Below are 72,089 nucleotides of genomic sequence, written 5' to 3' on the forward strand. Positions count from 1 at the left end.
TGCATGCAACACTTGCCCTATTTCAGATTGTTGGTAAAGTCCCATGACTCATTTTATAGCCCTAGGAAACATGGGCTGCCCAGGTGCAGCCCATAAGATAGACAGGGATCAGCCTTTCCGAGCAACTACATGCAACAAACATTTCCTTAGGGTACATCCACCCTAAGGTAACATTAGAGCAGTACTACAGAGACAAGATGGAAATCAGTTTGGCTTAATGGGATAGGGCAGTTGCTTGCTTACCTTTCTCCTTTTGTGTCTTTGTATGAGTCTCTTCTAACTCCCTTCAGAGGCTGCTCTACCCTAATCCTCTGGATAGTTTGGTTCTACCTTTTTGGATGGTTTCTACCCCTTCCACTTAGAGGTTCTCTGTGACCATGATCACTCAAAAGTAATTCCTGAGAGAAAGACATTTTCAGTAATGCAGCATGTAGAAACAGACTTGCTTTTTCAGTTTACAGGAGGGGAAGCTCTGGCTTCACCAATGTGACAAGAGCAGCTTTGCAAAACACCTGCAAATGCTTTATGGCCACTATTTGCTAACTCCGTTTAATTCTTTCTCCAAACCTGCTCATTGCCACAGCTTAATCAGTAGCATTTAGTACACATCTCCTTTCTAAGTGATCCTTAGACACAATTTCATGTATCGCAGCACATTAGGATCAGTGTATGCCCATGTCCTATCAACCCTTGCACCATGGGGGTCATTACAATGTTTACAGTATTACAAGTTGAAAAAGCTTTAGCATAAGCAAACTGTATTAAGGCAATTCCCCACCTGGACTGCCAAACTAAGAGAAACTGAATCACTACTGTGAAAAGTGCAGAGACAGTTCTACTGTGCAATGAAGAAAATAGGAATCTCTGTGGTTATAGCTGAAATCGGGACTTTGTATGCCTGTTCGCTTAAAGGCAACTGAGAGAAACATGGAAGCAATGGAAGAAAAAGAAAGATAGGGAGCATATAATCATAGAATCATATATAATCTATGATTCTATGATCATATGCTCCCTATCTTTCTTTTTCTTCCATTGCTTCCATGTTTCTCTCAGTTGCCTTTCAGCTAACAGGCATACAAAGTCCCGATTTCAGCTATAACCACAGAGATTCCTATTTTCTTCATTGCACAGTAGAACTGTCTCTGCACTTTTCACAGTAGTGATTCAGTTTCTCTCAGCATTAACAGCTGGTAAAGTTAAAGGCCTCAATCCTCCCATTTACTAATGTGCTGTCTTCTTGTAGACTTCACAGGTGCAGGGGTCCACTAATGTGACTTTCAGGATCATGGTCTACATGATAAATGGTGTAGTAAGGCCTCAATGTGGCAGTGAGTGTGAGACTGACTCTATAGTCTGATAGTGTAGATTTTCACCTGGCAGCAGGGGTGGCATTCTGCTCCAATGAATATATATTTGGCCAGAATGGCAATAATGCAGGTCTCAATGGCCTCTGTATAACAGAACATGAGCTTTGCAGAGCCCCCTTCCCAGACTTCCTGTCTGAGAAATTAACACACTTAAAGGTACAGTTACCAATACCTCAAACCCCCTGGAGCACAACTGAAGTCATTGTAGTTCTATGTGGAAGCAAAAACACAAGCATAACAGAGCAGGACCTAAAAAGAGAGGTATAAAAGGTATACTAAACTATATATTTAATAATATCTAAGTATCTTATACTGAGCCTATATTTAAAAATGGTACCTAGCTCTGGTAAAGCACTTTTCATCTGCAGGTCTCAAAGTGCTTTACAAAGAAGCTGAGTCCTGAAACTCAAAGACAGGCAGTGCAGTAACTTGCCTAAGATCATCTAACAAGGGCAGTTGGTAGAATAAGGACTTGAGCCCAGATCTCCTGAAACCTACACTACCACTTGTCTACTGAGCTGTGCTGCCTCCCTAAATCTACACTTTCATTAGTTTCTTTTGATGTGACTGTATCTATTCTGGTTCCTCAATAAAGAAACACACATTTTTTAAAAAAAACTTTTCCTGAGAAGATTTTTTTATGATTCTTCCGCTTAAAATAATCATACCATTAAAACAAAAGTGAATTCACAGACATAAAACCCCATTTAAATAATGTTATATTGACAGAACCTGACACAAAGCCTGGAAATTCAGAGTTGTGGTTGGCATCTCATGCTGCACTCAAGTCACTGTGTTTTTTATTTTCCACATGAGCATTAGTGTCAACTTTAAGTATGGATTTCCTCACTCTTTCAGCTTGTGTCACAACCTTCACATTATTTAAAGATTTTTCCTATGAATATCTAGAAAACAGGAGTGTATCATTATGTTGTCATTAGACTTTTGTCATTTTGCTACTTCTAAAATAAGTTCTGGCAAATAAAATAAGAAATAGTCAAGAACTTGGGCCAAAACTCTAACCAAATACAGTCCACATTTTTCAGCATTTATGGAAAAAATAGGTTTGGGGGTGGGTAAGAGGTATTACTCTTTTTATTTTTGTGTCTCCCTGCATTTTCTGCTTCTGGAGAGAATTAGGAGAGTAAGTTCTGAACTGCACAAGAAAGTTTTTCTCACATTACCTCTTTTGGAAACACAAAAAAACTGGCGTAGGTAACTTACAGCACTTGGAACCAAGATACTATACAGTATGAATTCACTGGCTATATTACACAGTTCTTCATATCACTACTGTCATCTCTTTGAAACCTCCCCCAGCTTCCCAAACAAACCCTGCCATTGGTTTTACTTTCTTGTTTTAGGAGGCCTTGGCCCTGAAATTGCACCTGTGCAGATCCTCTAAAGTAATAGGACTTTCTGGAGAAGCAAGGCTTCACCTGCATAGAGACAGCTTCAGGAGTAGGGCCGTACTCAGCACAGGAAATCATACAGAATGAGTGATTGCTTCATACCACTGAAACCATTTAATCTAAAAATGCCTTTGTTTCAAAAAAGAAAGGAGTTTTAATGTGTTGCAGAAGCATTTGCCTAACCCATTCTTCTACAGCCAAATTCTGTTCTTAGTTACACTAGTGTAAAGCCAGAGTAAAATCATTGCCTTGCAGTTATTCTGCATTTACACCAGAGTAACTGGCAGCAAAATTTGTCTCTTGGTCCCAATTTTGCAAACATTTAACCCTGTGCATAACTTTGTTTATGTGTCAAGTCCTATTGACACCATAGCCATGGATGCATATGGCGGCACTTAAGTGTTTGTAGAATCAGGGCCTTTTTACAGGTTGTTTACATCTTATTTACTTGTGTGCACTAAGCCTATTTAGATGTTTTTCTTGTTTAAAACTCTTTTGTATGTTTGCTGGTTCTCTGATGAATTGCTTTCTTTACTGATAGGTCTATAGACTGATTTGTTGCTATACCATAACCATGTCTGTGTTATAATCTTTTATTATTGCTATGGAATGGTGAATTTCTATTTCTAGGTTTTTATTTCAATTTTCCACATATTTTTCTTAAATCTTAATTGCCAGCTCCTCTAAAAACATGACACCAGGAAACAGCCCACCAGAGGAGAGCTTGGGAAGATATAATCCTTATTGCTCTCAGACACGGCTTGGTCTTGTAAAACAAAATATGAGATAAAGGCAATTTAAAATAACTCAGCACAGTGTATAAAGTCTGTATGAGAAAGCATGTGATAAGTAAGCTCCAGTATGTGTAATCATTTTTCAGATGGAAAACAAGACAAGTCCTTATCACATACTTGAATTCTAAGCTCACCATACATTGTGGCTCATTTTAGAGCTGCAATACTGAGGCAGAAGCAGGATCTGAAACCATTTAACACCAGTATTACTAATTCTCTCCACTTAGCAAGAACTTTCAGATTATAGTTTGCTGGGCATGTATACATGACTAATAGCATGTAACTAGATCTGGTCAATCATGTGGGGACCATGCGACTTGTTTCTGATACAACGGGCCTGTGATATTTTGGTTTCAAAGCAGAAAGCCTGACTGAAGCATTTTAGCACTTCATCTTGTAAACAGTTACTGATGAACTGAGGGACAAATTTTAGCTCGCGCATATCACCCTTGCAGAGTTAAGGAGCCAGAACAGTCCCCTCCCATAAGGATGGCTAATTTATATAGCCATATTTCCCTTCCCCCATTATACGGACATAGATGGAAGCATTGATGGGGATATGAATGGAAGCAAGAGCAGAGTTCTCTGCTTTCCAACCATTCTGGATTGTGGAGGAGTCCACAGACCATCATGCAAGACTGTAATAAAGCTACAGGCTATGTCTACATTGGCATGATTTTCCAGAAATGCTTTTAACGGAAAAGGTTTTCCGTTAAAAGTATTTCCGGAAAAGCGCGTCTAGATTGGCAGGACGCTTTTCCGGAAAAGCGTCCGTGGCCAATCTAGATGCGCTTTTCCGCAAAAAAGCCCAGATTGTCATTTTCGCGATCGGGGCTTTTTTGCGGAAAACACTACAGTGCTGTCTACACTGGCCCTTTTCCGGAACAGTTTTCCGGAAAAAGACTTTTGCCCGAACGGGAACAGCATAGTTTTTCCGGAAAAGCACTGATGATTTTACATTAGATCGTCAGTGCTTTTCCGGAAATTCAAGCGGCCAGTGTAGACAGCTGGCAGGTTTTTCTGGAAAAGCAGCTGATTTTCCGGAATAACTTGCCAGTGTAGACACAGCCACAGTGTCTTCTGGAGCTTAAAGCCAGATTTGGGATATGTAATACAAACAGGGCTAGCTTTAAATTAGCCAGCTTGCATACCAGAGCAGCAAAGCTGAAGAAGCGTAGGCTTTCATGCAAGCTAGCTGCCTGCATATTCAGCCAGGTTTCTGGGTGGGCTTGTACAGCCCACACTAATGCTGCCACAACTTCACTGCTCCAGGATCTGAGCTAGCTAGGTTCAAGTGGGCATGTAGGGACTATAGCAGTGTTTCTCAGAATGGTCTTCAGGCCCACTCTGAGAAAGCTGCTACTAGGCCGCTCCAGTTTGTTTGCTTACCGGCTCTTCAATCACGAAGCCTCGCAGCTCCCATTGGCTCTGGTTTGCAATTTGCAGCCAAGGGGAGCAGCAGGAAGCATGCAAGGCTCCATGGCTGCAGAGCCGGTAAGTAAACAAACTAGAGCAGCCCAGTAGCAGCTTTCTCAGAGTGGGTCTGCACCACTTTGAGAAACACTAGACTATAGTGTGGGTACACCCTTTGCCATCTTTGTTTTCCTGCGAAGTGCAGCACAGAATCTTGGCCGTAATATTTACCCTGGGAGAAGTCCGCTTCACTTCAGTCAGACTCACAACAGTAGCAAAAACGATGCTCAGCTGTAAGCATTTGCATTGTTACGCCATTAGTCACCTTTTCCTGTCCAGTTAATACCATTCAAATGAACATTATTAACTTTATGTTTCAGTCCATGCTTTTTGAAAGCCAGTTGTATACTACTGGGAGTTTGCCATGTCCTCCTTTTCATCTTTTCAAGCAGTAAAAAGCACCTATTCTCCTGATGTTAAGTGCTCCTGCTTTAATAGAATCAAAAACAATTCTACAAAATGCAAATCTCACATATCTCTGCTTTCCAAACTCCAGTTCAGATATGCTTCCACTCAGGCTGTCTTGTAGATGCCAAAACTTACAATATTGAGCAAGCAAACACAGAGAAGCCAAAATAAATCTAGCTATTTCACAGACACAATGTGAGGAGCCGAGCTAGCACTTTCAGTGTGGTGTAATTAAGGCCATAACTAGCATTACAGTGGGAATTCGCATACAGATTGTGACAGAAACTAATCTACTTGGCTTTGAAATGTTTCCTTAAAAAGAAATATTTTTATTCCAGTGTTTGTGCAAGAGGTAGAAAGCCTTCTGTCCTTGACACAGGAAGTAGATAACACCTGTCAGTAGAATTCAAACCACCTGCTCAGTCTTCCTTGGGGAATAAGGCCTGCAGCTGGCTACACACTCACCAGTTTATGCACTGCAAATTCTTTGCTTTCTTCTTCTTCTTTTTTTTTAATAGTTTAAACTCAGACAACCCCCTTAGTCTTCACCCGAGAAAGCAACAAAAATTAGGCTAGAATTCAAAGGACACTAGTAGAGGGTTTTTGAAAGGTGGGAAAGCTGTTTTCCTCCATTTGACATTGCAAAACACAATTTTGCATTTTTTCGTGATTAGTGATCAGCATACAGCACTTGTTCCTAAAATGAAATCAGAAAGACTTAAGGACACAATGAAGAAACATGAAAATTAGAACCCCAATGTCTGTCCTCAAAAAGCTAAAAAGTATTTTTTTTAATCCAGAAACTTTGAGATCAGCTGTATGCACAAGAGATTAAGTGAAATGCCAAAAGTCACAGTTTCAATTGGATGTCATTACTCCACAATGTAGTTGTTCTGTGTTATTTTTGGTATATCCCTAAATGAGCTGTACTACCATACCAGCCTTATAAGCATTTGCTTTAGGTTTTCTTACATTTAGAAAAAAAAATCACAATTCATTCTGAATAAGGTTTTATAGAAATGATTGGATTATAAAGCAGAATGTTTCCCTTTGTGTGCACTTTTTTATGGATACCATAGAACTATGTAAGTGACCTCCCTGGCGCTCCCTCTCTCAGCCCCCTGCTTTGGATTTCTGTGAAGCATGAAGTGTTCTTTTAATGATCTGGAACCAGAGATTGGAGGGTAGAAGTGAGGAAAATGGGAGAGAGGAAAAATAATTTCACACTTAAAATCTGATAGGGTGGGCCAGTTCAGTAAAATAGAATATGATTTTTTTCTTTCCTGGGTAGAATACATTTATCTGGTGTTCCTTACGCATCATTCTGAACCAAATATCACCTTTCTTAACATATGCTGGAAAAGATGTCTAACTGTGGAAAAAAGCTGAGTCAGACAAATAAAAAGCAAAGCTCCCAGCATGAAATTGCTCAACAAAAAAAACGGTATAGATCATAACAAAAATGAAAAAGAACTCTCCGTGTCTATACTTGAATTCTTTGTCTAAATGAGCGCCACATGTCAGAGTTGCTCAAAAAGAAATTTTTTTTTCTTCTGAAGCTCACATACGGTACACAGTCCAACTCCAAAGAAATAATTACGGAAATGATACAACCAGCTTCATTGTTTGGGTCTGTTCAATAGCGTTCACTCCTTATCAAAGGTCCCCCTCATGACTGAATGCAGCACTGCCGGTGCTTTTCCTTTCTAACATCCCCCTGTGACCTGGGTCTATAATGGTCTGTTACCTCTGCCATCTAGCCTTCTGGTTAGATCGGCTCTTGGTCCATTTCTCTTTTGGGGCTAACATGAAATTAATTATGTCAACTCAAAACAGCCACCTGGGACATCAAAGCCCATTCTATAAACACTCGTACTTCATGGAAAGCCAAAGCCAATGTTGCCAAAGTTATACCCCTGCTAGGTTCCTTGAATTATGGTAGTAAGAGCCTTCCTTTTCTGCCCTGGGCTGACCAAGGACTGGTTTGTAGTAGAAGCAGTCCGCATTTATGTGGCCTGCTAGGCCCGGATTGACCACCACCTGCTCTTGTCCCTTCTAGGCACTGAACGAAAACTCACTGGCTCTGCCTACAGGATCATGGGAGCTCTCTGGAGGCATCCCCCAGAGGCCTGAACTACCATTTTTCCATTCAACCAGGCTCCTTTCTTAGAGTGGGGTGAGCAGAGACAGCGTGTGGCCTGCAGCAGGGGCAGCAAATGCTTAGTATTCCTGAGAGCAGAATCCTTAGGCCAGTTAAGTGCCATCTGCTACAGGCCAAAGGTGGTTTGTACAAAGTGCAAAAATATCAGACTTACAACCCCAAGTGCTGGGCTCTATCATCTGGGAGGAGATTATCAGATATACAGTAGCATGCATGAAGATCTCTCATTAAAGGCCTGAGCTAATTTCCCTTTACATCTATGGATATTTTTCTATTGACTTGAATGGAGTATAGATTAGAAACTAAGGGATGGCACTCATGAGAAAAGCCATTTTAAAAAATGAATATTCTGCCATTTATCAATGGTGTCCCACCCAGTCCTGCAGTGCTGGGATGTCAATGAGAGTTTTCATTGCACAATGATGGGATGGTCAGGACCCAAGCTTCTTTCCTGGGCACATAAAAGCCCTTATTTAAAATACATGAGATTCTGGTAAAGAGCAATAATTTTCTGTTGTATATTAATATTCAAGCAGCACCAACACGCATGATGTCTACACACCCTTATATTCATGAATTAAATTAGAATAAATTGACTAGGGAGGTTGTGAAATCTCCATCAGTGGTGATATTTAAGAGCAGGTGTGAGGGCTGTTCCCCACTCTGGGATTCCGAGTGCAGAAGGTGGGGGCCAGCAAGAGACCTTAAATACGTTGCCTCTATAGGCTTCTGCTTAAAAAACCTCCCCAAGGCTACAGATTCCCTGGCCTTGGGAGATAGGCTGCCACCACTAAGTGAATTAAGAAAAACCCTGAAAAACAGGAAGAAACACTTGAACTTCTTTCCAAGGGGTACCCCAAACTCTTTTACCACAAGAGAGCTTGAAAAAAAAAGAAACAAAAAAACACAGAAAACAAACTGTCTCTCTGATAGCTGATCTCTCAGGCTAGGCAGACACACACAGAGACCTCCTGTTACCTTCCAGGACACAAGAATCAAATCATCGCCTTTAAAAAGGTGATTTTATTAACAAAACAAAAATATATACTTGGTTGCTAGATGTCACAGAGCAACTGAGAAAGAGCAGATTAAAACACAGAAAAAAATGGTATTTCTGGAACAGCTTGGCTACGTCTACACTGGCATGATTTTCCGGAAATGCTTTTAACAGAAAAGTTTTCTGTTAAAAGCATTTTCAGAAAAGCACGTCTAGATTGGCAAGGACGCTTTTCCACAAAAGCACTTTTTGCGGAAAAGCGTCCATGCCAATCTAGACGTGGTTTTGCGCAAAAAAGCCCCGATTGCCATTTTAGCCATCGGGGCTTTTTTGCGCAAAACAGTACTGTGCTGTCTACACTGGCCCTCTTGCGCAAATGATTTGCGCAAGAGGGCTTTTGCCCGAACGGGAGCAGCACAGTATTTCCGCAAGAACACTGACGATCTTACATGAGATCGTCAGTGTTCTTGCGGAAATTCAAGCAGCCAGTGTAGACAGCTGGCAAGTTTTTCCGCAAAAGCAGCTACTTTTGCGGAAAAATTTGCCAGGCTAGACACAGTCCTTAGGTATAGTGATTTGGAAGAGGAAGGCACATGGATTTTACAAAGAGAAGTTTAACCAAACACAAAACAAACCCTGATCATGACCAAACATACATTCCTCTCTCTACTCACGATCCATACTGATCCATACTTCAAGGCCCCATTCCTTCCTATGCCCAATATTTCTTGGTAATGGCATGGTAATTCCGTTTGATTATTCCATCTTACTTCCTCCAGTTTTAATTTAGAACTCCCACAAAGGAACAGCAGGTAAGTATCTATATTCAATTTACATTTCAACAGTCTTTCCCGTTGGCTTTCCTGGCTTTCTGCCAATGCCCCCTAGCTACTACCCCCCTGAGTTTAACCCTTTAGTCACTGGGTGCTGGACAGGATTCCTCTATCCATCACAGCAAATTAGACAAAGATCTGTCAGGGATGATCTAGATGGTGCTTGATCCTGCCATGGGGGCAGGGGGCTGGACTTGATGACCTTTCAAGGTCCCGTCAAGTTCAGGCCATGTCTACACAGCAGTGTTATTTCGGAATAAGCTATACCAGACAGCCGTTTCTCGGGTTTCCCTGCTTGCTTGCCTATCTCTCTGAGGGACAGCAAAGCATTTTCTCTTCTTTCTCTGGTTGCCCTGATTCAGGACACCACAGCACTCTATACTATGGAGCTAGAGCTGCCTCCTGGCAGTCTTCAGCTCTTGCAGCTTTTGCTGCAAGTCATGCAGCACTTTCTGCAGGCTGCCTCCCATACTCTGCAGGAACCCAACCCCCAGGGCTTCTGGGAGACCCTCCTCGGGTATGTGGGGGAGCAGCTACAGGAGCTGAACACCACTCACCGTGGTCCAGATGCTATGTCCCATCGTTTCTGGCATCTGGACACCAGTGCAGACTGGTGGGACCACATCATTCTGGAGCGCTGAGGAGACCAACAATGGCTCCAGAACTTCAGAATGAAGACAGACACCTTCCTCGAGCTCTGTGAGTGTCTCACCCCTGCCCTGAGGCAATAGGACACGCAGATTAGGCTTGCCATTCCCTTCCAGAAGTGTGTTGCCATCGCCTTCTGGAAACTCTTCTTGACAGACAGCTACCAATCCGTGGGGAACAAGTTTAACTCATGCAGGTATGGCATTCATGGTTTATTGTCGCAGGAGTGGGGGGTGAAAGGACAGAATGTGCTTCCTAGGGAAAAGGGGGTGAGGGTGGTGCAAGCCCCCCCAGAAAGGTTTGTTCTGTCCCGCCCTCACAAAGCCCCACCTGGGGTGGCCATGATTGCAGGGGGGGTGCTCCTCGTGAGTAGGGGAGAAAGGGACTGGGAGGGCGGGGAAGTGGCAGGCACCCTAGCATCCCTGTGATTCTCGGTTTGTTTGTCTCTCTCTGCATGTGGGTCAGGGTCATCAACAGCATCCTGCTATGCAGAGTCATCCATCTAGCAGATGTGGACACCATCATCAAAGGGTTTGGCATCCTGGGCTTCCCCAACTGTTGGGGGGGGGCTATCAACGGGACATACATCCCTATTTGTGCCCCAGACCACCAGGCATCAAGCTACATCAACCACAAGGGATACTTTTCGGTGGACCTGCAGGCTGTGACTGACCACCGGGGCCAGTTTATGGACATAAACGTTGGGTGGTCAAGGAAAGCACACGATGCACATGTGCTCAGGAACTCTAGTGTCTGCCAGAAGCTGCACGATGGAACTTTCTTCCCTGGCCACCATATCAGGGTTGGGGATGTGGACATGCCCATATGCCTGGTGGGGGATGGCAGCCTATCCCCTGCAGCCATGGCTCATGAAGCCGTACACCAGGGGTGGCCAGCCTGAGGCTCATGAGCTGCATGCAGCTCTTCAAAGAAAAAATTGTGGCACCCGCACCTGCGCCCATACCTGCAGCTCATAGGTCTTGGCTGTAAAAGGGGCACCGTGTTTCTTTTTTCTTTTTTTTTGCTCAACAACTTTTTTCTCTTTGCACCATATCCACCATTATTTTGACTCTTCATCTGTAACAGGTTGTCCACCTCAACCCCTCACAACAGGAATTTAATGCCAGCCTGAGCAGGGCCCACATGATGGTTGAGGGTGCCTTCAGTTTCCTGAAGGCACGTTTTGGATGCCTCCTCACCAACCTGGACCTTGGGGAGCACAACATCCTACATGTGCTGGCTGCATGTTGTGTCCTGCACAATGTGTGTGAGAGGAAGGGGGAGGCCCTTCTGCCAGAGTGGGGTGCGGCGGCAGACCACTTAGGCAGGGCCTACAAGCAGCCGTGAATGGCTGCCTTCTGGAAGGCCCATCAGGGGGCTGTGCGCATCCTGGAGGCCCTTGGGGAGAGCTTCTCCCCAGGGAAGCAGTGAGACTGTCCCCTGGGGGCTTCTGCTTCACCCCTCACTGCTGTCCCTCCACTTACCCCTCCCTTGGCCCCTTTCCCGATGACAAAATAAAGACACTTTTGTTTTGAACAACTAAACAGTCTATATTTTCTATAACTGGGGTGGTCAATGAAACTGGGGAGAGGGGAAAGAACGTGGGAGAGGGAAGGAGAGAGGGTGGAAGAAGGGGGGTGGTGAAAACCTTGGAGGAGGGAGCTGGAAGGGGAAGGAGAGGCTCAGGGCTCTGGCTGGGAGTGGCACCAGCCTCTGTGGCTCCCACTGCCACAGATGTGGGGGCCTCAGTGTCCACGGGGGAGGGAGAGAGGGGAAGAGGGAGTGGGAGGAGGAGCAATAGCAGGAGATGAAGCAAAGGCTGGAGCAGTAGGAGGCAGCATGGTCTGCACAAGAGTGTGCTCATCATTGCACAGGTACTGGCCCTGAGCAAGCAGCTCCTGCCAGCTCTCCCACCGTAGTCGCAGGTCCTCCTCCACCTAGCATTGGATGGTATTGTGCAGGGCTCACAGTGCTGCCAGGTGCTGTCGCTGGTACTCGTTCATTGGACATGTGTGCCTGCGGAAGCCTCGGGTGCGGGAGGATGTCCCGGATGTCTCCACTTGCAGTTGGTCTGGCTGTGGAGAATATGTGGAGAATAAAGACAGATGGTCAGTCATCTCAGGGGACACAGTGCCTGAAGCCCAGCTCCCATCTGCAAACCAAGAGCAACAGTTCTCGGTGCCATCACAACTGATGTGCTTGGCGCCATGCCATGTGTGCTATGGCCAGTGGTCCCTGATGTCCCCAGGAGTGGGGGCTGCCCTGAGACTGTGGGCATGCCCCTTTGCCATGTGCGGGAGTGCTGTGTGTGTGTATGGATATCTTCGGCCTCCTTCTAGAGGTGGCTTGTGGAGAGGGTCCCATCCTGGGGTCAGGAGCATGTCAGGTCCCTCCAGACACTCTGCAGCCAATAGCCCTAGGGTCTTCTGTTGCAGCCTGCTGTGGCCCATGCCCAAAAGTGGCACAGCACATGCTCCCACATGCACAGGTTGCTGCGTGACCTGTGGCCAGCAAGAGCCAAGCATGGAGCGCCTAGCTCCTCCCACCCCCTGCATGAAAGGAAAGAGATGGCACTCACATGATGTTCCTTCCCCAGCCTTGAACAATGTCTGGGAGATATTCACAGGGAGGCCTGGGGCTCCTGAGTCACCTCTGTGCTCAGACTGGCCTCATCCAGGTCCTAGGCCTCCTCATTGCTTTTGTCTGTTCCCCCAGTGAGGATGACAACTTGCGTCTCCAGCCCAGAATCTATAACTGTGGAGGGGAAGGGACTGCCCTGCCCCCCAGGATGCAGTCTAGCTCATTAAAATAAGAGCAGGTGTGGGGCTCTGCCCTGGATCTGGAACTGTCCTCCTTGGCCCTGGCATAAGCCTGGCAGAGCTCCTTGACCTTCAACCGCGCCTGTTCTTGGGTGTAGATGTGGCCTTTGTTCCCCAGGCTGTCTGCCATGCGGCCATAGACATCCACGTTCCTACGTTTGGTGCGGAGATCCTAGAGGTTAGTCTTGTCCCCCCAAACTTCAATAAGGTCCAGGACCTCCGTACCAGATCAGGAAGGTGCATGTCATTTGCAGCCTCTGGCAGGCTCCTTGGAACTGTCTGAATACTCCCAGGGAGCAGTGGAGAGCTGGCTGGCATCATCACAATGACTCATCTTAAGACTAAATGATGTCAGGGGCAGCTGCAGGGTGGCTCAGGGCTGTCAGGCCTATTGTGAGCCACAAACCCTGTCTGCAGAGTCTGCAGTTTTAAGGGTTCCAGGGGAGGAGGGGAGATTGAATTTTCCTCTGTGTGGACAGAGCCGCTAGCAGGGCACCCTGGGAAGGGCTGGAGGCCCCCTATTCCCTGTCTACACAGCCCCTATTCCAAAATAGCTATTTAGGAATAGATGCTATTCCTCATAGAATAGGGTTTACAGAACTCGAAATAAGATGTCCGCTATTTTGAAATTATTTTTAAATAGAGGTTTGGCTATGTAGATGCTCACAAAGTTATTTCGGCATAGCAGTCATTATTCCGAGATAACTTTGCTATGTAGAGATACCCTACAATGAAATCTATAGCAATTTTTAAGAGGAGACAAAAGCAAACAAGTATAGGTTACAACAGAATGTCATGCGTAGTTCTGGTAATAAATTCCTTGTCTTTTTCCCCCCACCTTTTCCTAGTCTTTAAAGAACAGTCTGGTGAAAGCTTGGGTGTCTGTACATGGAGATTAAAACAGCTTGTGTTTTAAAGGACTTTAATGAAGTCCAGAACAAATTAACCAGAAGTACTACAACCAAAAGCCTATTAATACTGCTACACTGGGGACCTCTTAAAAGCTCATAGTTTTGGTGTATTCCAAGTTTCTTCTTGCACAGTATTTGGAACAGGATGTGGGTTGAGAAGGTTTCTAAGGTTCTCAGTACAGTAGTTGTTAACCTTATGATTGTTTTTCATTGAAATTATAAAATGATCATTGTTCCCCAGTTTGATTTCCTAGAGGATTTTATTTCTTTATAAGGTGTATGTTTCAAGGTATAAAATGGCACATAGTGGGTTTTGTTTAATCTCTCTCTCCAGAGTCAAGTTAAGAGTAAATGTCTTAAAACCAGACCTCACAGTTAGGACGTTTTTGTACCGTTGCACCTAGCTCTTCCCTCTTGGACCACCCCAATAATTCCTCTGACCATGTTTTTGAAGTTTTCATATAGAGCACGTCTATACTTACGCAGTCAATTTTCTAGCATTCAATTTAGCGGGTCTAGTATAGACCCGTAAATCGAACACCGAGGGCACCTCCTCCCAGCAACCGATACTCCTCTTTCTGCAAGGAGTAAGGATGCCACCATGGCTCAGCTTAAGGTAAGCTGACTCCAGCTACACATTTTACATAGCTGGAGTTGTGTACCTTAAGCTGACCATTTTGATCTAGTATAGACCTGGCTATACTGTATTACCAAGACATACACAGAGTGGGGTGAGCCAAGAATGGACTTACCTCTCAGTGTCCTTCCTTGGGAGGGAGACTTCATCTGACTTACCTTACTTTCATGGAGAACCTGAGTAGTCACTGTTGAGGGACTGATCTAAAGTATGTTCCTAGTAAAGAAGGAAGGAATAACTCAACAATACTCATTTTAAATCTTTATTAAAACTTAACAATACAGAAGGGGACTAGGGAAAATAGCCTCTCTTCTGTGCAGTTTTCAAAATTCAACAAAATCTCAGACAAAAACCTCGGTATTTTTCAATAAAATAGCTCTCAATGTACACATATCCAAATGTTGAGGGAGCTAATTAGCAGCTTAATTTGGGTTTTCAGATAACAAAGAGTATACTTTTTCAACTTCATTAAATTTAAAAAAGAAGAAAAACATCCTCCACATTTCATTAATCATTCCAATAGAAATAAATCATATAAACTAAACATGTGCCAAAGAAGTCAGTTCATATTCAATTACTATCATATTGTTAATTTACCAAGTCTCAACAAAAAGGAGCACTATGTCCAATCAATGTAATTTGGCCAACATTAGGTAACTGATGTTTAAATTTAGTTTCTTAAATCAATATTTGGACAACTAAATTGGTGGCCTCATCTTCAGAGGTGCTGAGCACATGCGGCGCCAGCTGATTTCAGGAAATAAAGGCCCAGACCCTTTGAAATATTTATACTCCCAGCTTCTCATTTCAAACAGTATTACATCAGCATGCACTAGGAAACTTTAGCACACACCAGTAGAATCCACACAGGATATTTATCACATGCTGGTGCATGCTAAAATTTACACCCCACTGGTGTAACACCCTGTGTAGGCAAGTCCTTATGGGACAAACATGAATTTACGAGTCTGATTTTAGGCATGGAGATTCATCTCAGGTATTGCCATTTGTGCTTAAAAGTTCATAGAAAAGAATAGTTATGAATATAGGTCCCTTCTGTCGGGATATCACCACAAACACGGAACAGCATGAGTCAATCAATAATAGGTAAACCACATCAATAGTAGATGGAATTCATTTTGTCCAGTAAAGGAATACCTTCACCATTGTTTAAATGGGTAATGTCACATTGATTTCTTACCCATCAAGAACAACATATATCTGCTTTCTGTTAACCTTTATTACTCCTCCAGGAGAATATAAAACGTAAGAATAGCCATACTTGGTCCAAACATAAGAACAAAGGTCCACCTAGCCCAGGATCCTCTTTTACGACAGTGGTCAATGCCAGGTGCCCCAGAGGGAATGAAGAGAACAGATCATTATCAAGTGATCTATCCACTGTCATCCATTCCCACCTTCTGAAACACAGAGGCTAGGGAGATGATCCTTGCCCATCCTGGCTAATAGACATTGATGGGCCTATCCTCCGTGAATTCCTTTTTAAACCCTGTTATAGTCTTGGCCTTCACAACATCCTCTGGCAAGGAGTTCCACTGCATTGTGTGAAGAGCAGGATCCTCTGAGTCCTTGTGGAGCTCTAAGACACCTTCCACCTTTTGACAACTGACAAACATAAGAAGTCTCTACCTAGCTCCCTATAGAGCCTGTCATTGCTGTTCCTTGAGTCAGTCAGAAGAATCAGTAAAGGTCCATGATGAGCACCGATGCCTTCTCCGGTCATGGCTGAATGTACAACCTGAACAGTTCTCCAAGGGCCTGCTTGCCTGGTATTGATGTCAAAGAGATCCAAAACTCAGATCTCCTGCCTGGCATCATGCTGTGCCACTTCCAGCACACATCTGTTACATGGCAACGAGCGCCAACAATTCCCTTAGTTACTAATAATGCCCATCAGATTTCTCGTGCCCTTCATGTCTTTGAAGCCAAATGTTTATCAAAATATATCATCTAACAAGCAATATTGAAATTGTTCTTCTTATGACATTAAACGGGCCCTAATCTGCCACCTCTACTTACCTCTGTTCAGTACCAGTTAAAAGAAGCGACTACTTGCAGAATCCAAGTAAATAATTAAGGATGGGATTTTCAACAGCACACAGCATTGACCCAACTCTGCTCCCATTTAAGACAATGGCAACTGAGCTCCATGGGAGGCAAGATAGAGCAAAGTGGAGCAAATTTCTTTCGAGTGCACCCCCTGATTTCCAATGGCTATCACTGAATCTGTCTATTTTGGCCAAGTTCTGATGTCTCTTCCTGTGACTGATATTGCCAACCTTCCAATGCTGCCTTATCATTCAAGCGTGACAGGTAAAATTCATCTTTGGTCCTGCACAGGGCTGTGTGCACAGCCTAAGTTCTATTAATGCCTGATGTTAAGGGAGACCACCTGCACTGAGAAAAATTTTGCCCCAGTAGGAAATCAAAGGAAGTGGAAACAGAGGAAGGCTGGGTTTTCCCAGAAATTATGGAAAGTTTTGACTTCGTGTATGTCTTTGACCCAAAAAGAGTTCTCAAAGGAAAATAATGCTCTCTTTGCCTCACACTTTCCAAAATGGAACAAAACTTTTAAAAGGTTTTTAATACTAAAAAGCCTTGGTATTCTACAGGGTTTAAAATTATAGGTTCCTGCTTATTCCATCCCTAGACACTAGCCAAATATAATAATGTAGGGAACATAATGCCAGTTTAGCAGGTTTGGAAATAATGTCGTGTTTCTTAATACAGAGCACTTTCCCATGTTCTCTTCTGTCCTTCTTTGGAATGGTGATGTGGCAATGTCTGGCTGGCAAGGTGCAGTGAATGACAACAGTGAATTACTGAGTAAATGACCCTGCCTATCTGCACTGGGTTCCTATTGTATTATTGTAATGCATAGTTAAGCTCATGGGTGACTAATCATAACTGTCACAAATGATATATTATTTTATTTTGATATAGTCTCTCTTCCCACCACTATTGCAAGTCTACAGCCACCAGATCAAGATATGATTAATAATTTGTCAAGCTTCTGTAGGGAGGAGATGGTACCTGTATATCTTCATAATATAAGCTAAAACAGGACACCCCAAAGTTCTGTGTGTTACGCCTTTATTATAGCTAATGAAGTAGCCCACACCTTATCAAACAAGTACCAAGCTGTTACAGTTGTTTGTTCACATTTGGCTAAGCTTTAGCTATTTTTATGGAAGAACAAGAGGAAATCGTTCCATAATGTAGGTTGTTCATCCTTTGACATTAGCTTCATCATATGTGTGCAAGGATTTAAATATTTTTTCTTAAGAGAAATAAAACAGCTCACTTCTGGATCAGGATCCCCACCTCCCAAGTACAACACCCTGAAATTCCAGGTGTAAACTGCTGAAATTCTGAAATTGACCACTTTTAAGATAATATGGCTGTGAAATTGACCAAAGTGAACCATGATTTTGGTAGGGCCCTAGACATATGGATCTGAATAAATTCTCCCTAGGTAGCTAGCTGGAAGAGGGAGAGACATCAGGAGCAGACTGTATTTACATGAATACACCTATTCTGCTTAGCTATCCAGCAGACAGAGCATTGTTGTTCGAAGTGATCAACTGTGGCTGGTGCCGGGTTATAAATCACTTTAGGACTGAACGCATGGGGTAGTGAAATTGTTGTCATCAATATAGTTGTTTCTGTATAGCTAAAGAGGAGCAGAACTGTGCTTAACCTGTTCCGAATGAGGGGTTCACCCGCAATTGAAAGGACCTTCTTAAGCCAAGTTCTTGAACTCCAGATCCCTGTGAAAGTAAGAGAGGCAGAGAGAATATCCCATCCAGGATGTGTGAACTGTCTCTAAATATCCCCTGTCTGGTTTAATGTGTGTTCTTCCCATTCTTCAAAGAAAGAACTAAACAGGCTACATTAGGAGCCTCTTTAGTATTTTAAATGCTCAGTCAGAGCTGAAATCCGTTATAGTGGGACAGTGTTTTTGCTCCCCAACCTGCTAAGAGCTAAAATTCGCTTATAATATGTCTACACGGCAGTGTTATTTCGGAATAACTGAATAACACTACAAGCCTTTATTTCAAAATAATGTTGAGCTGGAGGACTTCTTACTCCAACTCCTGCAACCCTCATTTTACGAGGAGTAAGGGAAGTCAAAGGAAGAATGTTCTTCCTTGGACTTCCTGCTGAGTAGACAGCGCCAAAAGCCGAATTAAGCTTTTTCAACTTAATCTACGCAATTGACGTAGCTCAAGTGGCATGGCTTAATTTGACTTTTGGCCTTCTGTGTAGACATGCCCTAAGAGACTGACCTGAGGAGGTCATAGCAGAGAGACAGGTGGCAGCCAGTTAAAGCATCAAGCAGGCAGCTGACAGGAGCAGCCACTTCTCACTGATCAAGAGCAACCACTGTGAGTATAGTGTAGTAAGGGAGCAGAGGGCGGCAAAGGAACTCTGGTTATAGAACTCAAGAACAGGAGGCACAAGGCACTGCCTCTCACATGGTAAGATGAATGTGCTGCTCCCAGTTTTATGTTTATGAATCCTGCTCATTAATCCTAATTAATGTCAGGTGGTTTCTCTCTTTTCATTAAAAGTTTCTTTTCTGAACTCAGACACTGTGCTTGCGAGCAGAGACACATTGTCTCTCAAAGGGGCCCAGAGTGGTATGTAATTTTCTCAGGTTCCTGGGTGAGAGCTTGAAATGGCTCTGTATTCAATTGATAGAGAGGAGCCCCTAGATATTGAACCCAACAGTGGTTGCTGCTTGATGTACCTTGCAGAACAGTTACATATGTAAGACATAGGGGGTAAATAAACTGGTCTGGTTAGCACTGGTGAGGCCTCAGCTGGAGTGCTGTGTTCAACTCTGGCTGCAACACCTTAGGAAAGATGTGGACAAATTGGAGGGAGTCAAGAGGAGAGCAACAAAAATGATAAAAGGGTTGAAATACCTGACCTATGAGGAACCATTAAAAAAACTGGGTATGTTCAGTCTTGAGAAAAGAAGGGTGGGGGGGAGGGACTGATAAAGTTCAAATGTATTAAAGGATGTTAGAAGGGAGAACTGTGGGCAGTTGTTTTCCTTGTCCTCCAAAGACATGGCAGGAAGTAATGAGCTTAATCAGAAAGAAGAGAGATTCAGGTTAGATATAAAGAAAAACTTTCTTGCTCTGGTTTAGCTCTGAAATAGGCTTCCAAGGGAAGCTGTGGAATCCCCATCATTGGATGGTTTTAAGAACAGGTTAGAGAAACAGCAGTCAGGGATGGTCCTCGGTTACTTGGCCCTGCCTTAACACAGAGGGGCTGGACTCGAAGACGTCTTGAGGCCGCTTCCAGCCCTACATTTCTATGAGTCTATGTCTTTAAAATCCCCAAGAGGTTTCCCCCAGTGCAAGAACTGAGGCAGACAAAACAGCTGGATGTGCCAGGGCTAGGTTGGAGATTGGAGGGGTGTATTAGGGTAGAACCACTGCACACAGTGATGTGCAATTTCTGGGCAGCACAGCAGGCCATAGGCATCCAGGGACAAACTCCCAACTTAGACACACACTCTAAGGCTACAGCTACACTACAAGGTTTAGCTCCACACTTCAAGCGCATTTTTGCACAAGCAAATTGGCAGAACACAGGGCTTTTTCCGGTAGAGTTATTCCTCTCCCCATAAGGGCACTACAGCTTGCACTACAGCTCTTGCACAAAAAGGCATGTGTGGACGCTCTGGAAGGGTTTTTGTGCAAGAAACCCCTATTGGCAAAAACACAGGTGCTCTGATGGGCATTCTGTGAATGGCCACCAGAGCTTTCTTGCACAAGAGTGTCCATGCAATCTGGATGCTCTCTTGCACAAAAGCACATTGCTCTTGTGATGTGCTTTGAGGTCTGGCCACGCTTTTGCACAAGAAGTTTTGCGGAAGATCTCTTCCGCAAAAGGCTGCTTGCGCAAAAACTCTGCAGTGTAGACAAAGCCCAAGGCTTTCTATATTATGCTGGGGGCTGTGGAGCAGGCAAAGACTGGAAGGGCACCAAAGTGGCTGAAAAGGACTATGACTCCATTCCCTATAGATGCCAGCCAGATTCTCAGCCTTAGTACTTCAATGGCCATATTTACTTAAAAATAACTTTGAGCATTAAGTAGTACACAATCTTGAGCAGTCCCAGACTGTTATAACATATTTTTAATACAAAAGAACCTAGGAAGCTTGAGTAGCACATTCCACCTCCTTAGCTTCCCCAGAACTTGCATGGGGCATAATAGTAAGCAAAAACTTCCCATGCAAACCTTGCAACTGGCATCTGCAGCTACACCAGAGGAGTCTTAGCCAGGCCTGGTCTATTATACCCATTAATGGATGGGTCTAGACTGGCAAGATTTTGCGCAAAAGCGACCGTTTTTGCGCAAAAACTTGCCAGCTGTCTACACTGGCCGCTTGAATTTGCGCAAGAGAACTGACGTTCTAATGTAAGAATTCAGTGCTTCTTGCGCAAATACTTTGACACTCCTGCTCAGGGATAAGCTCTCTTGCGCAAGAATACTTGCGCAAGAGGGCCAGTGTAGACAGGCACCTTAATTTTTTGCGCAAGAAAGCCCGATGGCTAAAATGGCCATTGGAGCTTTCTTGCGCAAAAACGTGTCTATACTGGGCATGGATGCTTTTGCGCAAAAGCACTCTTTGCGCAAAAGCATCCGTGCCAATCTAGGTGCTCTTTTGCAGAAATACTTTTAATAGAAAAGCTTTTCTGTTAAAAGTATTTCCACAAAATCATGCCAGTCTAGACGCAGCCATTGCCTATGCTCTCCTTTACATTACAACATTCCTTTACATTTCAGGACATGCAATGGTAACTGTGGTCCACTCATTGACCTCAGTTGTCGGTGTTTGTGCAGCTTTGTAGCATAATGGAGTCCTGGTAGGAGCTTTTGGATGCATCTGCAATATAAATACAGGCAGTCCCCGGGTTACATGGATCCGATTTACATCGGATCCCTAATTACAAACGGGGTGAGGCAACCCCGCACTAGCTGCTTCCCCCCAGCAGACCAGGGAGATGTGAAGCTAGCGCCCCTCCCAGCAGAGGAGACTCGGAGCGGCTTTTCTCAGCAGACACCTCAGCTTGAGAATAAAGGACTGAGGGAAGTGAGGTGTGGGAGAATAAAACTGAGCCCTGGAGAAATGTTTGGCTAGAGTTTCCCCTACAATATGTACCAGTTCCGACTTACATACAAATTCAACTTAAGAACAAACCTACATTCCCTATCTTGTACGTAACCCGGGGACTGCCTGTAATCATAATAAATAAATTCATAACCATTTAATAATAGAACTATTATAAGAGCTCAACTAGTTTCCCATCAATTAATAATATATACATTTCAGAATAACCCAGAGTAGGTGATTAGGTCTTTGCTTTCATTCTCCTTTGTTCTTTGCCCTTTTCTTCGCTTATCTGCATTTTGTGCTCCATCAAATGGTTGTGAATTCTAGAGAAACTCAGGCCTTGGTGGTTCTCAGATATAACATACCCCAGACAGTCCTTTCTACTGGGGTAAATAGGCAAAACTCAGCAGAAATCCATGGGGCTTCATCCCTTCTCTCCAGCTGAGATTTTGGCTCAGAATATATAGCTAAGCCACATGCAAGCTTGAAAGTTTTGTTTAATAATAAGACAACCTAGACTCATGCACAGTACTTCTATTGATGCTGATGTGGATTCTAGGGGAGTGTATATGCTGTACATGCACATCTATATATCCTATGTTTGTAGAAACATGTTTATTGTATTTTAAAATAAATAAATGCAGTGGACCATATCCCCAGCATGTATAAATCAGTGTCGTTCCAATTACTTCTTTACCAGGGTAACAGCTCATCCCAGAATCATGTAATCTTTTGACTCTAAAAATGCTGCCCAAATGTTATGTCATAAAGTGTGCATAAAATGAGGCAAACTATCACAATGTTATCTTTTTTCTGTTGATACAATCTATAACAATTGCTGCTATAGAATATTAGGAAGACTTACAAAATCAAGTAAATAATTTATAATTCATGTTCTCAAGATATAATTTGTCAAACTGGGATGGAAGGAGAGAAAGAAGGTATTTTTTGCCATTGACAAGTCACATATTTCCACAATATGCTTAACTTAACATGAACCAGAAGATAGTGATAACATATGCATATAGTCACGTTCTTATATTTCTCCGGAGAGGGTTTTTAAATGTTCAATAAATGCTTCCCAGACAAGACTGAGTTCACAGTATAAGTCTTGTCTTCTGAATGCTGGTTACTTCATTTTGTGACTCTTCTTGTCAGTTGCTAGCTCTCTGCAAACTGTGGAAAATCAATTCACTGCTGCAGATTTTCCCACTATTTCTATCAAGTGCAGAAGTTTTTGATCCATGCTTATTGCTATGGAATTGTTTTTCCCCAGCACTAAGTTCTGTTTTGCAGTGAGACCCAGAACCAAATATTCAGCCACTTAGAGCACCTTTTGGCATTTTCAGGGCACTATAATACCTCAAGAGGATTCAAAGCCCTGGTTTGAAACAAATAAGCATCAAAAAGTACAAATGTGTGTTCAAACTTCTCTAAACCCTGTTTGGGCTCCAGCTGCATGAGATCAGGTTTTCCTCTGATATCTCCAATAGTCCCTGCTCATGGTTTAGCTGCAAATAATATCTGAACGGTATTTTGTTGAAATGCTACCGCTTCCACTCTTGGACTAATGCAGGCACTACTGAGGTGAAAACTAAAGACCTGTCAATTAAATAATAACAAATGTCAAACCCTTCTAGCAAAGAGAGACAGAAAGCAGTAGAAGTTTGTGAGCTGTTACAGGTAGAAGAAAACAATAAAAAGGTTTATAGTAGAGGCAGGGCTGCCAACAGTATTGTCAGGCCCCTAGGCAAGGTGGGGGTATCTCTGGGCCCCCCTGAAGGAGTAAGGCCTCAGGCAGAAGAGGCAGGGCTTGGAGGTAGACTCCTGCAAGCAGCCCTTCAGTGCTGCCTGGCCCACGCTGTCCAGGGCTCCAGTGGTGATTTAAAGGACTTGCGGCTCCGGCTGGGGCTACTGCTGTGATAGAGACTGGGAGTTCTACAACTTTTTAAATCACTAGGCCCCTGGACAGCTGCCCTTTTTGTCCTCCTGCCCCAGAATAGAGGCATGAAATGTAAGGCATGGGAGTAATGGATGTCTCAGGAGACTGGTACTGCACTGCATCTCTTCCCCTATAGACTGCTGGGTTCAAACCCACGTCAGCTTAGTAGTGACTGAAATTTGAAACCTGTACCTTGTAATTGCTATGTGATGGCCTCTCTAGAATGGCTTTGGCATTCTCTGCCTGGCTTCCAGGGGACAAATAACCACCCCACAAAGAAAAAACCCTTGTTATCCATTCTCATCAAGTAGGCAAAGGACTGGATGCACAGAAACTGAACCAACCTATCCGTCTCTGGAGATAATCCCTCCAGCATGGGGCTGGGGAACACTGGCTGAGCCATGTGAAGGAATTGCTTCCTGTGTCATATCTAATCAGGACTTAACTGGGACTAAACCAGGCCTTTTGGCCACAGCTTGAAGTAAGGCCGTGCAGAGGTGCCCCACCACAAGGGGTGCTCATGGAGTCATTCTGTTTCAAGGAAGTTCAATAGCTCTTGAGGAATAAGGAGATCTCTGAGGCACAATCATCCCCTGATATTTCATGGGATGATGCAATTTTACACCGCTTGGATAAGGTGGGCAACACCCAGTTCTCCTGAGCCTTACTGAACACAATGGCATAGTTGGATTGTATTACAAGTTCTGAAAATCAAGGTCAAGGAATCAGAATACACCAGAGGTGGAACAAGTGAATTTCAAAGGCAGGTGTCTCTGAAATAATACTGGCTCCATGTCATGGGCCAGGTTCACCATGGCAGATTAAGAATATAAATATATAGCTAATAGTTTTGGTGCAGGTTTATGGGCCATGAGTGCTCTCTTTAGAGCATACCATATGGAGACTCTACAGCTGGAATGGAGATATGAAAAGAAGGAACACTGATCTACTGCTGAGAGAAGGAGCGGAGCTGTGAGAGAAAGTGTATAATACTAAAGTACAGGGAGGTCTGAAAATAAACAAGCAGAAATGAAAAAAGCATCTAAGATAAACACAAGAGGAAGTGAAAGCTGTGGGGTACAGTTCAAAGAGCTCTCACTGTTTAAAAGAAATCAGGGAAAATGGAAAGAAGAACAATTGGTTCCTAAGAAAGTGAGGTAGGAAATTTTAAAAGGACCACAGTACATGACAAGGACTCAGAAAGACAATGGAAGGAGAAAGGAACTTTACCAATTTAGCAAACTACATAGCATAAGTGAGAGATTTCATCTGCCTGAGTATAAACTGCAACACATCAAGAGTAGGAATAAATCCAAGAGTGTCCTTCACAAATATTTTTACTCCTGGCATCAGCAGGAGTAAATGATTTGTAAATGAAGGAAAGGACAGAGCATAGCCACAGCTCTAATTTAGGGCCATACTTGCCCTAAATAGTACACATAACCATGTGCTACATTTTGCCATCTTTAGTCATGGAAGGTAATGCCTGACTCCAGAACTACTCCCATTTAAATCCTTGTGGAGTAAGGAGCATGTCACATGAGTAATTGTGGGACAATCCAGTGCTATGTTAGCCCCCTTGAAATAAATGAGGCAACCTATGTAGTTCTAATCAGAATAGAGGTGGCAGAAATGAATGTGATTTATGTATGGTGCCTTAGTGACCCATCACCTGAGTTGACAAAGTACATAGTGCGAGAAAGGTATTATTACAGAACAAAAGTTTATTCCAGATCTTGTATCTTTTCAGTTTATTGGATATTCTCAGAACCCCAGAGAGATTAGGGTATGAAAAGAATAGCATGACGGAAGACGAGTTGGAAGAAAAGTAGTCTTGGTCCTTATCCAAGCAATGTGGAAGTAATTGAAACTTACCAAGATAATTCCCGTAATAGTTTTGGGTGATACACAATAGAAGACAGTGCCATAGTATCCCATTTATTGGGGTCTTGGGGTTACAACTCTATCAGAGTGGAGGATGTTTCTCTTCTTTTACACTTTTACTGAGTGTTTATTAGAGATCTTGATTCTATGGTGTCTGAAACCAGAACTATAGAGATCAAAATATTTTAAAACATTTTTTTTATACCAGCCCCGGTTTCAGTAACTGTGGGACAGATCCTGAGTTGTGGTTGCTTTGTCCAGCTTTGCCAGGATATATTGTCCATAACGCTATCTTAAAGATCACAGAGGTGCTGGAACAACTTGTATGGGGAGGGTGTGGGTGGACACTGAGAGACATTGAACCAAATGTAAACTCTGTATAGAATGGAAATGACTTCGAGCTTGGGGATGCAGTAGCACCCCCTAGTGAAGGCACCTATGGAGGATTACCCCAGTAGTGGTGAATACTTCAGTACCACAGAGGCAACTAATCAGCTCCTATGTAATTCCCTTCCTTTGTGCCAGAGTTGAGGGCATGACCATGGAAAAGGCATGAACTAAGCTTCACTGTGCATTGCCACTTGGCCATCTGGGGACTCTAGTAGCCTGCATAAGTTAAAGCAGCCTTGGAGCAGGTGATTGGACTGCATGACATGGACTCAGGTCTGAAAGAGCTCAAAAGTGACTTTTATGTCCTCTTTGCTCCTCTTTCCCCTTATTAGCATCCATGCAGTTCAGCCAACCCCAGGGCCTTCTCTGATCATTTATTCACTTCTTCTTTTCCTTTCTATCCCAAAAGAAGTGGCTTTATTAAGTGGATTTATGGTGAGGATAAGATGTCAAATCTTTACAGTGATCCAGTGAGTTTGCTGCAGCACCCTGAGTACTATATCACAGAAAACACACACACACACACGGAGCATGTTATTTGAAAACCTGTACTCAGCACATTGAAAAGGAATCAAACTAAGTGAGAAAGTTTAGTAAAAGTGAAAAAGGCAAAAAATGGGATGGGTGAGCAAACTAAAAATACTGTATTGAGCCAATAGTTGCTGTGTGTGTAATATCTATGGAGTGAGGGTATGTCTACACTACCACCCTAGTTCGAACTAGGGTGGTAATGTAGGCAACCAGAGTTGCGAATGAAGCCCGGGATTTGAATTTCCCGGGCTTCATTTGCATCTCGCCAGGCGCCGCCATTTTTAAATGTCCGCTAGTGCGGACTCCATGCCGCGTGGCTACACGCGGCACGGACTAGGTAGTTTGGGGAGTAACAGTAGTTCGGACTAGGAAGCCTAGTCCAAACTACCTAGTTCGTGCCGCGTGTAGCTGCACGGCACGGAGTCCGCATTAGCGGACATTTAAAAATGGCGGCGCCCGGCAAGATGCAAATGAAGCCCGGGAAATTCAAATCCCGGGCTTCATTTGCAACTCTGGTTGCCTACATTACCACCCTAGTTCAAACTAGGGTGGTAGTGTAGACATACCCTGAGGGACTAAAGCAGATATAAAGGGGGATTTTAGTTCCATATTCATCACAGCAAATGGACAGTCATCTTATGGAGCATCTTTTTAGCATAACACAGCTGTACCATGGACTTACTGAAAAATAACTTATATGTTAGCTCAGAAGTAGTTTTTACATAACTTGCCCTGCACTGATGCTATGACCAGAACATAAAATTCTGAGTGCAAGATTAATTAAGTCATTACTTGAGCAACTGTAAAGAACAGGAGAGAGAAGAATCAATCTTACATTCTAATCCATCCAACTGTATCTTAAATCTGAAATCAGGCATATCACTCACAGTAACACAAAAGGGACTGTTTTAAAAATGCATTGCTTCTGGCTGCGAGGTAGCACCTATAGGTAAACTTAAACTGCAACTAGAATCATAAACTCTTTCCCTTCAAGTAGGTGTACTTGACTGAAAATAAACTTTCCACATTTCAGAGTTCATGTATCTCACATACCATTGTTAGTATTCAAGTTAGGATGAGGGGAAAGCACATTCTGCTCTTCCCAGCTCTACAAGTAATTCCTGATTAGCTGAATCTGTTACAAAGCATACCTCTTAACAGAAAGGAAAATGTAACAAAACGGTGATCAATGTTCCCTCTAATTTTTTCCATCCATGTGCAGAATGAATGTTGTTATGTGCACCAAGGCATGTGCAGATGTATACCACTAATAGAAACACATGCTGTTGGCTGTGGGCCCTCTGCTAATCAGCTGGGTGGGACCTGAATCTCTCCTGGGTTGTCGCCCAACTGCGCAGCTTACAGGGAACACTGACAGCTACTGGTTTACAAACCAGAAGTAATTCCATTTATCAGTCCTCAAAGAGTCTAAAGTGTGCATTGTCTATGCATATAAAATAATAGAAAGGCACCCTCAAAAAGATAAATGCATGTAAATAACTCAGGAACCAAAGAGAGAAAAGCAAGCACAAATCTTTGCAAACTCGCTTTCCCTAAACTCTTCAAAAATTGTCTGTACCAAATTTTTGGGCCCTTACTTTGGGCTAGATCCAGGATGTTCCTGGGAGGGGTTCATAAGGATGGGAACAACAATTCTTTCCTTCACACTTTTTCACAGGGACCAGGCACAATTGCAGCCCCAACACTCCCTAAATGCAGGAAGTAGCTGTTAGGGTTTGTCTACACTGCACAAATGTATGTGTTCTTAACTCGAGTTAGTTAACCCCCGTCCACTGTCCTGGGTTAAAAAAGCAGTAAATACAAAGCAACTCAGTTTATAACTTGGGTTGATGGCTGCACTTCAACCCCAGGCTCCCCTATATTCTTTAACTTGAGCTGCGAACTTGAATTAGAAGCTGAGTTGCCATGTCAGCGCTGCTATTTTAACCCAAGTTAGCTAACACGAGCAGGCAGGCTTACAAACCTAGTGAAGAGGGCTTTAAACTAGGATTCTTGGGGGACAGTGACCAAAACCCTGGGAGGAGTGGGGAAGTCGGATACCAGGAAGAAATGCAAAGAGGAATGAGCAACGAAGTTTGGACCCCTGATTCAAATGCAACTGGTTATCTAAGGTGTTTGTACACCAATGCGAGAAGCATGGTGACAAACAGGAAGAATTGGCGGCCCTGGATCAGTCCAATAACTACGATTTGATTGGGATAACAGAGACTTGGTGGGATGACTCGCATGACTAGAGCGCTGTCATGGAAGGGTATAAACTGTTCAGGAAGAACAGGCAGGAGAGAAAAGGAAGAGGAGTTCACTGTATGTAAGAGAGCACTATTATTGCTCAGAACGCCAGTGTATAGAGGGAGAAAAGCCTGTTGAGAGTCTATGGGTTAAGTTTAGAGGTGTAAGTAACAGCAGTGATGTTGTGGTTGGTGTCTGCTACAGGCTGCCGAATCAGGTGGATGAGGTAGATGAGGCTTTCTTCGGACAACTGAGAGAAGTTTCCAGATTGCAGGACCGGGTTCTCATGGGGGACTTTAACCACCCTGACATCTGTTGGGAGACCAATACGGCAGTACACAGACAATCCAGGAAGTTTTTTGAGAATGTTGGGGATAACTTCTTGGTACAAGTGCTGCAGGATCTGACCAGAGGCTGTGTGCAACTTGACCTGCTGCTCACAAACAAGGAGAAGCTAATAGGGGAAGTAGAGGTGGGTGACAACCTGGGAAGCAGTGATCATGAGATGGTAGATTTCAGGATCCTGACCAAAGGAAGAAAAGAGAGTAGTAAAATACACACCTTGAACTTCAGAAAAGCAGACTTTGACTCCCTCAGGGTATGTCTACACTACCCTCCTAGTTCGAACTAGGAGGGTAATGTATGCATACCGCACTTGCTAATGAAGCCCGGGATTTGAATTTCCCGGGCTTCATTAGCATAAGCGGGGAGCCGCCATTTTTAAATCCCCGCTGCTTCGAACCCCGTGTAGCGCGGCTACACGGGGCTCGAACTAGGTAGTTCGGACTAGGGTGCCTATTCCGAACTACCGGTACACCTCGTTTCACGAGGAGTACCGGTAGTTCGGAATAGGACCCTAGTCCGAACTACCTAGTTCGAGCCCCGTGTAGCCGCGCTACACGGGGTTCGAAGCAGCGGGGATTTAAAAATGGCGGCTCCCCGCTTATGCTAATGAAGCCCGGGAAATTCAAATCCCGGGCTTCATTAGCAAGTGCGGTATGCATACATTACCCCGCTAGTTCGAACTAGCGGGGTAGTGTAGACATACCCCCAGAGACCTAATGGGCAGAATCCCCTGGGATGCTAACATGTAGGGGAAAGGAGCCCAGGAGAGTTGGCAGTATTTTAAAGAAGCCTTATTGAAGGCACAGAAAGAAACCATTCCAATGTGTAGCAAGAGAAGCAAATATGGTAGGAGATCGGATTGGCTTATCAGAGAAATCCTTGGTGAACTTAAGCACAAAAAGGGAGCTTACAAAAAGTGGAAACTTGGACAGATGACTAGGGAGGGGTATACATGTATAGCTCGAGAATGGAGGGGAGTTATCAGGAAGGCGAAAGCGCAATTGGAATTACAACTCACAAGGGATGTGAAGGATAACAAGAAAGGTTTCTACAGGCATGCTAGCAAGAAGAAGGTGCTCAGAGAGGGTGTGAGGCCCCTACTGGATGAAGTCGGTAATCTAGTGACAGATGATGTGGGGAAAACTGAAGTACTTAATGCTTTCTTTGCCTCTGTTTTCACGGACAAGGTCAGCTCCCAGACTAATGTGCTAAGTGACGCATTATGGGATGAAGGTGGACAGCCCCTGATGGGAAAAGAACAGGTTAGGAACTATTTAGAAAAGCTAAACATACATAAATCCATGGGTCTGGACTTAATACATCCGAGGGTACTGAGGGAGTTGGCAAATGTCATTGAGGAGCCTTTAGCAATTATCTTTGAAAAGTTGTGGAGATCAGGAAAGATCCTGGATGATTGGAAAGAGGCAAATGTAGTGCCCATCTTTAAGAAAGGGAAGAAGAACAATCCAGGGAACTATAGGCCAGTCTGTCTTACATCAGTCCCTGGAAAAATCATGGAGGGGATACTCAAGGAATCCATTTTGAAGAGCTTAGAAGAGGGGAAGGTGATCAAGAATAGTCAGCATGGATTCATGAAGGGCAAGTCATGCCTGACCAATCTAATTAGCTTCTATGATGAGGTAACTGGCTCTGTGGATACGGGGAAGTCAGTGGATGTTATATACCTTAACTTTAGCAAGGCTTTTGATACGGTCTCCCACAATATTCTTGCCAGCAAGTTAAGGAAATGTGGATTGGATAAATGGACAGTAAGATGGATAGAAAGTTGGAGAGAAGGTTGGGCCCAGTGGGTAATGTTCAATGGCTTGATGTCAGGATGGTGGTTGGTTTCTAGTGGAGTGCCCCAAGGTTCGGTTCTGGGACCGGTTTTGTTCAACATCTTTATTAATGACCTAGATGAGGAGATGGATTGCACCCTCAGCAAGTTTGCAGATGACACTAAGCTAGGGGGAGAGGTAGATACGCTGAAGGCAGGGATAGAGTCCAGAGTGACTTAAACAAAATTGGAGGATTGGGCCACAAGAAATCTGAGTCCTGCACTTGGGACAGAAGAATCTCAAGCATTGTTACAGGCTGGGGACCGACTCACTAAGTAGCAGTTCTGTAGAAAAGGACCTGGGGATTACAGTGGATGAGAAGCTGGACATGAGTCAACAGTGTACCCTTGTAGCCAAGAAGGCTAATAGCATATTAGGTTGTATTAAAAGGAACATTACCAGTTGATCCAGAGATGTCATTATTCCTCTTTACTCGGATCTGGTGAGGCTGAGTTCTGGACCCCCAATTACAGGAAGGATGAGGATGCATTAGAGAGGGACCAGCGAAGGTCAACCAAAATGATTAGGGGCCTGGAGCATATGATCTACGAGGAGAGGCGGAGGGAGTTGGGTCTCTTTAGTCTGCAGAAGCGAAGAGTGAGGTGGGATTTGATAGCAGCCTTCAACTTCCTGAAGGGAGATTCCAAGGAGGCTGGAGAAAGGCTATTCATAGTAGTGATGGATGGCAGAACAAGGAACGATGATCTCAAGTTGCGGTCCAGGTTGGATATTAGAAAAAACTATTTCACTAGGAGGGTGGTGAAGCACTTGAATGGGTTACCTAGGGAAGTAGTGGAGTCTCCATTCCTAGAGGTGTTTAAGTCTCGGTTTGACAAAGCCCTGGTCGGGTTGATTTAATTGGGATTGGTCCTGCCTTGGGCAGGAGCCTGGATTTGATAGCCTTCTAAGGTCTCTTCCAGCTCTATGGTTCTATGATTCTATGAACACTGGTTTGCTATCCCAAGCTGAGAATGCAGCATAGACATACTCTTAGAATATATGTCTGCACTGCAGCTGGAAATGAGCCTCTCAGCCTCAGTGGCCAAATCTGCACTCAAATTAGCACTAGTTGAACTCAAGCTAGCTGGCTAAAAATAACAATGCGGATGTTCCCACTCTGGCTGGACCTCGGGCACTGAAGCTTAGGGGAGTCAGGTGGACTTGGGAGCTCAGGCTTCTGCTCTAACTGGTACATCCATGTTACTATTTTTAGTGTGGTAGCTCAAACCTTGCTTGTGCAAGTCTTTCAACCCAGGCTGGGACACTGGCTCCCAGCTGCAGTGTAGACACACCCAATAGTGTTCCCAATATTACAAATCAAACCAAAGGAGGTGGGAAGGAAGCCTGTTCTGGTCCTGCTTTTACTCCACACCAGTCACTGGAGCTGAGCAGATGGAAAGAGAAAACATCCTAAATGAAGGCTCCATGGGCAGAATCCCACAGAGGCCTGGTGGGGTCTGGGAAGGGCTGTGCCCCAAGAGCAGGGCAGTTCTGTACTGCCTCTTACTCAGGCCTGTCCAATCAGGCACAACCGGGCCCTTGTTAGCCAGAAGGAACCCTGCAGGCAAATGTGTTACTGGTTTATTCAGTGCAGCCATATTTTTCAGTGAGAGCTTCATGGTATCACTAATTAACCATTGTTTTTCTAAGCAGCAGATTCTTTTTCACATTTGGCATACAATTAAATTCAACAATTATGAGCCAGCACAATTTCTAAAACCCACCAGAGAGCACAACACAATAACCCTCTAATTGCATGCAACAGAGACCGTGACAAGGCACACAGGGCAGATGATAGTTTGATTAAAGTGTACAGCCAATAAACTGAAACCCTAAAACCGTAAATATTAAGTTAAATACATGAAGGGGAAAAAAAGGCAGAAAACAGAGCTGACATATCCTTGAACAGTGTTTCAGCTTCTCATGCCTTGAAATCATTTTCTCATGTTGGAACTGTTATTTGCTCTAAAGTGAGGGCAAATTCAGTGTAACCTTTCCCACACGCCTGCTCTGCAGCATGTACGTAGCTTAAAGAGGAACGTCCATGGTCTGGAAAGCTACCCAGTTTATCAGAGTTAAATACAAAATCCATTTACCTTTCACATGGTTTTCTTCATGATTCTCATTAGAATTTACTGACTATCCAAACTAAAAATACTGAAAAACAAGCTGTTGACCCTTGAAAATCCGTTTTCTCCTCCTGTTTGATCTTTCACTGAAGGGCTGGAGCTTGGGGTCTATTTCACACAATGAGGAGTAAGGGGCAGTCTAAAGACGCTCCCATCGAACCATGATGTATAGGGCTGTACCTGCTGCACTGCCCTTCAGCATGATGAGGCTTTTGTCCCCTTGAGTACCAAATCTACTGGGTGGGCTGGCATGGGGTTTTGCTAAGGCTCCCTGAAAGAGTAGGCTGCACTAAGCTCACCCACCCCATTATACCTTCATCAGGGTATTTTGCAGTCACTGCAAAGGAGTATACACTGCACGATCCTGAGTGCAGGGCATGTGACTTTTTGCACAATTATGAAGTATGCAAGGGGAGATATCTTGTTCCATCTCACTTCCAGGCACTCACACATAGGCCAATGACAATCTGTCCCAAGGTTCAGAGAAGTCCTTCCTATAGTTCCAACGCTTAGATGATGTTTTTGAGGCCTCCTTTCTCACTCCTGCTCTATTTTTTTCAGTATTCATTCACCTTCCAATACCCAACCAGATTATTCCTGTTCCCCATGTTTTCCTATCCAAGCGGTATTTTAACAGGGATCTCAATTTTGGTGCACTTTCTCCAGGGCTCAGTTGGCTGATGTACTCAAATCCCATGCATTCCTTAGGTCAAAGGTATCCTAGAATGGACTGACTCCCTCTCAGCACAGGGAAGCCTTGGAACTCATGAGATTTGAGGACAACAGCTGGTTCAGCAGAGACAGCCAAGACTTTGGAGTCTCTAAGATTGATTTCAGGGAGGTACTTATCTGAACTCATCTTAGTAACAACAAAGTTCAAAATGTGGGCTGAGGTTCATGGCGCTTGCTATTTTTACTGAAGTGCTTTGCCCATCCCTAGTGGATTTGTGATATCACAATAATTTCCATGCTGGCAAGAAGCTGTAATGTCATAAACCCAGAATTATGACTTCACTACAGCACCAAGCCAAAGGAGAAGCTAGGCTGTAAAGGAGCAAGCTCTTATTAAGACACAAATAGTTTAAGTAATAGTACTCAGAAGGTTGTTTCTGGCCAAGGACATTCCTTTTGGAAAAGTTTTCTATCTTTTCAAATGTCTTGTAGCAGGAAAACCCACCTCTTAGCCTTTAATTCTAATCTGCCTTTGCAAAAAGGAGGTGAATTTGGATTAGGATAATATGGTCACGATGCAGAATTACACTCATCATCCTTGTTGAGAGTATAGGATTATAGTCCTTTATATTTTTTCTTTGCTTGTTTGTTTCTTTAAGCAGTGAAATGATAAGATGAAAGGCAAGCTCCTACACCACACACTCCATCTGAGACACCTGCCCTGAAACCTGAGCTACTTCCCTTTAGATATAAGCCTCTTATTGTCTGTGTCCAAAGAACAGACTACTGGCAAAGAACTGTGCAGAAAGCCAACAGAAGGGAGCAGAAAGAGCAAAGAAAGTGTGCATCTCTTGCAATGAGTGTTCCATGAAAATAGTCACTTTCAGATAGGATGATTTCCTGATGCTGCATATCTAGAGTTGAATGAAGGGGGTGCTGCTAGAAAGAAGAGTTTTATTTCAGTATTCCAGAAATTAGGTTGCTCTCAAAACAAAACTCCTATGTAACCTGATGCTGCATAAATTATCTGTGCCCCCAAACAAAACCTTACTTTTTTGCTTGATTTCACTCTTTCGGCTGTTGTCCGCACCAATAAAGTGTCACCTTGCATGAAACAGAAAAGGTTTTTAGTGGTCAGGAAACATGTTCTTTCTCCTGCATGGGAAATGCCAATTTTATGCAGAAGTAGCCTACCAAAAAGTGTCATGATTTATTACTTTGAGATTTAAGTATGGCACCTTGTAGGTTTTTACTCTTTTCTTTGAAGAAAATTATCACTCAGACAGCAACAGTTACTAGACAGGATACCATAATACTGGGTCCTAGAGATGGTGGACTTTATGGAAAGAACACTGCATGAGTGAGTTCGTTTCTGTTTTCTTAAAAGCTGTAGGAATGTGACAGGCAAGGATTATAGCCCTATACACTTGGGAAACAAACTTTAGTGACTGGTGGCCCACTAGGGGTATGTCTACACAGCAAAGTTATTTCGGAATAATGGCCGTTATTCCGAAATAACTATGCGAGCCTCTACACAGCCATTCCATTATTTCAAAACAATTTCAGAATAACTGGTGGCTTATTCCAAAATCTGTAAACCTCACACATATTCTAAAATAACTATTTCTAAATAAGGCGTGTGTAGATGCTCCACTGCTGCTATTTCGAAATAGCCCTTCATCAGGGCCATTCTAAATTATTCCTCCCCAGTGCCTCCTGGGGCTCTAAATCAAGATAACACATCTGCATTAGGGAAGCCTGCCTTGGATTAATTTTGAGGCTTCCCTAGAGTGTAGATGTGCTATTTTGAAATAAACTATTTCGGAATAACTATTCCTGACTAGCTTATTCCAAAATACCTTTGCTGTGTAGACGTGGCCCTAGGTCTCCCCTCAGAACTGACTCCATGTTAGTCATGAGAAATTTTCATATGTCCCATGTTTACCTGTGAGTGGAATTTGATCACAAGAGTTGCAAAGAAATAAAAGAGTGCAAGATCCAGTGGGGCCTACCCAAATCAAGCCAATTAGTATCTTCTTTGTATAGAGAAAGTCCCTTGTCATACATCAAAAATATTATTGTAACATGATCTTTTTCAAATCAAAGCCCAAAACAGAGTTGTGCTGACATATTTGGGATTATGAAATAGTGATGCAAAAGAGCATCTTTGAAAAAAAATGAGTATGATGTCACTTCTGCCAGCTTTTGACTCAACAGCAACAGGTGTACCTTCCTCAGAGTGGAGTTTTTTCTTCCAGTAACTGAATGAATTTATCAGGAAACACTGTAAATAATTTTCACTTTGAGCAAAAGAACAGTTATGATAGTGTCTTCATTCTAAACATTGTTCTTCACGCTGGCCACTTGATCCAATAGAATGTTCTTGTTCAATATTAAGCAAATTTTATTTGATACAGACATATCTGGACCATTTTTTTCACAATATATATTCTGACAGATGAAATATAAAAACAGGACAGTTCCTGTGATAGAGATTTCCAGAACTTTGGGGCATGATATAAAAATTCACATGTCCAAGTAAAACCAGGATGTATCCTCACTTAAATTTATTAAGACACATTCCATTCCATGGATTAATGTTAGTGCTGTTAAAACAGCTGCTGAGCATACAACATAGTACTGCAGCAGAGAAAGGTTTAGTGTCTGAGATGGCTGAATGGAAAGAAACCTCTTTATGCAGGCCAGGTTTGGATTACATTGGTAAGGTTCATCGAACCCAAGTTAATGAATTTGGAAATATGTAGCTGAGAGCATAAAAAGCAGTACAGTCTTTCAGACTTCAGCAAGAGTGGCTTAAATGTAAAGCATTCCATGACCTGTTAAAAAGAACCCATTTTGATATCCTTATTAAAACATATGAGGAATAAAAGAAACTAGAAATAGAGAACACTAAAAAGGCTGATTAAGGAACTCTACTGCAAATAAACGAATAATATACAATCCCACCATACACTCTTCTTATCCCCATTGAATGGACCTCTTCATACAAGAGCTAATTCTCACTGTACATTATGAATTAATTAGAACTGCAGACTGCTCAGTTACAAAAGATTCAGATTTAAGCTCACAAATATTGGCTGATTTGTAAATAGCAAGGAATACTGCTGCTGCTAAGGTTCTCTAGTGAAGGAAAAGAGTGAACAAAGCACCTTGAAGAACCATTATATCTCTTTAGAAAGGTGAGATTTCAACACATGCTGTAAATGTGGGGGGAGGGAGAAGTCCATTCACTTTCTTTGCTTCTGGCAGGAGCAAGAACCCAAGTGTTCCTGACAGTGGCAGGATAGCCAGTCCTTCTATCCTAATAAACTCCTCTTTTGTTTTCTTGCTTCAGGTTTCCAGTCCTTGCCAAAGGCAGATTAAACTTTACTGGGGCTGTTGGCACAAAGAACATTTTGACCTCCAGGTGCTAGAGGGCTATGGCCTCCCTCAATTTTAAAACTCTGAGGCTGTCCTGGTAACAAAGACAGTAGAAGGCCGTGCTTATGAGCCAGCATAGCCTGCACCGGTATTAGTGACAGCAATACCTGGCCCAAAAGCCATGGGAGGGCATTTGAAGAGACTTAAAAGATGTGAAGTGTGTGCGTGTGTGTGCAAAACTTTTAGCCATGAAACAAACAGTCTAGATTTTTTTAAGCACAAGAACTCTTTTTTATCCAAGAATTCATGCAGATGCTGTAATCTGGCTGTGTTATGCAATCGTGTCTCCGACAGCTTTTTCAGACAGGTGTACACAGAGCTAAGAACACAGTGATCATTCTGAGGCTTTGAATCACCGTGGTGTTTCTAGTGCACAGTTGGCTCTTTCCTCTGCCACCTGTACACTCATCATGTAGTCAGAAAACGACTGGCTGCTGATAGTACAAATTCAGAAAATCAAAGCCAGGCAGACGATGGCGTGGGAGGCTGCACATGAATTGGAACAGGCCTTCTGACTAACATTCCAGCAGGGAAACATACAGGAAGCTATGCAGAGCCAGGAAGGACACTGCCCCGGTGCTTCCTTTCTGCCACTTCAAAAATATCAGCTAACAGAAGTCTTTAAAAAATGCTTTGGACAGATTTGGACATTAACTCTTGCCCTTTGCCTCATATTATCTTGCTGAAAAATAGAAGGAAAGTACTGCAAGGGGTTAATATTGGGCTTAAACAGGATGCTGAGAATAATTATTGCAAGGCTCTATGTGTGCAAGGTCTTTTGTAACATAAGGGCTGCGTAGTCAAAAAATCAGGACATGACTGTAGTTCAAAAGTGTCATTGTTCTCTGCAAAATAAAGCTTGCTGATATTGCTTCCTTTAACCATCTCTGTGTACTGTGTGTATTTAAAGTAGAACCTCAAATGACCACATGTTGTCATACCAGTTACAGCATATGTGGTAATTTTACATTGCATTTTCGTTTTAAAAGTTTGGAGAGACAGATCTGCTAGTCAGAGCCACTCTTAAACATAGGTTTGACTGGAGGCTGAGTCACCAATTTGCTGTGTGACCGTGGGCAAGGTACTTGACCTCTTGGTGCTTCAATTAGCCCAGCTATAAAACTGGGTAAAACACAGCACCCCAATGAAAAACAGATGCTGCCTTTGAGGTGAAGTATCCTGGATAAATAAATGACACACATGCACAACATTTCTACACCCTGCCACCTCCACTTCTGAACTAATATTTTGATAGCCACTCAGCCATACCCTAGAATAGCTACATGATTGTCCCATCTGGAGCAATTGTTCAGGTTTCTGCAGTGCAGATATGTATTATTTATACAAAAGCACATCAGATTCACAAGAGACATACCAGTCTGAATACAATTCACACCTGTGTCACATCTATATGCCACTTGAGCTCTCAAATTAGTGGCTGATAGGATTTGTGCAGTCTTTGCATAGAACTGAATATTACCTTTACGTGTATGACCAATTGAAATCAAACTCTTATTTAAAACAGCTGTGAAATATCAGTTCCGTGAAAAACACGGATCAGTATAAAAGATAGCAAGCAGAATCTGAAGTAGCATAGAGAGCAAAACAGTGGGATCTGAGACTTCACACTTATCTGTTGTAATCCTTACTCATTTTTTAGGAGAAAGCTGAAATTACAGTACACTATGTCCATGCACAGCTTATTTTTGAGTTAAAATAAAAGTCTTGCACACAATTTCACATTCCACTGCCAAGGGGATTTGGAGGTGCCAAGGGAGTAGTCACAGGAGTTTGAAAATCCATGCATAACAATTAACATTTAAAGCATGCATTGTTAAATTAATTAGCAAAAATCATACACCACAGAATATAATATATTTAAGACTAGATATGGATTCCACCTATGAAATCAGGCCTCATTTGGGAAAATTTCAGAAGATTCAAACTGTACCCCAACAGTTTTATTTCTTATAATGATTCAGACTGTAAGCTTAAAAAGCACATTCCAAAAGTAAAGGAATTTCGTGATATCTAATGGATACCAAGTATACCCTGAGGGTGCATCTAGACTGGCAAGATTTTGCGCAAAACCAATTGCTTTTGCACAACAACTTGCCAGCTGTCTACACTGGCCGCTTGAATTTGCGCAACAGCACTGATATTCTAATGAAAGAATTCAGTGCTTCTTGCCCAAATACTTTGATGCTCCCGCTCAGGGATAAGCCAGTGTAGACAGCCACCTTAATTTTTTGCGCAAGAAAGCCCAATGGCTAAAATGGCCATCGGAGCTTTCTTGCGCAAAAGAGCGTCTAGATTGGGCACAGATGCTTTTGCGCAAAAGCACTTTTTGCACAAAAGCATCCGTGCCAATCTAGACGCTCATTTGCGGAAATACTTTGAACAGAAAAACTTTTCCGTTAAAAGTATTTCCACAAAATCATGCCAGTCTAGACGCAGCCTGAGTGTCTTCAGAAATATAATGCATGACATAGCTGATTGGCCATATGGAATATGATACATAGCTTATATTTGCCCACTTGCAAGTAACAATGGAAATGCCTGCATAATATATGACTCCTGGGAGCACTGCACTAAATGGATGAAAATTCAGGAAAGGGATAAAGGAGTAGAATTGTCTCCCTTTGCTTTTGCATGGAACTGCCATTTACATCTGTGTGACTTTTGCTCAAAAATGAGGACAGAAATGGATTTGCACCTCTTACAAATTCTGAAAACGCTGACATGATTTAAACCTTGCATCCTGAGTACACTCAAACCCCTGTCAATATGTTCTTGTACTGTTTCTAGGACAGAGAATAGAAAAAAAAATGTGAGCAGACCTATAGAAGACTTCACTGAAAAGAGAACCTTAATACTTGAGTGTTCTATTTACATGTTCTTAGTCAACGTATTTTTAAAAAAAATAACAACATTTACAAAAAAGTTTGGTGTATTTGAACCAGGTTTGAGTGTAATTAAATTTATGAATACAGAGAAAAATACAACATTTTATTAACTGTGGAAGGAATGTGGGTCCTTAACTGCCCAGCAAGTTCACAAAGACAAAGGAGATCAGTTTACACGGGTTAAGTAAGCATACTTTTTTATAGTTTATTATAATTCAAATGAATCCAATTTCTATGCAAGAGTTTAAAAATTGGTTTACCAGACTGAACATTTTTATGAATGTTGAAACCCATTACAATGCTCTCAAGTACGGCTACTGAACAGGCAGAGCTGCATAAAGAAACCATTTGTTTCTTGCCCCATGATCGAATTGCTTCTAGCCTCTTTGCTGATCACACATCTGGTGGGCTCTCTATTTTTATACTTTGTACATTTTATATTCCTTCAAGTTTCTAGGATTCTTTCCAATCAGTATACATTCCTGAATTAATCAGTGTGGAGAGGATATAGGAATAGCAATGACAAACACCAATGACAATTCAGAACAGATACAGTCCTAGAAGAGGCAATTCTAGCTTCCTCCCAGCACACTCGTAATGGATAAAATTCACCTCTGTGCAGAGGCCCAATACATGCCTTTACATCATTTATTTCTCTCTAAGTTTAGTCATGAAACACACTGAATCAAACTCTGCCCTGACTTACATCCGCCATTCAACCCCACTGATATCATCATAGCTAAATTTGATCCATTATTTCTAATTCAACTAGGATGAATGCAACATAGTTAATAGTTTATTCTTGCCTGATTTCAAGAAATTTCGAGGCTTAAATGAGTCAGAAGGGATGTAGGCACATTGCTGGCCCTCTGCATACAGGTGAATTACATGCTAATGAACCTAAGCTTTTACATAAAGGGATTTTCTCAGGAGTGAGAGGGCAATTCGATCTCCATTACAGTTATTCAAAACTGTATTTCATTTTCTGCAAAAAAAAGTTTTCATTGACATTTTTCACTGATTTTTTTCATGTTTTCATCAAAAATGCACAGTCCAAAACATTTTCAGATTTTTTTTTTTTTACCATTTTACTTGGCAAAATGTTGACTAGAACAGAAATTGTCCTGTAAAAATTTGCATTCAGTGAAAAAGCCATTTTGGGGGGCAGAATAAATGTTGACACAGTTTTAGATCAGCTCTAGGCTCCATGACAATTCAGTCTCTCCTGAGGCTAGTAAAATGCTAACACCTAGCATCAACTGTGGTAGCAATTGACATTTCTTCTAGGAAATGTTGGGCTCCCAGTTAGAGGTGCTGGATGCCTATTCCTACTAAATATCTCGGAGAGGGTCTTCAGGACCTCACAGAAGTAAGCTTTGGCATGATGGCTGGCCACTTGAGAGTGTAAGGACTAGATGTCATAATATGATAACAGATTCCATCCCTCATGGCATATTTAATAGTCAAGATACTGACTATCCAAACCAATCCTCAGCCATAATACACATCTCTGAAAATATCTGTATGCTCCTCTAGGATTTCTCAAAGAGCTGTAATTTTGTAGTAGAGATTTCATCTTTTACATGACTACTGTTACTGAAACCTTATCAATTATCACAGTCTCATATTGGCCATGCCAATATCAATCAGTTCAGACTAACTTGGAACTACAGTGTTTGCCTCAGTTTAATTAAATATTCACTCTATACAACCTTCTTTGAGCTCAACAGTGCTGCATGATGCATAGGGCAAGGCAGAATTTTACCTACAGTATTTCAAACTCATTTTGTCTCCAAATTACATACAAGAGCAGATAAAGGAACATCTTTCATGTGCTTCATAAGCATGGCCCTATTTTTCTGTTCCTGTGGCAGATGGGCAAAGAAGACAAGTACAATTAATTGCTGACGCCCATACTCTGCTGTTAAATATACCCACTTAATTCCTTCTTGCTGGAGTGGAAATTGCACATGTGTCCATCTGAGGGCAGAATTTGGTCCTGTGTGTGTATCTAGCATATTCAGCCTCACTTTGAAGGGAAATTGAATTTTACCATATGGCCGAATACTAGCTTAATCAATTAGCTGTGACCAGCACTTTATTGCAGCTGACACACATTGCCTGGACTCTGATGATGTGTGAGCAGCATCTCTATCAGCTGAGCCAAAATGGAACCTCCCTTTAGTCAAGCCAATAGAAGTTGTGTTAAGCATCTTTCATCTGGGAGTTGTTCTTGCATATGTTAAAACTGAATGGACATGTGAAAAATAAAGTTACCCCCCTGGCATATGTATTCGCTGTGATAAAATTACTCAAAGTAAGAAAGAATAGGATTGCCTGTCCAATGTATCTAGAAAGGGAAATGCACAGCTTTCTTCTTTAATGTATCATTGATCTTCTTCCTTTTCCCTGTTTCCCCCCATCTTGACAAAGCTCCACTGAGGTAAGTGAGCAGACTGCCTGTGCAGGAACAGAACCAGGTCTATTACTGATAGAGGAGACAGGAATCCGCTGTGACTGAAGGTCTGTCTGGGTTGAGAAAGGCACAGGCTACACAGCAAATAGGACAGTATGGTGCAGTGAGAGTGGGGGAGGGGAGAAGGGATTGTGTATGCCAAAGAAGGGCTGAGAGATTCCTATATGGTGAAGAAACTAGAAGCTGAAAGCCATACACTCTAAGTGTTGGGATGTGTGGGTGGCAAAGAAAGACATTACTCGCAGCCAAGATGTGTGGGAGTGGCGATATTTAGATTCAGATTCTGAACACCACAAATGCTTGGATGTGTGTGGATCTACAGTTGTGGTTTGGACCCAGCTTTATTTCCTAGGTATAATAAAAGAAATCTTTAGTAGCAGTAAATATGAAATACAATTGGAAAAGTTGTGCTGCAGGAGGAGGTGAAGAGGCAGCTTTCACCTTTAACTCTCAAGGTGCCTTTTTGGCAGCAATGATAATTAATAGGACAGCAGTGGTCATAGGGGTGCATAAATATTTGTATCTCAAAAACATTTGCAATCTTCTCTGAGTTCCCCTGCTTTCTGTCTATCTGTTCTTTCCTTCTCTGCAGTTTCCTCTCTCTCTCCTCTCCCCTTGCCTGCCTATCATCTTGCTCTAATTGTTTCCAGATTTGTGTGGGAGGTCAGGGCCCGGGAGTGCTGCTTCATGCCAAGTTTATAAACAGAGCAGTGTTTCCAGATGGCCACTGGCTCCAGCCTGGCTAGCAGGTTGATTGGGACCAGAATAACAACAGGTGGAGAACAGACAATGAATTCCTTGACACTTATTTTACTCCCTCCGCTTTCCCCACAATCCCTCCTCCCTGTAGCTACCACCAGCACTACCAGCAGCCCTCTATAATATTTAAACTGGGGGGAGGGGAGAGAGAATAGTAAAAGAAAACAAGTGGCTTCCTCGCTGAAGAAACAGTGGCAAATGAGAGGTGGTGCACATCATGATATCACTGCCTTCCATTATTGTAGTGGCTAATTAAGGTTCCTAACCTCACTGCACAACTGGAACACTACACTATTGGAAGAGGTCCTTGGTGATGAAAAATGAAAAATAAACATAACATGTAGTATAAGTAAAGAAAATATTAAGATTCATTTAACTGTGCTCCATGTGCAGCTTCTGATTTAGGAAAGCAGCCTGGGCTACCAAGATAACTAGCAACAACAATGTCTTTTTCCAGGCCACAGTGAGTTTTATATAAAGGGTCCAAGAGGCTCTCTTTCATTTTCCAGGGTTATTCTTTCATGGGTTCCAGTTCATTCACTCTTCTCCCAAGCTATTCCACTCTTTGGTGTCCTTCGCCTCCTCCTGCCCTATGTTATCTTCCTTGATCTCCACATAGAATATCCATCTTTCTAATTAAAAGCTGTTTGAAGAAATCCCAGGACCAAGGTTAGTGTTTGGGGCAAACTGCCACTTACTTGTTGGCATTACTCCAAATGATCAGCTTTTAGAAGAGGTTAAAATGTGTACATAAACATCATAATTGTTCTGGGTTTTACCAGACCCAACCCCCACTGGAGGAGAAAGAATTGCAACTAAAGCAGATAGAGAGGGTCCAATTCTGGGCTACCGGCCAGCCCATATTGTGGCATAAAGGGACTGGAATGTAAGCAGTTCCCCCTACCACACACCTGCTGAGAATTCCCCCATGCACTCCTGCTGTGAATTCCCCAGCAGGAGTGGAAGTGGTATAACTAGGCCTTTTATACTCACATCATTTTGGACTATGGAAAAAAATTCTAGGGATAGTTGTGATTCAGGGAACCCCTAGAAGCCTAAGTCCTTTGCTGTCATGGTTATCACTCAGACCAAAACATGGCTGCCCCTTATCTTCAGAGGATTCCCAAGATATGCCCAGATTTCAGAATATTTATGAGTTTTGAAGTTGAAGCTCCTGATACTTCCTGGCCCATGGATGTAGGTAGGGGCAAGATAAGGGGAAAAAAACCCACCCATCACCTAGAAGAATTTGTAGGAAACTATCTCACTGGAGATGCATAATGTTCCTGCTCCTGCACCTGAATTAGCCCTCTATGGGTAGATCACCACACACTAATTTAGAATTAGAATAGCTGAAAAAATCATTTCAATACTTATTATAGTGATCAAGAAACGTCATAATTTTAAGTAAATCAATGAATAATGCAAATGAGTAAATAAAACTGTGAGACTCACATCACCATGGATACTACAGACTTGCTATGGCAGGGAACTGGGGAAAAGGTGTGAAAATTCACTTCTGCACACCTCTTGCCCCTTGTGCTAATCCCTTATGCACAGGACTGAATTTAATCCACAGGGAATGCATCATAAATCAATCCATAATGAATGATGAAGTTTACAAAGTAAAAACTGTTGAGCTAAAAAAATTGCTCTATAAATGTGCACTAGCTGTCCTAAAATGGTATGATATCTAAAGCAAGATTTGGGACTTGCCCGAGAGCCCAGAGGAAACGTATTATCATTCCATTTTTTGAGTCACACATGCAAATACAGAAATTCAAAGCTTCATCTGCTGTAATCAGGACTAAGGGAAAGAGCAAAATTCCTGGGAAACCAATGGGATTACAGGCAGTCCCCGGGTTACGTACAAGATAGGGACTGTAGGTTTGTTCTTAAGTTGAATTTGTATGTAAGTCGGAATTGGTACATATTGTAGGGGAAACTCTAGTCAAACATTTCTCCAGAGCTCAGTTTTATTCTCCCACACCTCACTTCCCTCAGTCCTTTATTCTCAAGATGAGGTGTCTGCTGAGAAAAGCCGCTCTGCGTCTCCCTGGTCTCCTGGGGAGGGGCGCTAGCTTTGCGTCTCCTTGGTCTGCTGGGGGGAAGCAGCTAGTGCGGGGTTGCCTCACCCCGTTTGTAAGTAGGGATCTGATGTAAGTCGGATCCATGTAACCCGGGGACTGCCTGTATTCAGATGAGTAAAGTACACAGGATTTGGCCCATGAATTATTAACTATATATTTTCTAACACATAAGTCTATTGTTTTCAAGTCAGTATTGGTAAAATATACTGTTGGTTTTAGGCTATAAATTTCATTTTTGGCACAACTGCCTAAAGAGAAGGTGAAATGAAATTTAATAGGATTAGAATTTGCTGCTGCTTGGAAAGCTCTTCTATAAATGGTGTGTGAAAAGCGAGCATCCCTTAAAATACATTTGCTAATATTTGCAATGTGCAAGCCTTCAAATTCTTGCCTATGCATACCTGGAAGTGGATTTGGAAGTATTGGGGGGGGGATTGGTGAATTTAAGCAAATTGTTAACAGGTTTTCATTTTCCTGGAAAAACTTTATGACTGACTTTAGGTGTCAAATTTGTATATTACAAAACTTCAACATTTACAAATAACTGCAAAAACATATTAAGCATGTCTACAGCTCCTTACCTCTCAAGATTTCAAAATGCTTTAACCAAACAGTAGGCCCACTTCTGAGGTTAGCTTCAAAGATTCATGAGGGCACTCAGCACCTTCTAAGTAGATATTCAGCATTTTCACAAGACTAGGTTCTCAGAGAGATCTTGTGGGGCTGGACTGTAAGACCCTTTGAGATCTCCTCCAGTCTTATGATTCTATGATCTTATTGTAGTAATGGGACAAATTTTAAACAGTTTGGAAGGCTTGGAACCTCAAAAGTAAGTTATTTGGAGCATCGACTGTCTCGTACTGTATTACTTGTAAAATAGTGCCTCAACCCTGATTGGGTACTCTGTAGTAATATAATACAAATAATTAGAGGGAAAGGATAAGAACTGTAATAATTATATATAGTCAGAGAGTTTCTAAATACTGAATTATTTCCAGTGCTTTTTTAAACTCTTTTAGCTTTTACTCTACCATTTTTACATTGAAAGATATTATTCCACACTGAGACTACAATAGTTCTTAACTTTACAATGAATGTTACTAACACAGGCTAACAGAATAAGCAAACAGTTAGGCTACGTCTACACTGGCCCCTTTTCCGGAAGGGGCATGTAAATTTCATGAGTCGTCGTAGGGAAATCCGCGGGGGATTTAAATATCCCCCGCGGCATTTAAATAAAAATGTCCGCCGCTTTTTTCCGGCTTTTAAAAAAGCCGGAAAAGAGCGTCTACACTGGCCCCGATCCTCCGGAAAAAGCGCCCTTTTCCGGAGGCTCTTATTCCTACTTTAAATATCCCCCGCGGATTTCCCTACGACGACTCATGAAATTTACATGCCCCTTCCGGAAAAGGGGCCAGTGTAGACGTAGCCTTAGGGTACGTCTACACTGCAGCGCTATTTAGGATACTTCTGGTATCCCAAAATAGCGATTATGCATCTTGACAGCATGTCCATTATTTCGAAATATCTTTCAAAATAACAGGTGCACTATTCCGAAATCCTTGTAAACCTCATTCCATGAGGATTAAGAGACATGTCGGAACAGCAGTTTATTTCAAAATTTGGCACTGTGTAGACTTCGCCAAATTACAAAATAAGTTCGAAGTACACATTACGAAATACACTCGAAATAAGCTACGCAATTTGTGTAGCTCAAATTGCATAGCTTATTTCAAGCTAAGGGTGCAGTGTAGATGCACCCTTATAGAATGCATTTGCTCCGGTTCTTTTATTCTTGTGGCCATTTAACCTGACTATTATTCATACTGACTGGTTTTACAGAATATCTGAAATCAGTAAAGTCATGCGAGTATTATTCTTACTTTCAGTGTGCCTATTCATGGATTCCTTATGGAACTCCAATGGGAGTTTTGCCCAAGTAAGACCTTCATATGGACTTCAGGGTTGGGTCTTTTTAAAATAAGGACAGTTTACACTTAAGGATTAGAAGTGTGACTCCACAGAGGATATTGATTTTACAGTGCACAACAACAAATTTAATCAAAACCCAAAATTCAGCAACAGGAAAACCTTTTTGTGCAAGAACCTTTTTTCAGTATTTCTATGCACAACCATTTGGTATTTCAGGTACACTGGTGAACTCCCAACAACTTTGTAGCATGAGCAGTGATACATAGATAGATACATAGCAGTTTTGGTTTCTTTGTCACCAACATAACACTTGGAGTGATGTATAGTGGCATTGAGGGTTACTGGTACAAGAATTTTTTTAAAAACATGTATGTTTCTTAACATTCCTGTTCCAAAAAGCATTCATAAATGCTTCTTGGGTTGTACCTTATTTAGAAGCAAGCTGCATAGCTGAGCTAATGTTCCTGCAAAAAAAAAACAGCTAGGTTTCTCCTCAAATAATTTTTGAAACACCTCAAACCAGAATGAAGCTATTTTTCCTTTCAGGAACTTGGCAGGAGGGTAAAAAGACTAGTGTGGAGGAGGTGAGAAATACCATTTCCAAATGCTGAAAAAAACAAGTAAACTGTCCGTGGTGACTACCCAAATTCAGTGACAGCAGATTATTTATCATGCTAGTTTAAGATGTCTGCTATTCAAAACTGATGATGTATGGAGTGCTGACAACGAGAAATGGGAGAACACTGCAAAAAATTTCCATGAATGTTGACTTGGATTTTTAAATTAAATCACATGACCTGTCCTCACACCTGTGTAGAATCCAATTTGAACCAACATTCAGGTAGTTGTGTTTAGTCAGGTGAGATTTGCCCCTATGAAGGCTCTGGAATGCATAACATATACATGACCAATATATAATAATATGCTAACCTAATGAGATTGGCTAGCTTTAGTTCACAATGTCTGATTGTTGTAGCCAGTTTCATTCTCATAGTCCTAAATACTCAACTAATTTGCAGACATCAAAAGCTGTCAGGAGCAAGCCACCAACCAATCCCAATGGCACCACATGTATCATCAGGCAGTGGCCCACTTCAAGGAGAAGCTCCTTGCCCTCAAACCTGAAAAAAGAGAGGAAGAAGGAAGAAAAAATAAAGAACTTTCTCCCACCAGACAGCTGGCCCGCCATAAAATGTCTATACCTATAGCAGGTAGATCTGTGGCTTCAGGAACGGACTCCTGAGTCATCTCAGGACCCATAAGTAAATCTATGGAAGAGATTATCCTCAAATCAAGGAATTGCCCATGATGACTCTACTAATCAGTAAGGCTGCATCTAGACTGGCAAGTTTTTCTGCAAAAGCAGCTGCTTTTGCAGAAAAACTTGCCATCTGTCTACACTGGCCGCTTGAATTTGCACAAGAACACTGACGATCTAAGGTAAGATTGTCAGTGTTCTTGCGTAAACACTATGCTGCTCCCGTTTGGGAAAAAGCCCTCTTGAACAAGAGGGCCAGTGTAGACAGCTAAAAACTGTTTTGCGCAAAAAAGCCCTGATGGCGAAAATGGCGATCAGGGCTTTCTTGCGCAAAACCGCATCTAGATTGGCACGCTTTTCCACAAAAAGTGCTTTTCCGCAAATGCTCTTTTCTGCAAATGCTTTTAACAGAAAAACTTTTCCGTTAAAAGCATTTGCGGAAAATCATGCCAGTCTAGATGTAGCCTAAGTGTCTGATTCAATCAAAATTGCCCTCCTACTGCCTTGTCTACTAACTGATCGCTTCTTTAGAGACAGAAGAACAAACAAAACACTGCAATTGCAAGCCAAGGTGAAGTATATCTTGATGACAAAGAAGATGGTAATGGAACAGGTTAGCTGTGTCACATGAAATATGGTATGAAGGGGCATGGGAAGGTGAATTACAGTTAAAACCACATGGAGATCAATTAACAGTAGGTGTAGCAAGAACTATTAATGGAAAAATGGAGATGAGTTAAGCCTATTTGGTAGCTCTAAAGCATATACTTAGTTGAGTAGTAACTAACATAAGGACTGGTTGAATTTACAGAAGTGTGTATAACAGAGAGAGGGAAAGGAACAGAAAAGCCCTGATTGTATCATGGTGGTTGGAACTAGAGTCATGTTCCCTACTGGGGTTATTATCAAGGTGACAACACAGACTGGATGAAGTTAGGGTAGAAGCAGCTCAGCCACATGGACAGAGCAGTGCACCGAGTTTAATAAAGTTCTACTTTTTCATCTTACCCTGTATTCTTCCCTCTGCTAATGAAATACTAATTATCCCAGTATGTATGTGTCATTAGATATTAATTGAAAATTATATATATATATATATATATATATATATATATATATATATATATATATACACGCTAAGGAACAAGTGGTGCTTCTTCAACCTAAAATGTAGCCTTAATAAAAATATCAGTGTTCTTTATTATAGACCCAAACACGTTAATTTGCATTACAAGAGCTGCAGTGCTTTGCTTTATTACTGAAAAATACTGCAGTATTTTTAACAGCTTGCAACTTTCTCACTACCACACATTATGTTATCTTACTTTATTGAGCACATTTATGTCATATATCTCAATGCCTACGCCACTGTTGGCTAACATATTCCATATAATGCTAATTCTTCAGATTTCTTGAGTTTGTAAATGACAAGCAGTGGGCACACCAAAGCACTTAGCTGTCTCAATATTATCTCTGGGGGGACATATACAGATAAGTGAGAAACAACTGAACAGCAATTTGTGTACCTTTTTCAGATTCTTTTTTCAGAAGAGGCTTGTCTGAAATTTGGCCCGTCTACACCGGGCCAAATTTCAGAAAAACCTCCTCTTTTGGAAGAGCCCTTCTTCCTCGTGAAACGAGGTTTACAGGGCTTCCAAAAGAGTGCATCTGTTCTTCTGAAAACAATTTCAGAAGAGCAGACGTGTTCCCTGGACATAGTGTAGACGTAGCCTTAGTGTCAATAGTTTCTGGTAGCAGATACAATCACAAGACCATATGTGCAGCAGTTGCAAATAAAAAAGAAAAAATTCCCAATCTAACAGGTACCTGAGAAGCTTGTCTCTGAATTACATGCTTATTTCCTGGAATAGTTACTGGAAAACAATTGTGACATAACTATGTGGTAGCGTTGGCAAATGTTGACTGTACAATGACTAACTTGCTACTGTGTTGGCCCTACTTGCATAGGTCACATTGGCATCATTAGTAGTTCTACATGTAGATCTTCAGTGCACACTCTGCATCTGTATATATCGCTGCAGAGAGTCAAGCTTAGTGAGACCCAGTCTTGTTAGGGCTCCTGGTCACTACTGTCATACAAATATGAAATAATAATAATGGAGGAGGAAATAAATCCTTTAATGATACCCTTTCCCATTCTGTCCTTGCCCTTTCCACTAACATTACAAGGATGCCAATTTGTGTCCATTGTGAGTGTGGGGGTTTTATGATGAGGACAAAAAGAACTTTGCATTTTGAGTGAAATCTTATGGTAACATGAAAGTAGCCTCCAAAAATCTAGGCAATAGGACAAGGACCATGTGTGTGTGGGGTGGGGAGAAGGTTAAAAGAACGAATGGATCAACTTGTTCCTCTCTCTGCCAATGAAGGATTGTTGGCTATAATAAAGCCATTCTTCCCATGTTATCAAACACAACAGGTGTGACTGTTCACCCCTGTACTAAGAAGAAAACTGCCTAGTGATACTCTGATTGCATTGGGATTTGAGCTCCAAATTCATAAGAAGCAGCAGCACAATCAGATTCAGTAGCTAAGTAAGTGCTGTGAACTATTTCTTTCTTACTACTTTGGTGCAAGCAGCAGCAAGAGAATTCAAATGGGCTCCTTGTGTACATTTTTTCTAATTCATTCCAGCTCTTTTAAACCAATCTGTGGTTTATTTTTTTAAGATTTTTTAAAATAAATTAAATGATAAATAACAGCTGAAAGCCAGAATTATTGATGGAATTAAGAACAACAGGAAAATATGAAGAGGAAAGATCAGCTATTCAACAATGAAACAACAGCTTGACCCAAAGGACAACAAAATTGAGTAAGCATCCAAAAAAGAGCTTAATTTCTTCACCAGTTTAAAAGTCTTCTTTCACGCCTCCTTTTCTATTCCACCCCTTGAAATCTGAGAATTTTAAGACAGTATATGCTGGACAGAATTTAAAAAATATACTTCTTATGCAAAGGTTGCTTCATTCTCATCATGCTGTGTCTTACAGATATACAGTATCTACATATAGGATATAGAATCTCATAGATTCTCTTGTCAATTCTCTGTACTAATAGCACTAGAAGGTCAAAAACTCTACATGTAAAATGTAACAGTTTCTATTGTCCTTGCCTACTCTTCGTTTAACCCCTATGTTTTGAAAATGCTGTTCACAGCACAGTTTTCCAAAAGTATAGCCAGATCATGCTGAGAAGTGCTCACTAAGGAATATTTGACTACATAGTTATCAGGAAAAATATCCCTGCCTACAGTGCACAAGGAAACCACGCTAGTAATCATACTAGCATGAAGTAATTTTTTGAAGTAGCATGGCTCCTACCATCCCATGGATTAGGACTTAAAGACTCCTTGCTGTGGTTTTTGATCACATGCACTAAGACTATGGTTACTATCCACTCCATTTGACACACATAAGGATGAAACCATGCTGTAATTGGATTTAGTGCCACATTTCAATAAAAGAGGTAGGGATCTACTGAAGATTTGGATTGTTTATTTTAAAGGATATATAAAGTAACACGTTTGCAATACAGCACGTTAAATTTGTGTTACCCTTTTAGCTAATTTCCTTCCTCTTTTATTATGGGCTTAGTTACCTCTTCTCTCTTTGCAGTGGTAAGTGGCAGTTCAGAAGTCCACTGGGCCAAAAAGTAATGTAATATTTTGAACATATTGTTGGAAGAATAATGTGTTGATGCTATTGCTAATGGAAAACACATTCTTATTTCAACTGGATTTGACTTTAATAAAATTAACTGGAAACAATGGACAAAACTCTGTCCTCAGTTGCATTCATGCTTCCTCACTGTGATTAGTAGGAGCTGTGCCTGCATGTCTCAAAACAGACCTAAGCTCAATGGCTATTCATTTGTTTGGTTTGTTTCAATTGCAAAATATTTATTTTGTCTTCCATTGCTAATTCACTTCTAAAAATCATTTTCATCAATGCACGAATCATGTAATATGGCAGAGCCCCATTTGATTTCCTTATTTTGTAGCCAACACAATTAGAGATGGGCCTAAATGAGACCCCAAATCTATATAATCCTTAATTTTAATGGAGACTAAAGATCCAAATTTGAACCTGGATCAGTGAGGCTATGTCTATATTGCAAATAGCTATCCCAGATATTCATAGCAAGTCCATTATTTCAGGTTCACTATTCCGACATCCCTGTAAATCTCATTCTACAAGGAATAAGGAACATTTCAGAATAGTACTTAATTTTGAAATTTGGCGCTGTGTAGATAGTGCCAAATGACGAAATATGCTATTGCAAAATAGCATTGAAATAAGATATATGCAATTTGAGCTACTCAAATTGGGTCTTATTTAGAGCTGTGTAGACACCCTGAGGCTCTCTAGCTATAATGGAGAGAGAACAGAAATAAAAAAGAAATCCCAAATTTGATTTTCAACCTCAAAAGTTTAAGAGGTGGGAAAATTTTTCTTCAAAATCAAGAACAGAATAAAGACCTGAATATTGTTATTTGGTTAATCTCAAAACAGAAAAAATGTCCAAATGGCTTTTTAGACCTGGATGCAATGGCCTAAATGGTCCTCCAGAGGAATCTTTCCACTGATTTCAATGTGCATTAGTTCAGGCCCTTAACGCAGCATAATATTTACCCATGCTCCATGACATGTGATTTTTTTTCTTTATACCAGTCTTCACTGGAATAACCATAAATGCCATTTCATAGAATCATAGAATAATAGGACTGGAAGGGACCTCGAGAGGTCATCGAGTCCAGCCCCCCGCCCTCAAGGCAGGATCAAGCTCCGTCTACACCATCCCTGACAGATGTCTATCTAACCTGTTCTTAAATATCTCCAGAGAGGGAGATTCCACCACCTCCCTTGGCAATTTATTCCAATATTTGACCACCCTGACAGTTAGGAATTTTTTCCTAATGTCCAATCTAAACCTCCCTTGCTGCACTTTAAGCCCATTACTCCTTGTCCTGTCCTCAGAAACCAAGAGGAACAAATTTTCGCCTTCCTCCTTGTGACACCCTTTTAGATATTTGAAAACCGCTATCATGTCCCCCCTTAATCTTCTTTTTTCCAAACTAAACAAGCCCAGTTCATGAAGCCTGGCTTCATAGGTCATGTTCTCTAGACCTTTAATCATTCTTGTCGCTCTTCTCTGTACCCTTTCCAATTTCTCCACATCTTTCTTGAAATGTGGCACCCAGAACTGGACACAGTACTCCAGCTGAGGCCTAACTAGTGCAGAGTAGAGCGGCAGAATGACTTCACGAGTTTTGCTTACAACACACCTGTTGATACAACCTAGAATCATATTTGCTTTTTTTGCAACAGCATCACACTGTTGACTCATATTCAACTTGTGGTCCACTATGACCCCTAGATCCCTTTCCGCCATGCTCCTTCCTAGACAGTCGCTTCCCATCTTGTATGTATGGAACTGATTGTTCCTTCCTAAGTGGAGCACTTTGCATTTCTCTTTATTAAACCTCATCCTGTTTACCTCTGACCATTTCTCTAACTTGCTCAGGTCATTTTGAATTATGTCCCTATCCTCCAAAGAAGTTGCAACCCCACCCAGTTTGGTATCATCTGCAAACTTAATAAGAGTACTCTCTATCCCAATATCTACATCATTGATGAAGATATTGAACAGTACGGGTCCCAAAACAGACCCTTGAGGAACTCCACTTGTTATCTCTTTCCAGCAGGATTTAGCACCGTTAACAACAACTCTCTGACTACGGTTATCCAGCCAATTATGCACCCACCTTATCGTGGCCCTATCTAAGTTATATTTGCCTAGTTTATCAATAAGAATATCATGCGAGACCGTATCAAATGCCTTACTAAAGTCTAGGTATATGACATCCACCGCTTCTCCCTTATCCACAAGGCTCGTTATCTTATCAAAGAAAGCTATCAGATTAGTTTGACATGACTTGTTCTTCACAAACCCATGCTGGCTATTCCCTATCACTTTATTACTTTCCAAGTATTTGCATACGATTTCCTTAATTACCTGCTCCAGTATCTTCCCTGGGACAGACGTTAAACTGACCGGTCTATAATTTGGCCCCTTTGCTATTTGATGTCCCTCATTTATGAGTTTTTCAATTATGTTGTAGGTTTTTTTCTTTTTTTCCTCCTTCCCTAATTGTACTTTTTAACCTTATTTTCATATATTACATTATTTTATGCCTGCATTTTTATTCTTGTAACTCTCTTTCCATATATCTTATTTTATCCTTCTTTCCTCTTGATTCTTCTATTTAGTTTTTCTTATTCTAACATTTTTTCTTATTCTAACATTTATTGTGGTTTGATTTTAGGAGATATATATATATATATATATATATATATATATATATATATATATATATATATATATATATATATATATATGGTAGAATTATGTTCTGAACTGTGTATATTTTTGTTGGGAGAAATATAAAATGGAGATCATTCTTGTTCTTCTGAGAAATGCCAATATGTAAATGGCAGACACCAGTTAAATGAATCTTCCATTGCAAAAAAAAGAAAAGAAAAACAAATATTATAAGCAGAAAAAGGAAATATAATATGATTCTGGACAGAATATATTTGAAAAGTATAATAGTTTAGAGTCCAAAATATTTTAAAAGTAGGTGTGTAACCACATTGCAGATGGTATAGTTTACCCTGAAATATCATTGAAATGGCACTGATGTAAACTTTACCTAGAACAGAAATATTTAGTACAGAAATTTTGAAAGGGAAAATACATTTGAACAATGAAATACTGTCTATTTTCAGGCAGATTCCAATTCACTTACATGAAAATAAAGATATTAATAGGATTTTTAAGCAAAGTATTAACTCTGATGACCTGAGTTAAGTGATCTCTTTCTGTGCATTCTAACACTGGCATGTACACTTTTCAAGAACCAATGTCTACATTCATAGTGGATAAATTCTAAGCTTTGCAACTTCGGGTGATGAACTTTATTCACATAAAATCCAGTTGCACAAATGTGTTCTCTGCATGTAAGTTATTAGTTGTTAAGCTGATCAAGCACAAAAGGAGAGACCAGATGACGACTCTTTTAAAAATGAAATCCAGTTTGCCATATTCTACTGTCTTTTACTCTGGTCTAAATCTAAAATAGCTATATTAGATATAAGAAAATCATCACAGATTGATTTGCTGACCAGGGATGAATGTAGGCATGTACTTAAAGTTAGGCACATGCTTAAGTGCTGTGCAAAATTGAGATCTTAAGCCAACTTCATACAATGGCTATTATTTAAAAAGTCATCATTACCAACAACTCTGTGGAATCTGAAATGTCACTACTTTAATAGGAAATAACCGTAGCATCCCTAGCAGGGTGGAGAAGTAACTGTTGGTACATATGGTTCTGTGCTTTGGGGACACTATTGCTACAGTGAACTCTACCATAATTATTTTCTTATATCTCTGGCATATTTTTCTACATTTTTCCTTGATCACTTGCTTTATTACATGTAGCATATCTGCTCTAAACTCCAAGAAAGAAAGAGTTTCTACACCTGGCAAAACTCCAGAAACCATTCTCCAGAAATTTCACAAGAATCATCCATATGGACAGGAAATCTACTGGCAAGAAATTGCAGGTAAAAGAACTATTGGCTGCTGAAAAGCGGTTTTGCAAAACGTTCATTGTTCAAGTTTGAGGATGTGTTATTAATATGACTGTAATAAACCAAAGGACTAAATTGGCAGTAATTTACCAAGAGTGTGTTTCTCTTTTAGTTTAGACTCCATGAACATTGTGTTAGCCACACTGTAAAACCAGAAATTGAAACCATGTCAAATGGGCAGTAAATGAAAGAGAATGAAGTTTGTGAATCAGTTAAAACCATGAAATCATATCAGAAATAAAGATGAGCCCCATAGAGCCCAACTCAAACATTCCTCCATCTCCAAGAGGTAAGAACGCCTACTTCCAACTCTAACATATTGCATTGAGTGACCAGTTAGTGGGACTGGGCGCACCATGCTCACTCTCAAGGCAGGCTTTCTTTTTCTAAGGAACAGTTGTTTCTCTATGGGTAAAATCCAGTTTACCTTATTCCTAAGTAGATCTGGTCAGAAAAATTCCAACAAAACTTTTTTTGTTCATAATTTGTCAATTCATTGAAATCTAAATGCTTCATGGAGATGGTTCGATTATAACAAAATTCCAACAGAAGCCCACCAGGCAGGTTTCAAAACCTGCCAGACCTGAGGTTACTAACAGAGGGAGTCTACATGGCAGGCAGAGTCTCAGAATATGGAAGCCTCAACTCAGAGATGGGGAGGCAAGTGGGCTGGCAACCAGGCACTTGGAACACCATCTAATTCAACCCTTCTCCATGACAAGTTTAGATTTAGATGAATCGACAAATTCTAGAACAAAAATGTTGCAGCTGAATTTTTCTGACCAGCATTACTCTGGTTCTACTGGCTTTTCTATTCAGGAAAGGCTATTCCTTCCAGAGAATTTGACCTGAAACAAACCCTTGCCAGCCACTGTCATAACCATCTCTGAACTCAGCTGAGCCATGCAGACACAGCCCACAGTAAATGATACATCACCCCAAAAGCAGCACCTGCAGACCTTCTGCCTCCTGCACACAAGTGTCACTATGCCACTCCAAAGAGTGCAGCTTATTCCTCTCTTCCCCAGCTTGCGTAATTCAATTAGTGACTCTTCCCCAGCTCACCAGTGTGAAGGGGAAAGGGAGCCACATTTTCTCCATTCCTCATTGTCACATGAAAGTCATTTGTGGGTCCTGCAACATAGCAGGCCTGGGATGGAAGTTTCCATTCCTGCTGTACCCAGCCTAGCATAGCCTGGGACCCTGCAAGCCCAAACAGCAGCTGGGCTTTATCAGCTCTAACCCATGCCTTGAGCTGGGAAACTACTAAGCGGTAAACAAGTTTGACCTCGGTCTCAGCCCATAAGAGTGATAAGAATGGCGTTGAGCCAGGTACATGCACACCCGATAAACAACTGCAGTATAAGATCACTGGTAGTCCCACCCCTCTGTGAGTCTCTCCAGGGTCCTAAATCTTGAAGGGTGCCCTGAATCCCCCTAGCTAGACCCGTGTCCACAGCAGCCTGGTGCAAAATAACCGGAACAGGACTCCCCACAAACCTGAAAGGGCATAAGCATTTCCAAGTGCCTGTTACTATTATATACATTGATTTGCCTATGCTGATTGTTGTATTACTTTGCAGTAGCTGTGTAACCATCTGGCAGTATTAAGCCTGTAATAGTAGTGACGTGGTGAGAGTAATACAAGCAACTATCTATCCCTAATCGACTCTGTCTTGAAGCAAATCCACAACCCTGTTGGGCCCTGCTTCTGTGACCTGACACTCATTCCCTTTGGGTACCTACACACCCCAAAGAAGTAAGGTGGCATTGCAATCCTACCTGATCGTAGAGCGAGGGTAGAGCAAGCGAGAAAGTTCTATACACTGTCCCTACCCTGACCAGCACCTCCAGCACCACCGCTGTGCAACTGATGTAAGAAAAGCAAGAAATAAAAACATTCCTGCAAAGAAATTATTAAACTCTGCCAAAATGTTTTCTGTGGGGAAAAAAAAATCTCTATGCTGCCTTATCCCGATATCTGTTGTATGAATATTATTTCATATCAACACAGTCTCGTAAAACAGCAATTACAGAAACTCCATTTGGGCTGCCCTATTGGATTATTGCATCACTATTATATAAGAACTATGCCCTAGCCTGCTGTATGTATCCAGTTCTGCCCTCTGATGTACAGACAGGGCTTTATTACTATGCAGGGGAACCACATGCTCATATCTGAGATCACAATTTGGCACATTTAAATATCTAAATATGCAACTAGGTTGATGATATTTGAGAATTGATGAAGTTTTGACATTCAACAAAGATTTTGCAGCCAGTGGAAGATTCTCAGTCTGTGATTGTAAATGTTTGGGAGCTGACATATGCTCTTGCATGAAGACAAGTTTTATATATTTATTGTGTGAGATTTACAAATCTTCTCAGCATTGGTCTAACTCTGCTTCCACTACTGTCAATAAGAATTTTACTATTTTTTTTTCAATGAAAGCAGAATTAAATCAACATTGTGCACTTTCAAAAATTCCACCCACTGCATTTTAATTATCGTAAGTGGTAACAGAGAAAAATCTAACCCTAACCCTAATTGTGGCTTTCTCTCCTCTATCCACTGAAAACCCACACATTTTTAAATGGAAAATGCTGTTTTGAGTTGTATGTTTTTCTACTTTAATGACTTCTGAAAAATTAACTTAATTTCTTAGTTATTTTAACATATATTAATATCTATCATATTCAACAAAAAAGAGATATCAAATGCTTCTGATCTGGCAATTGCAAGAAAAAATATGTCCCATTCCTTTATAAATAATATAATCCAAAGATCCAGTGGACTTGATTAGAAAATCAGTCCATTGTCTCTCTGTGGCAATGAAGGCACAGTGTTCACTGGGCTACAGGTTGGCCCAGATCTGTAAAAGATATTCACTATTTTGTAAAACAAGGCAGTCATCCATGATCTTTTTCATTTCCAGATAATAAAAGGAGAGTCACATTTTGCAGATATATATATATATAAGTCATCTGTTAAAGCAGTACAGCTGTAACCAGAAATTCAGTCCACTTGTGGTTTGAAGTACTCCACGCCTACTGTACATAAATAATGCATTGGTATCATTAGCATAGACAACAGCTTGTTTCCAATTTGGCTGAAGATAATGAAATTATCCCCCAAATTACCATAAAGTGGAACAAATAATACAAGCATGAGCCTTTTTTTCTTAACAGTAATGAGCACGGCTTTTTAGCTATTTTGATTAAAAGCACAGCTTCTGTTTTACTAAGGCACTATTTTGACCTCAAGTAGATAAAGAACATTAAATGACAAACATTCAGCAAAGAGTTACTGTGTTCTTCCCCCAGCAACTCTGTTTACATTAGGAAATCTACCCAGGGACTGAAGGGAAAGGGAAGGGGAAGGCGGGAGGGCTGCCTTTCATCGACTGTTCTCAGTTCCACTGGCTCCAGCTAAAGCTGGCCCCTGTTTCTTAGTAAGCTTACTCCACTCCAGATGTGCCTCGGCTCCAGCGTGGCTGCCATGTATAGTAAATCGGCATCTGAGGGCTCGTCAATCTGTGGGGTAGAGCAATTGTGGTCTCGCCAGGCCGCCCCACAGCCACAAACAGAATTTTGTGCTGTTAAACTGGAAAGGGAGGGAGAGAGAACAGAGGCAGGCAAAAGGGAAAAACGGGGAAGCAGTATGAGAAAGGTGAGGGGACAATAGGTGTTAGTTCCCAGAAGAAAGAGGGAAAAAATACTAATAGCCAGTCTGGGAAATGTTCTTAGTACATTTGTAAATTGTAAATGTTTTGCACTTTAAAAGAAAGGGGAATGCTGCGTATCACTTGAAAATGCTATAGGTCCCTGAGGATATACTGATTTAGTACAACTTGTAACTGGAGCAAGAGCAACATAAATTCGCCTAGAAAACTCAGCCAATTAGTCATTACACATAGATTGTAAAGACAAGAGAAAAGTACCCTATGAAAACTGAATCTCTCTTGTTCATATCACTGGAATAAGAGTGTGAAAGAGCAAAGACCATGACGTTGTCTAATCAAAATATGACGTACAAACCAGCTGGTGCTTTGATTCTAAAGCATGTCGGATTTCCTGATTTTCAGATTTAGCATTTGCTGTCATTGTAAAATACAAATTGCTTCAGTGAGCAGGCAGTTTGCTTTGGAGCTGAACCCAGTTGTGCTAAATCCAAGTTGGACATTTATTTCTGATCTCCTGCCGCCTACACAGTCATTCCTAACTGAGTTATCAGAGAATGAGAAAGGATCTTTTTATTTATTTATTTTTATAGTAAGTTCTGTAAATTGACTGTAGCTGTGTTTAATAATTGCTCATTGAGGGTTATTTTTAATAGCTATTCAAAACAAAACACTGGGGTTTTTTTTATCCTAGTGCCAATTTTAAGAATATAAATAAATATGAAATTGAAATACTAAATTAAGAAAGGTCACTTTTACCTGAAAATAAGGAATTTAATGGCAGTCATATCTGGGTGTCTAAAGGTAGAATTTCTCCCTCAGTTTAGCAGTAGTAGTAGTAGTAGTAGTATGCCAAATGTCCTGCACAGACAAGTAACAAAAGAGTTCATACTATAGGCATTCTTAGTGCACAAAATGAAATGTCAGCATCATTGCTGACTAGCACAGCTGCAGAACTGCTAACCCCAAACATTCAAGGATCATGAATAAGGCTCCAAAAAAGGTTACCTCAAAAATCAATAAATTTTTTTAAAAGCATAAATATAGGGTTTGGTTTTAGGGGGTTTTGAGCTTTTAGGATTTTCAAACTTTTCTTTACAATCACCAGGAATAGAAACCTGCCGTTAAAAAAAATGAATGCTCAGATTCTCACATAATTAAATGATTCCTAACACTAGGACTAAGAAAAACACCAAATTTCACAGTATCACAATAAAATCATGAGAGCTGGCAATATGACAATCAATCGTCACACAGGAATTGATTCAGTCTTTGCCCATTACTGGTAGCATTTTAAACTCAATTTGTATTAGGGCAAATTACTCATCCTGCAAGTTGCTGAGCCCTATAGAAAAACACTTAAACAGGTGATTAAAGTCAATGAGACTATCCATGTGCTTTAAGTTAATCACAGCCTTCAGTGCTGAGGAACACTTTTTCTCATTTGTTAGAAATGTAGCCTATGCTGATTATGTAAGGCCTCAATCTCCCTTGCTTTATACCTGGGCTATGTCTATACTGCAGGCTTTTTGAACAAGAAAGGCCATTCTTGTGCAAAAACTTGCAGAGCATCTACACTGCACATGTATTCTTGCGCAAGTAAATTTACAGTAAGGCATCAGAACAGAGGGCTTCTTGCTCAAGAGTTATTCCTTATGCAAGAAGGCAGTATGGACAGGCAACAGCGGGTTCTTGCGCAAGAAACCGCTATGGCTAAAATGGCCATTAGAGTTTTCTTGTGCAAGAGAGCGTCCACACTGCCATGGACACTCTTGCGCAAAAGCACATGGCAGTATGGACGCACTCTTGTGCAAGACCTTTTGTGCAAGAACTCTTGCACAAAACAGTTCTTGCGCAAAAAGCCTGCAGTGTAGACGTAGCCCCCATGTAGTCATTTGCAATTGCAAAGTAAGTGCAAAGTGAGGTTCTCTCATCACAATGGTGAGAATATTTTCACCTGCAATATTTAAAATTAAACTGAGCCAAAGCAGATGTGCAATACTACTCAGACTGAGTAAGGGTGTTGGCATCTGTACTTTAGAGATCGATCTTATATTGGCAGGAACATGAACTGAGTACCCTAACACGTGTTTTTTAGCCACTAACATTTATACAATGAGAGGCTAAACTGACACATTGCATTACCCTATTTGCTCAATTTTTTTAAGGAATCTGACTTGTCCCAGATGATCTTGAATCATCAATCCTGGAGAAAGATGATATGAGGGAAGAGATAGGGAACTTCATGTTCTTAAGTCATCCATGGAAATAATGGCACCAGTTTGAGAATAAGGGAGCATAAAGCTGTGTACAAAGAACATTATGTGATGGTAAGATGAGGAGAGACAGTGCTAAGTGACCATGGAAGAACATATCTAGTAGCCAGAACGGAAAGAGTGCAAAGCATGAAGAGGATGTTGAAAATGAATCATTGAGACAGAGGTCTGGTATAGTTATAATCTAATTTTTTTATTCAGGAGGTCAGAGAATCCCACTCTACTATTAACTCCGATCTAACCTTAACAGCGAGTATTCCAGTAGCACCTTAAAGACTAACAAAATATATGTCTAGTATCATGAGCTTTTGTGGGCAAAACCCACTTTCTCAGATAGTTCATGATACCATCTATGTACTATTGTTGGTCTTGAAAGTGCTACAGAACTACTTGTTGGGTTTTGGTTTTTTTTAAGTTACAGACTAACACGGATACCCCTCTGAGACTAACTACAACAGATTTTCTTTCACCTTGGTTTTATTCATATTTTAGATCAAAAGCACATATCATAAAAAACTCAAGTCTTTGTTGTACATGTTTAGCACAAATGTGTATTTCAGCCTGCCAAGTGTACATTCTCAATCACAATTAGCACATGAAACATGGAACCCACCTCCATACCTGCAAGAGAAGCAGTCAACTGCACATCTTACTGAAAATATTATCTGATAATGTCTTACTCCTCAAACAGTTGCACTGAAATTAATGTAGCTACTTGAGGTGTTCAGTACTACCCAGACTGAGTAAGGGTATCAGCATCTGGACTTTAAAGGACAGGACACTTCACACCTCCAACAATATGATTCATAAAGGTATTTAGGGAATGTGATATCACAACAGTGAACTTTTAGGCACCTCAGAAATCACAGGAATGAATTTTGCATAAATATTGTGTGGGTCACTTTGTTTCTCCTGAGAGTTATGCAAATACCCTGCTGGTGGGACAAAGTTGTGTGGTTTTCACTGAGATCCTTGTGGGTAGGTGTAGCTGTCTCTAGCTACCTGCACACAGGGAAAGCACTTCATTACCTGGCAACAGATGGTTGAGGGTCTCACCAGGAGCCAGCCAGCTGCAATAAGTGGGAGTAAGAGGAGGGGTGGAGCAAGGAGAGAAGTGCCCCTTTTGCCTGGGAAAGGAGATAAAAGATGGAGGAGAGGCACCAGGCATGTCTGAGGCTGGGCTGCAGGAAACTGTTCAGTGTGCTGGCTGGGGATACAGGGACATAGACCCAGGGCTTTGCCCTCCCTCCTCCCCTCCCCCCCCCCCCCCCCCCCCCCCCCCGCTCCCCTGCCCAAGATGGACTTCGCTGAATGTTCGTGGTTTCTGTGCTAACAAATCTGTTCTTTGCTGTATTCCCAATGACTAATAAACCCTTCTGGTTTAAAACACTGGCTGAGTGTTACTTCTGAGTGCAGAATGGGTATCCATGCAGCGTGGAATGGGTAGCCATGCAAGATGTGTAAGGCTTCCCCAGGTGTCCCATCAAAGTAGACTTCCTGCAGGGAGTTCATGATGCGAACAGGGATGCTGAGATTAGGCTCAGGAAAGGCCAAAGCCGAGCAGGCTTCTTGCCCTGATGAGAGACATGCTGCACCAGTGTCCTACCTGTGTTTCATTCAGAGCAGTTCTAGAGCACCAAGACTATGACTCTGTGACCCCCCCCCCCCCTTCTCACAAAGCTAGGCCCCTAAATTCTGACTGCAAGGGGACACCTAACTCTGCTAGTCATTCTCACTTGTGACCTTTTTAGATAGGTGCCTAGGGAGTTGTTTTGCAACAAGCTGTGGGGAGGACCAGTACATCCCTCACAACTCCTAACCCATTCATTGTTTAGTGTACTCACCACAGAGGTGGGAGATCCCCAGTTCAAGGCTTCCATTCTCTTGAAGGAGAACAGGTATTTGAACAAGGATCTTCAATTTCTCAGGAGCATGCTCTAACCACTGGGTTCTGGGTTAGTCTGATGTGGGGTTTCCTCAAACTCTCCTGTTGAAATTGTGGATAAATAAAGATTCATTGGGGGACTGGGAATGGCCCCTAGATCTCCCCACACTCACTCACAACTTACCCAAAGAAGCACTGAGAATTCATAATTCCCAGTGCATTGTCTCCCAATTGTTGAACAATAATGTTTTAATCAAAAGTGGCTTGCAAGGGTATTCAGACTATACTCGATTGAAACTACAAGTGCATTACAGCTCTAGCTTAAAACTTTGGTCTGCTGTGGCAGTTTATAAATGAGTTATGAATGTATGTGTCTGTTTTTAACACAATAAATGGTGTCTAATACATTCTTTGTGATGCTCTCGACACCTGCTGATAAATTGCCTGAAATCTGCGGCAACACAGCATTAGGTAATGCACCAGAGTTCAATGTTCAAAACATCCTGTTCTTTACTTAGTCGCTCTCTTTGTGATCTTACACAAAAGCAGATAAAAATAATAGAGGCTGTCCAACTGCCAGACTTACATAGTTATGTTTATTGAAATAGACTTTGTAAGCCTCTTTGCAAGACAGTTTTTATTATGACTTATTTTTAAAAAAGGAAAATGCTGTGGACTCCTATTTGCAATACAACAAAGTCTGAGTCTCCAATTCTACCACAGCCTGCACTTCTGAGAATTTTGCTGGAAAATAAAAATTTTACTGGAAACACAAAATTAGCATCCAGTTTGATAGAGCTGGGTTTAGGCCACTCTGTTCATTTTAGCATAGTTAGAGCATGTACGATTACCCAAGATGGGAATTACACCTTCCAGTTTCTGTGTAAACATACCCAAAAGGTACATGAAGAGTGATTTGAGATCCAAGATTTTGGTTCATTGCCTTATTAAGACAGAAACTCTATGCAAAAAACAGGATGCAGATCTAGATTCAGATTTTGAGCCCCTTCGAAATTTGGAATTTCATGACAGAAATAGTTTGGCTTCCATCTCTAAATGTGACATTTTAAGATTATAGCTTGATTTTGTGCTGGGGAACAAAATTTCAAAAGCTATCTGTGACCTTGTGTAAACTTCCTGCAGCCTATTATTTAAGAATTGTATGATGGTGAATCCTAATGGTCTCAAAAAGGTTGAGCCTCTTTGTGCTAGGTTACAGATAAACATGTAATTAATGGTAGTAACTGCCCCTAAGAGCTTCAGCTGAGCCATTTTTGGTGAAAATGGCTCCAGTCCAGCAATGAAATCCATTTAGTGTACTTTGCCCCAGTTTAGCAAAGAAATCCATTTATGGATTTCCTTTATGTCCATGTGAAGTAGTATTGTCACAGATCCTTTTGCGTCAGGGTCCATAATTTTAATTGGCCTCTTCATACATATGCTCAGGAAGCAGTTAAGGGACATATTTTACACTGCCTCTATGTAAGCAATAATCATTTACATTGGAAAGCAGCATGTTCATAGCACATTGTGCTAGAAGTCAGGAGGTCTGACTCAAACAACATGTCAGTGGGTTGTATTCCCAGCTCAGCTACTCATCTGCTGTACGATTGACTTCTCTGTGCCTCTGCTTTCTAAGCTGTAAAACATGAATAAAGATATGTACCACAGCTTTGTAAAATGCTTGAAGATCTATAGATTAGAAGCACCAGTAAGGAGTAATTACCATGGCTGGTGGAAGATCTTCTCCAAGATAAAGTGGCCAATCCTCAGCTGACCTACATCAGCACAGCTTCTTTTGACTACATCAGTTTGGCCTCAAAAATACAATACAGATACCTATAAATACAATCTATATACTCCACATAAAGTCCTTATTATTTCCTGAGGATGCCCATGTTACAAAACTGCACATCATCAGAAGTGAGTATCCTAATGCTTTGCAGATAGCAGATGAAAAATGTGATGGGGAAACTCAAACCCAAAGATATTATTCTTTCATATATGTTAATTGCCCTCAACAAAAATTAATTGGTTTGTCAATAAAACAGGCATCAAAATCTCAATTCATTCACGCCTTTCTTCCTTTTTAAATCTTCAGGGACAGAACCTTTCTTTCTTACACAACTGGTTTTCTTTTTAACTGCCGATGCTGGTAACTGTCTTTTTAACCAACACAGCAAAAAAATCTCATTTTATTGAGTTAGCCATAATTGGTACAGGAAAAAGAAACCTTCCTGGTGTGTCACAAAACAACTCATTAGAATAGGTGCAATATTATCTGTTTCTGCTTTGGAAGCTGGAGCTTAATTTAAAGAATGAGAATCTAGTTAAGCTCTGAAATTCTTATTTAAGCCTCTTTATAAAGTGACCTGAGTTTCAAATTCTTAGCATCCATCAGCACTTTTGAAAATCAGGCCATTTATTACGGATCCCAAATATGATTTTTTGACATAGAAAACCTAGCTCTGAATCCCTCTAAATATCAAATTATTCTTGGGGTCTTGTCATCTGCAGCTTTTATTGTCCACAAAAGATTGATGCTGCCTTGTTACTGTTTGCTGATTAACACATTCCTGTGGATGCGTACTTAATTAGGGGATGGCATTGTTAAAACACTATTTACACTGAGCATTTGATCCTCTCTCTCTAAATCAATTAGATGTGCCTTCTTGGCTGCATTCTCCAGCCAGGACAGCACTTTACTTTCCACCTGGGACCAAAATTCCAAAGCCATGTCACCTCTCAAGAAGCCACAGGGTGTCTTGTAAATAGCATGGCCCTGCCAATGGAGCCTAATGTATAACAGAAATGCAATTCAAGGGATCTTCTAAGGAATTTCTCCAGCGCTGGAGGAGGCTGACCAGAAATGTGACCTCCTGCAAAGACAACAGAAGGAAGCTCCCTTTGACAGCTAGAAAGAACTTCTTTATTTGATATGCATGCTAAGATGCTGTCTGCTCTCTATTGGTTGATGTAGTGCAGACCTATTGCCAGAGGTCCAGACAAGTCTGTGTTACTGATTGTGACAAAATACCTCATGCCATTCACATTGCATTATCTAAGAAAGGGAAAAGCCAAGGAGAGCAAGTGAAAATCAAAGAGCCAGAGATCTACCTTAACAACAACTTTAAAATAAAAAATGTCTTAAATGTATTCAAATCAATTGCTCTGTGCAGACTTTATATTTTATCATTTCACTACTTTATTGCCCCTCTGAAAACAAACAGGCCAACATTTTCAACCACAAGCAAATAAATTGGGCCTATAAAGTAGGTGGATATACATGCAAACAAGTAACCGAAGAAGAAAAATATACCTTGTGAATGCAAAATAAATAGTTACACATAAATACAAGCATTAGAGTGGAGAAGTTCATGTGCCATTCTTTTTTTCAAGAACAGTTGTTCACAATATAGCTGACAGAGAAAAGTGAAGCTGGTGAAAATGTTTATTTTTCGGTTTTGCAAAAACACAAAAAAACTTCTATTTTTTACCAAACTACATAGACTGACAGAATACAAAAACTCTAGAAGCCATTAATTTCACAGCAAAGCTGCAAAATGAAGCATATCTCTAAAGCCCTCCAAAGGCCTAAGGGAAATGAACATATTGGTCAGACCTAGGATGTCCTCAGTTTTAGTCCCATCTTTGCAATTCGTTAGCCTCAAAATGAGTTTTTTCTTGCACAGCATTTCACAGCTATTGTTTGTAACATCGCAACTTGGACATCACAACACTCTTACAGCTTGCACCTCTGAAAACTGATACTCTCTGGTCCAGCAACATCCGTAGTCCCGTAGGACCCCGGGAACTCCTGGACCAGAGAGCCCCGCAGACTAATGGCAGGAGGGCCGGAAGCCCAGCCAGGGTCAGGAATAGCAGGGATAGAGGAGCACCAGGGCCAGCGACTGGAGAACCCTGGCAACTCGTAGCAGTGTGGAGCCAGGAACTGGGCAACCCCAGGCACTCGTGGCAGCACAGGGCCGACAGCTGTCGAAGCCTGGGTGCCCATGGCAGAATGGGATTGGAAATCGGAGAAGCCTGGCCACCTGAGGCAGCCCACAACAGTGCCGAGATGGAGAATCCCAGCAGCCAGCAGTACTGCAGGGCTGGGAGCTGGAAAAGTAAGGCTGCCCACAGCAGAACAGGGCTGGGGAAATCTGGCTGCATGCAACAGTGTAGACCAGGGCCAGAGAACCCCGACCGCCAAAGGCAGTCCAGGGCAGGGGCTGGTGGCAGTAGAGCCGGGGAGAGGGGAGAAGGAGCCAGAGGCGGGGGGCCAGCTAGCTTGGGGCTCATAGCAGGGGATACCTCCCCTGGTCTGGCAAATTCTGTCATTCAGGACCAGTCAGGTCCCGACCATGCTGGACCAGGGAGGTTCAACCTGTAGTAGGCAGTTAAATATCTTTATTCTAATTTTGCAGCTGTGTAACTGAAGTTCAAATGATTAATGACATGCCTAGGGACACCAGAAATTCAGTACTCCAGTCATTTGAAGAAGTAGGTTGTACCCAAGAAAGCTCCTACATGTTTTGGTGGTCTTTAAGGTACTGCTAGACTATTTGTTATTTTTTAAGTTTTTCCAGTTACAGACTAACCCCTCTAAAACTACCCCTCTAAAACTTCAGAAATTCAGTATTAGAACTGAGATTAAAACCAGTCTGTCAATTTTCCACTTTATGCCTTGTCCACTTAATCAAAAATCCACAATCTGAATTATTTAAACGAAAAATTACAAATTTCTGTGCCTAAAGTTGGACACTCACATCCATCATTAAGCACCAATAGCCTTCAATAACTTGGAGGCCACATATTTATATGCCTAGATATGGATTTGGTGACAAAATATTAGATGTCATTTTTGAAAATCTGGTCTTAACATTTCTGAACTGCCATTTCCAAATCTATAAAAACACAGATGACAATCCTTTCCCGCTCTCCTATAGAGTGGGCATTTTTGATGAAATCCTGACCCCATTTAGGATAATGGGAGTTTTGCCATTCACAGGACGCCTATTCAAATGCCAAATAATAATGTCTCCCATTTCAAAAACAGGTTAACTCAGAGGGTACGTTTACACTAGCCCCCTAGATGGAACTAGGGAGGCTAATGAGGGCAACCAAAATTGCAAATAAAGCGCGGGATTTAAATATCCCACGCTTCATTAGCATGTTCCCGGGCGGTCACCATTTTGGAAACAGACTAGCCCGGAATAACTGCCTGAATTTACACGCAGCAGTCAAACGGGAGTTCAAAGTAAACCCCTAACTCGAATTAGCTGTTACTCCTCGTGGAATGGGGTTTAACAGCTAATTTGAGTTAGGGGTTTACTTTGAACTCCCTTTTGACTGCTGTGTGTAGACGCAGGCAGTTATTCCGGGCTAGTCTGTTTCCAAAATGGTGACCGCCCAGGAACATGCTAATGAAGCGCAGGATATTTAAATCCTGCGCTTCGTTTGCAATTTCAGTCACCCTCATTAGCCTCCCTAGTTCGAACTAGGGGGCTAGTGTAGATGTACCCAGAGAGAATAAGTGATTTGTCTAAGGGAACTGTACTATGTTTACCATTTAATTTTGATCACCATATAGAACACAATCAAAACAGTCAAAAGATGAAACATCCTCAAAACAATATAATTATCCCAACAACTTTGACTGGAAATTCATGTTGAAAAGCTTAACTGTCCCTCTGTCCAGAGAATCTGAGGAGGAATTATTCTGTGTTATGATGGTGTTCATATAATCATAGGTTTGACCACAGGAGGTCATCAAGTCCAACATGCTACTAAACTAAATAATCCCAGCCAGGGCTGTGTCAAGCCGGGACTTAAAAACATATAGAAATGGAGATTCTACCACCTCCCTAGATAACCCATTCCAGTGCTTCACAACCCTCATAGTAAAATCGTGTTTCCTAATATTCAACCTAAATCTCACACACTGCAACTTGAGACCATTGCTCCTCATTCTGTCATCTGTCAGCACTGAGAACAACCCCTCTCCATCCTCTTTGGAACCCCCACTTCAGGTAGTTAAAGGCTGCTATCAAATCTACACGCACAAACACACTTCTCTTCTGTAGACTAAATAAGCCCAAATCCTTCAGCCTCTCCTCATAAGCCATGTGCTCCAGCCCCCCAATCTGTTATTTTGTTGCCCAATAACCCAACCCTGTGCAAACTGACATACTTGCCAGAATTAATTAATTGACTAAATTCATTATACTGTCTTGTATTTTCTTTTAGTGAATTGAAAATCAAAAAATGGCTCTCCTTGACCCTACTAGACTGCCTGGAGTACAGTGATAGATAAGCACATAGATCAGAATATTTCTCGTCAAAACAAAATGTGCATTTCCTGGGGGGTTTTAGCAGTGAGGAAAAAAGGTATAAAATTTCTCAGCCGCTAATGTCATTCTCTTTTCTCAGTCAGTCATAGTCAATTGTTGTCCCCCTTTGGTTTTTTGCATTGATTGTTATAATATGAGTAAAGTATTTTCACCTAGTTCTCTTTAATTGTTGTTGCTTAAATAATGTAATTAAAGCAAAGATTTAGGACATCTTCTACATACTGATATTTCAGTCATGAGCATTTACCATCACAGACCAGCTACCATCTTCTAGAGCCATCATCAGCAACAGAATGAGCAAATTCAAAATACTGGGCCAGGTCTTCCACTGTGCCAATCAGCATAGCTTCATAGGATATCTGTGGGGTTCTGTTGATTTAAACAGGCTGAGAATCTGGTCATGTGTCATTTTCTGGCTAGAGTCACATTCTTCCCCTGCTCCATACTAGAAAATTAGAAACTGAAACTCTTTCTAAACATTCTTATGGGTGTAGAAAGCTCTTTCATAAGGAAAAAAAACCCCTTTCTACTTAAATGCAACATAAAGACAGATTCTAAACCCCAACCCTTTTGCCCCTGCATTGTCACATTCCATTCCCAGGCCTGGCTGATGAGGTGGTCTGAGAACTATTCTGGCTGGGACAGAACATATTGCTGAATAGGGACGAGAAAGGGAATGTGGTTTCCTGAAAGGTTTCCAGCAAGTACATGGGAATGGAACTCTTGAAAGAGACATGGAGCTGGAAGCACTTCCTTTCTAAGAAAAACTTCCAATTCAATCACTGGGCCAAACGTAATAACAGCTCTGGCATTATTATTACAAAGACAGAAAAAGTCAGTGATTCAGATAGTTGCAGTAATTTCTGTGTTTATAAAACACCTACTTTTAGACCTGAAAGTCATGCGGTTTTACCATGTGAGCCCACACAAAAGAGATGGTTGTTAGTGAGATCTCTACCAGTAGTTATCACTAAGTCTTACTGAGGGTGCCAGGAATGCTTTTGGCAGAAAAAAAACTGAACCTAATTTTTTTTTCATTTTTGGCCCTCACCTACCACCTACTCTCTTCAAACTAATATAGAATGCATTTGCTCAGATTTTCTGCAATATGTCACAAGCTTTAGAATCCTAGGGCTGGAAGAGACCTCAGGAGGTCATCGAGTCCAACCCCCTGCCCAAAGCAGGACCAACCCCAACTAAATCATCCCAGCCAAGGCATTGTCAAGCTGAGACTCAAAAACCTCCAGGGATGGAGATTCCACCACCTCCCTAGGGAACCCATTCCTGTGCTTCACCACCCTCAACTGGTCATAACCAGTGTTCCTGGTATGAGGAAAGACCTCTGGTAAGTAGAGGACACCTTGCAGTGAGACTTGGGAAATCTCCAGCTCAGCAGGATTTTCTACAATTGCAGAGTTCCTCCAAACCCTTCCCCACTGGAAGTGTTCTCTTTTATAACAAACTGGCAGAAGTATTTACAACCTCTCCCAGGGTAAACACATTGGCCCACAAGAGCAACCACAGTTGTTGTAAACACACAGCAATAGAGTTCTGCTCAACAGTCAGTGTGCAACTGCTACAAGAGTTGATTACAAAGGAAGAAATGAGGAGCAATGGTAATGAAGACCCAGCTTCTGTATCTCACCTCCCAAGCAAGTTGGGACTGGTAATACTGTAAACCAGCAGTTCTCAAACTTTAGCAACCTAAGGGTTCCCATTTTATTTAAATTTTTGCAGCACTCTCCCCCATTGCCCCAGCC

The 72,089-nt window shown here is 41.6% G+C and overlaps 1 long non-coding RNA gene across 1 annotated transcript; it reads right to left on the reverse strand.

The window, feature by feature from the left end:
• Positions 1–11,205: 11,205 nt before the first annotated feature.
• On the reverse strand, positions 11,206–58,404 carry LOC149525285 (uncharacterized). Its single transcript, XR_016348767.1, has 3 exons — positions 57,918–58,404; positions 14,619–14,676; positions 11,206–12,168 (listed from the first exon to the last, which is right to left on the reverse strand). It is a non-coding gene; the product is annotated as an uncharacterized LOC149525285 (long non-coding RNA).
• Positions 58,405–72,089: the final 13,685 nt, after the last annotated feature.

This window comes from Pelodiscus sinensis, chromosome 2 (assembly GCF_052426305.1).
Source record: "Pelodiscus sinensis isolate ZL-2025 chromosome 2, ASM5242630v1, whole genome shotgun sequence".
Taxonomy (NCBI): Eukaryota; Metazoa; Chordata; order Testudines; family Trionychidae; genus Pelodiscus; species Pelodiscus sinensis.